The sequence below is a fragment of the Malus domestica genome, chromosome 05 (genome assembly GCF_042453785.1).
Source record: "Malus domestica chromosome 05, GDT2T_hap1".
Lineage (NCBI taxonomy): Eukaryota > Viridiplantae > Streptophyta > Magnoliopsida > Rosales > Rosaceae > Malus > Malus domestica.
The window spans coordinates 37314460-37378721 of NC_091665.1; the positions used below are offsets into that span (position 1 = coordinate 37314460).

A 64262-nucleotide genomic window follows, 5' to 3' on the forward strand; every position below is an offset into this window, starting at 1 on the left:
CCCAAAATAGACAATATCGTGCTACGGTGGTGGAACGGGCCCAGGAAGTGATCTGTCCCGGGCTGGGATGTGACATCAACAGTGGGCTGATTTAGTGGCCTACTGGAATAAAGAAAAAACAAAAGTAAACGTTTTATGATTTGTTTTGTTATAGCTTGAAATTTGTTTAATAAATTCTTTTTATTTTCAGGAGATTGCCACAAAAAATAGGCATAAGAGGTGGTTGAAAACAATGAACCACACAACTGGTGCAAAATCTTTTGCAAGAGTTCGGGTAAAACTTGTAAGGGTTGTACATTTTCAGGAATTGGAGAGAATTTTAAATTTAATACATAATTGGTAGAAATTTATTTTTAATTTGATGGTTGCTGAAAATTGTTTTTTTTTTCATTGACTTATAATTATAGTGGAAAAAGTATAGGAATGAGGTGAATCCTGTTTCATTTTTTCATCACTGTCATACTCGTAGAGATAGCACTTGGATTGATGAAACATCTGAGCGCACTGGGGTAATTAATTTTTTCGTGGTAGTATATGATTGTTATTAATTTTTATTATCTATAGTTGAATTTTTATTTTTAAAATTTTTATTGCAAGACAACTATGGATGGGAATATTCAAACTATGATCGAGTCTGGACAAAAAGATACTTATGAGCTTAGAACCCGAGTTTATGTGGAGACGATGGGTTCTGAGTGTCATAATAGAGTACGAGGGTATGGACATGGGGTGACTCCGGATATGGTGTCGTATGCATCTTCTTCAACTTCTATTCTAATTCTTCCAGAAGATCATCCAAAAGTTCAGTAGCAATGTTGATGACATAGAACAATGAATTGAGAAGGAAACAAGAAGCTGATGCTAAACGGATGACAGCCCTAGAGTTTAAGCTTGAACAAACATGCAGCCAGCAACAGCAACATAATCAATTGCTTACGTTCTTAATGCAAAAATTGCAGCCGCAACCACCATATAGCCTGGGAACCTAACAGTCAGGCCAGAGTCGGCCTCTTCTTCCTTATCCATGCCCACAAGGAACCCAACAGTCAGCCTCCTGCTACACCTGTATATCCTTATATAGGCTATAATCAGCAACCTTCTTCGTATCCGATGTATCCGACACAGCCCATGACATACATGCAGTAACCACCCATGGCATACATGCAGCAACCGCCCATGTCATACATGCAGCAGCCGCCATATCAAATGCCTGTATATCGACTTTAGATGCCTTCTGCTTATGGGATTTCCCCGGATTTTCCAATTGGAGGGTTTTCTGGAATGCTCGCAGGTGCTCTCCATTAGATGTTGACATGGCGAGGGTTTTTGGATCACAAGGATGATCTGGAGAAGGAACCAGGTCACGCTCGGATCCAATTCTGTTGTGTAGTGTATGTGGTTCGCTTTCTTGGCGGCTATGTATGACACTTGTGCTAGCTTTTATAGTTTGTATTTTTTTTTTTGTATGTTGTGTTTGTAATGTCGGATTTAGTGTTGTTATGACGGATGAGTTTTTGTACGTTATGTGAAATGTAAAATGTTTGTTATCATGTATAATTGTTAGTGTGTGAGAACTGTTTTTGTTAATGGTTGGAATTATTTTCATATGGACGACATCAGCATAAAAACTGACAGTAGCTGGAAAATTTATTAAAATTTTTTATTTTTAATATATCTGATGTCCCTTATGGATGACACCAGCCTAATTATTTTATTTATCAAGATGTTAGGTAATGTCGGTTACGACCCAAAGTAGTTTTACTATTTTATTTATTAAAATTACGTGATGTCGGTTTGGACGGACAGTAAAATGATATTTTAATTGTTTATTTGTTACTTAACGTTGGTTTGGACCGCCATCATGTCAGATTTTCATGTCGCTTATAAGCGACGTAAGTACTGATGTCACTTTTAAGTGACGCTGTTGTTCTTTTTATTTTATATTACTTTGCTTCTTGGTGGTGGATTAAGGGGGCTAAGCGACGTCAATACCCTATTGGTGACGGTGGCATTGGTGTCGGTTCCTTTATCCGACATTGCACGATTTAATGTCGGATTTTTATCAAAAATCCGACAGTAATTGGTATTTCTTGTCGGTTTTTATGACGCCAGTCATATGCCCTTTTGTAGTAGTGTTACATGTGAAGGTCGAACCTTTTACAAGCAAGATTCACTAATCATGAAGGAAAATTCACTTATCATGTGTTCCGTTCTCATTCTTAAAAAGTATAACAGGCTAGCATGAATTTTCATGTGATATGAAAACTATTTGCAACACAGATAAAAAGAGTGAAGCCACAATTTTAGAAGTTGTGAGAAAGAACTTCGAATATCACCTAGCTTATTCTTGGAGAGGAGGGTGGAATAACTGGAGATATATCATCTGATTATATGTGGTGCATTGATCCTTTAGGTTAGTATCTTCTAAGGTGCAGTATAGGTGTGTTTGTGCATATTGGGTTTTTCAAGACTCCATCAAGTATGATATGGTTTCATGATATTAGTGTTTCGGAACATGATTTACAGTAAAATTTTCAGCTTTCATAATTCTTACCTCAATACTTTTGACTTTTACTTTTTCATAACCAATAGTAGCAATAATTAGCATATATTATGTTTATGTATATAGCCGGAAGTTCATATCATATATATATATATATATATATATATATATATATATATATATAAGAAGCCTTTAAGCGAAGAGATCTCCATTTTTCAAAAAAAAAATGGGGACATCATCTTGATCGTTAGATTTGGCTTCAATGAAATCCTGTGGTTGAGATTCTGTGGCCTGTGATTTAATCTCAGCCACATAATTTCATTAAAATCAAATCTAATGGTCAAGAGGATGTCCCTATTTTTTTTGAAAAATGAGGATCCCTTCCCTTAAAAGGCCTGTATGTATATATATATGTATATATATATATCTGTGTGTGTGTGTGAATGTTTAGAGACGAACTTTCTGATGGCTGATATGAAATTGGAAAGAGCTATTAGGGTGGTAGCTGGGGTAGCGTTTTATATCCAGATACCTTTTATAAGAGTAACCTGACAATTCTTTGTTTTGTCTTATCTAACCTCTGATATCTTCATAGATGGAACAACAAATTTTGCACATGGTTATCCTAGCTTTGCGGTTTCTGTTGGAGTTTTATTTCGAGGAAAACCTGTTGCTGCTGATCACATATAGAAGATTTTATTTGACATGCTGCTTGCATGATTCCATGATATGTTAAGATGTCTATTTGATTTTCCAGTACTCCCCTTCACATGTGAGCCTCATTATTAGTGTCAAAAATGTCTTCAACTTATACAAGATTACGATGCAATTATTTGAACTCAGGATCTCTTACTCTGTTACTGTGATAAATATTATTGATTTACCATTATTTTCAAAAGCTCGAAACTGTTAGGATGTGGACAAAAAATCATCTTATACTGTACATCCATGAATGATATAGTGGGGAAATAAAATGTTGGCTTTCCATTTGTATTTTCAGGTCGAGTTCGTTGGGGGCCCTATGTGTTGGAATACCCGCAATTTTCTGCTAGTGCTGGTAGGGAAGTTCGGTCTAAATAGTTGCCTCTGCCTTATTTGATTTTCTAAGTGTACTGTTGACGTTGAGCTTCAATTGATAATCTGTGTTATATTAGGAGGGGGAGCATTTTGTAATGGCCAAAAAATTCATGTGAGCCAAACTGATGAGGTTAGTATTTCTTATACTAGAAGAAAAAAAAATGGAAATCTGTAACTATGCCGAATCATGTTATTTTCGGTCGATGACTAAGTCTGATCTTATGGGATGCTAGAATATTTGCAGTGGTATCTTGATTAACACTTATTGCTTTTCCTTCATATTAGACAATCTTCAACCGTTGGGCTAAAAGTCAAATTTTTTAGTCCGAAAAATTTAGTTTTTAGCCCAGAAACAGTTTTTCTTAAATTAAATTTAAAAATAAATAAATATGTAGACTATCGTAAATTAATTTTATAAACATTTTAATATAAAAATATTTAAATTCCAATAAATATTGAAAAATCACTCAATTTTTCACAAAGCAAGCCTTCAACTTTCACCAATCTTTCAACCATGGGCTAACTTTTAATTCACCAACCGTTCAACACTAAATTTTCAATTCACCAACCGTTCAACACCAAACTTTCAACTTTCACCAACCGTTCAGCACCAAACTTTGCAATGATTTTATCCCACAAAACCTTCTTATTTTGATTTGTGCCAACTGCACCATCTTCGCTAACAGAAACTCATGCCAAACATAAAGCAACATCTTCCTCACAGGTCCAATTATGACCTCTAATATGCTCTCTTGCCATGTTGAACAATTTGGAAATGGAAAGAAATGGTAAAGTTAATTTGGAAGAATTGTAGGAGAAAATTGAGTTTTGTGTGGATGTTTGAACAAATACATAGGTATTTATAGAGTTTTTAGGTGAATTTTGAGTTAAATATATGTTTTTTAATTATTTTAGCCGTTAGATTTAAATTTGGACCGTTAGATCTTTTTATTTACTGTTAGATTTGATTATATTCGATTTCAACCGTTAGATTTAAAATAACATATTCTAAAAAAATGAAATTTGAATCTGGACCGTTGGATCAACCAAAGGTCCCTAAAGCTCAACCCTTGGATGTGAATTACAGCTGTTGGGAATATTTGGGTGGCTGATACACGGCCTGACAGTGGCGCCCACCTTGTCGGGAAACCCTTGCAAAACCATTGCGTGGGGCGCGTTGGCATGTGGGCGGGCTGAGACTGGCCCAAGTGCCAACAAGTCCACTCACATGGGGGGGGATTTGGCCTAGCTTTAGCATTTGACTTAGGGCTGGGCACGGGCTGGGCCGAGCCGGGCCGAACCTAAGTTTGTAGGAACCTGACATTACCCGAAACGGGCCGGGACGGGGCGGGGATTGGATTTTCTTGTATAGGAACCGGACATTACCCGGCCCGGTTAAAACGGGCCGGTTCGGGCCGGGTCCACGGGTACCCTTTTTTTTTTTTTTTTAACTGCACTGCACAGTTTGAAAACTGCACAGTTTGCAATTTGCAACTGCACAATCACAATGACACTGCATTTATGCAGATTTTGCACAAATTCACCATTATTCACATCTAATCTAAATACAAAGTCTAATATCCAAGTTCATAAATTAAATTTTAACAATACATCCAAAATAACAATATTACATCGTCCTCCAACATCTAAAAATGAAATCCACATACACAATATCCGAAAGTCCAAGACATCCAAATTCCAAAAATCAAATAATCCAAAACAACATAAACATGACATCCGCAATAAATTTCAAATTAAAACCACATCATCCAACGCCCAAATTCCAACAACAATCCTCAATTCCTCATTGAATCTGTAAGCAAAAATAGAATATAAACATCATATTATCCTCATTGAAATTTAAAGTTTATATAAAACCAAACTGCACATTATCCTCATTGAATCTGTAAATATTATCCTCATATTATCCTCATTTAAAGTTTATATAAAACCAAACTGCACAATCATATTATCCTCATATTATCCTCATTGAATCTGTAAATATATAAAACCAAACTGCACATGTATAAATCAAAACTGCACATGTATAAATCAAAACTGCACATATATAAAAACTGCACATATAAGTATAACAAGGAACTTGAGGACATGAATTTGAAATTACCTTCTCGTTTAAGGAATTGAGAAATCAACCAACTAATCCCAGAATAGTTAGCTCAGTCTTGGCCCTTCAAAACTGTGAATTTGGATTTTGTCCAATCCGTTAATATGCACTCATACATTAATTAAAAAGAAGGAAATAAAGACAATTGGCAAACCTTTTCTGTAAGAACATGGTCAGTTTCTGCCATTTTGCTGGACCATGACTTGCTGCTTCATAGTCAGATAGAAGACCATCAAGAACCTAGAAAAAGAGAATTCAAATATTAAAAAAACATTAATGAAAATGTTAAAGACCACAGAAGCAACCCACTATTGTTTACCTTCCCAACATTATCAATATTAGCATCACTAGCATGGCATGCTGTTCTCAGCTTCCTTTCCATGATTTGTATGGCATTTGAACAGTGCAACTCTGCCTCCATATATGCATTCTTTTTACAATCCTGTGTCAGTAGCCAATTTAAACAAAGTAAGACCAAGTATACAAGGGATGAGTTAACAAGAACGGATAAATGCATGATGAGTGAGCTATTGTCACTAAACTATTTATTGTACACACACAGAACATACACACACACAAAACATACACACATACACACACAGAACATACACACATACACACACACACACACACACAGAAGCAGAACACAGAACACACACACGCACGCACAGACAGACAGAGAACACACACACAGGAACACACACACACACACACACAACACAATACCAGATAACAACAACCAAATCCACGGGACAGTGAAGAAAAAAAAGGGTGAATACTTTCATCCGTATATTTACATAGTCAAGTGATGAGCTAATCATCATTTACTGTACGTTTTTAACACTTGATTACCAACATTTTCTCAGCATTCAAAGTTAGACAGACATATTTTCTGAGCAGCCAAACAGAGTCAAAAGTCATACAATTACAAAACCTGCTGGGGCCAAATATCTTTCTATTTTTTTTTAACAAATCACAAAACCAAGAGCAGAAAAGTATGAGAAGAAAATAGAAACAATAACATAAGCTATAAAACATCACATTACACAGATAGACTCACGCAGCCTATCTCACACCCAAAGGGCAAGATTCAATTGGTTTTTAGTTTTTACCTGTGAGACAGAGACTGAGTACCAGATTCAGATCCTTAAAAAATGCTGGCACTAATCACATAAAATTGACCTAAAAACACAACAGGTGATTCAAAATCAGAGAACTCGAAATGCAGAAAAACAACTAAATCAAACTCGACCCACATAATATTTAGGAATTTAACACCCGAAATAAAGCAGAGAACTCGAAATGCAGATCAGTTATATACACAAAGGTTGGTTTTTACCTGTGAGACTGAGAGATAAGTGACAAATCGAGAAGATGGGTGGTGGGGTGACTGGGTTCTGTAAGTTTGGGATGCCGTCGAAGTTGTTAGGCTGTCGTGGTGGTCGCCAGGACCGTCGTGATGTCGGGGTGGTGGAGGGGAAGGAACGATTCACAGACGGCGAGAGAGACTGAGACTCGAGTGAGAGATTAGACAGTGACAGAGTCGAATTCGATAGGACAAGGAAACCTAAAACGAACGGTTAAGATTGGATAGAGATATGATCTTCAATCTCGTCCGTACATTCTAATTACAAACGGGCCGGTCCGGGTACCCGTTTTTTAATATGTTTGGAACCGGCTCGAACTGAAAATGTCTACGGCCCGGCCCGCCCCGCCCTTTTCTGTTTTACAAAATTAGGACCCGGCCCGTACCCGCCCCGAACCTCTATTACCCGCCCCGACCCGCGGTTCCTGTACCCGTTTGCCCACCCCTAATTTGACTTTTAGCCCAATGTTTTAGCTTGGGTTGAGTGGTGTTTGGGGGGGGGAATAAATGTACAAAATCATAACATACCTTTGACTTTTTAATGTACAAATGTGGTTTTTCGTTAAAATGAACAGTACCGGAAGCTTTTCATTAAAGTTCCATTCTTCTTTACCCAATTTTTTTCAGAAATTCCAACCACCACCAGAATGTTAGGCATAAGGGTAGCAAGTTAGAAACTAGAAAAGGTGTAAGAGAGAAATATGAGCAATCTCATGTGTTACGCGTACTGTGTAAAGGCGAAACCATTTCATATTTTATTGTGCCCATACTCTTCCATATTTCAGGTGGGACGATCTTGTCTTGTTGCTGGATTTGGTTATGAACATGATGACGTATGGGTCACCAACATAGAGTTATTTAAAGAGTTCACCGACATCAGCAGGGTAATAACCTTTCTTTTTAGTGCTAAGCAATTTTTATTTGAGCTTTAGCTTTAGGATTAATTAACTTCCTAGTTCCCTCTCTCTCTTCATATTTATGACTTTTAACTCCTTTTCCCCCTTGGTCTTATCCCTAAATTGTAATGTTTATGGTGTGAGAAGGCTTGATGCAGCTGCAGTAGACATGTGCCATGTAGCTCTTGGGATTGTAGAAGCCTACTGGGAATATCGACTAAAGCCAAGGGATATGGCAGCTGGTGTTTTGGTAATGTTTTATTTTCTCACAAATGCATTTGTTAGGCGTTTGTGGAATAATAATATTTGGAAGTCTATTGTTATAACACTCAATTGAATACCTTCATGTTTTGGTTTTGTTGAAACATAATACTCGGCAGAGATTTTGGTTTTATATCTTTCAATTTGGTCTTATTTTTTATTTGCAGTATATTATATTTTGTTCAGGTTTTTCTTTTCTTTTCGATTTTGTTTTTGTGTTTACATAGTTACGGGAGCCTAAATAATAATAATTGATACTTTCTTATACATGGGTTAGTTCTTTTTATTTTTCTAGTTGAATACTTGGAAAGAGTTGTGATAACTCAAAGTATACATCAGAAATCAAGCACATAACAAAATAGTATGTCCATTGACAATTCGGTTCCAGTATGAATAGTTTACGCGGGAAGAATATACATAGACTTTCTGTCATAAGACATTCCTTTACGTTTTTATGGCAAGTATTTGGAAGGGTTGCTTCCGGCAATCTCTTATGACAAGGTGCTTAAACTGATGCATGAAAATTATAGTTCACTTTTCTCTCAGCAAAATCTTGGTGACCAGATGTGTGATTTCCATTATTCATAGAATTTGGTATTGCAGTTTTGAACAGATAGTTGAAGAGGCTGGAGGAAAGGTTACATGCATGGATGGCGGAAAATTTTCTGTATTTGATAGATCTGTCTTGGTATCCAATGATGTGCTGCACGGCAAGGTTAGTATTCTGCTTTATCCAGAATCCAATTACAAAACCTTACGTGTTAAGATCGAACCACGGTTCTATAACGCATGATCTTAACTTTTCATTGCCTTTCCGTTACTACCACTAATCTTGTTCACAATTTATATAACCATTTACGAAGAGTCAAAAGCCAATTCAGTTCCCCTAACTTGATGTATGTTTCTACTCATGAAGTGGCAAGATTTCCTTTCCCTTTCCATTTCTTTCCCTCCAATTTTTGTGTTAGGGTAGGTTGGGGCGAGTGAGTAGAGCATATAGTTACTGTAAGTCCGTAACAGAGCTTGTAATGCTATGATTTCCTGTAAAAGACGTCGTAGATTGTAATCATATTAAATGCACTAGTGGTTTTAAATAAATAATTCTAGAATTTGATTTTTGTAAAATGCAGCTTTTAGAGAGGATTGCACCTGCAACAGAGAAATTAAGAGCAAAGGAACAAGCCCGAAGGTTACACAACAGACATTTGATGCACCTGACAGTCAGGGGCGGATCCACAGTGGGGTCAATGGGGTCACACGACCCCTTGGAAGCCATGGAAATAACCTGGGAGCTGCTAGTGCGACCTCTTGGAGCTGCACATCACGTGGTCTACGAAATGTCTGAAAGAAGAAGAAAGAGTTCGCTTGCAAGGTTGAAGAAGAAGGAGGATGCTGGTGTGTTGATAGCCTCCTCGGACATTGAGAGAGAACTCGCAGCCTCCGGTCTCGACCGAGCAACAAGCAAAATGCCGAAGCAGATCCATGAGATCAAGGATTTCCTTCTAACTGCAAGAAGGAAGGATGCTCGCAATGTCAAAATCAAGAGGACCAAGGATGCTGTCAAGTTCAAGGTTCGGTGCTCCAAGTACCTTTACACACTTTGTGTGTTTGGTTCTGAGAAGGCCGACAAGTTGAAGCAATCTCTTCCTCCAGGTTTGAACGTTCAGGACCTTTGAACAAGGATTTTGGAGTAGCTGGTTGCGATATCTTACCAAGACTCGATGAAACGACGATATGCATGCCGTTTCTGTTAAAAAAAATTTGCGCACTGCACACTATCCTTATTGACCCCCCTAACATTATTTCCTGGATCCGCCACTGCTGACAGTTCTTTTTTCTTTGCTTTTGCCAATTGTGCTGCGAACGTATCTTCCACCGGAAGGTGGTCTCTCATTGTTTCATTGGTGACGTTCGCTGTAAAGTACATTTCAAGCGCACATGATATATTTAAATTACATTTTACCTTCTCAGGTTTGAGATCGATTTCAATTTCTTACATCTTTAAAACATTTCAATTTTATACATTTACTTATCATTTTATTTCAATTTCATATCACTGTTAAAAAATCTGTTAAATTAGCCGTTGAGTGTTGACGTGGCAAATATGTGGTCTCTATTTGTGCTGATAATACTGCTACACTAAACACTTGATAAAAAAATAAAAAAATTAAAAAAAATTAATTAAAGAAAAGTATTAAAAAAAAAACCCTGAACCTCCCACCATCCCCTCCACGGCTCCACCCCTCTCTTCGGGGATGTTATGTGCAACCTGGCAGCAAGCAATGCAAGCTCTCACCTTTACCTCTCTTCTGCAACACCAACACCAACACCATCCTCATCTTCTTCCTCCTTTTCACTCCCATTTTCTTCAATTCCAAACCTCCTAACCCCACAAATCCCCCAACTGGGTCTCCTCATTCCCATTCAATCCCCAATTCTCCCCCCAAAAGTCCCAATCTTTCTCCACCACTGATTGAAATTTTCAGAGAGATCTGAACCGCCCCAATTGGGTTCCCAAAGGAACCAAATATCCCCCACAATAACACCCTTTGAAAACCCAGTGCTGCAAAACCTCTGATTTTTTTTCTTCAATAAACAGAGTGCAGCGAAAGGCGTTGAGCTTAGAGGGAGAGAGGCACTTAGAGAGAAAAATGAAAGGGAGCCATAAAGATCAAGAGAAAGTGATTTGGGATCAGATGCGGAGCTCCACAGGGACCCCAATTCCTGGACCCGGCTCCCAATCTCGAGCCACCCCTCAACTCCTCGTCTAGCTCCTCCTCTTCGTCCCTCTCACTTACATCGTCTACACTCTCAAGGTCGTCTCCACCTCACGCGCCGCCTGCTCCGACGACAACGACCCTTTCACCCCTCTCCGCCTCTCCTCCTCCTCCTCCTCCACCGGCAAACTGCCCAAGATCGGACTTCCCAGATGATCCACCTCAAAACCCAACAACCGGATAAAGAAAACCAGCCGACGGAGATAAACGACATCGTTTTCGGCATTGCCGCCTCCGCCAAGCTCTGGAAACAGAGGAAGAACTACATCAAGCTCTGGTACAAGCCCAAGTCGATGCGCCGGATAGTCTGGCTGGACCGCGAAGTAGAGGATAAAAACCCGGAAGACATCGGCCTCCGCCGATTAAAATCTCTGGCGACACGTCCGTCGCCTACACGAACAAACAGGGCCACCGGTCCGCGATTCGAATATCCCGTATCGTGAGCGAAACGGGTGGGGAAGTCGAAGGGATTCTGGGGTTTTTTTTTTTAAATTGATTATTTTAATAGTTTAAATTTTTTTATTAAGTATTTAGTCACGTGACACAAATGTGATAGTCATGTTAGCACAAATAAGGATCACATATTTGTTTTGTCATTGTTTAACGGTTAACTTAACAAATTTTTTAACAGTTGTATGAAATTAAAATATTTTAAAGATATTGTAAAAAATTGAAATCGATCCCAAACCTAAGATGGTAAAATGTAATTTACCCTATATTATATCTCAGCATGTGTTACTTTACTGATATGAATATTGCTTTAGGGGTTTAATTACAGCATAGCATGTTTTCCTATGTTGCTTTAGGCAAGTGGAATATGTTTGAATTGTTCTAATTCAGAAATAATCGTCGATAATGATCATCATCGATCTTTCTCGTCAAGAATTGATCCTGTCTGAAATCACTGTACTCACTTTACTGAAGCAGAAAGAAAAATGCGGAATTTGGGCAGTAGTTAAAAGTGGATCATCGTTGCATTATTCTGTTCGGACCATTTCTTACATAAGCACTTCTCTCATTTCTGCTTTACTAAAAAAAAAAAAAAAAAAAACGGAACGTTATTTCTCAGCTCGTAAGCGAGGTTGCTGAGTACAGTGCAACTTAGTTTTTAGGACGAAGGACGACACCCTTGATAACAAGCCCTTTCTTCCATTTCCCGCCATCATATTCATACATCGAAAACTCCATGTCGCCAGATTTCTCAGGCGATGCTCTAAACTCGCCAACTGGGATCTCGACCCATTGTCCTCTTGGGGTTTGCATCAGATTAACTTTACGGCACTGCCTGGTACCATCAGGGAGAGTGAGCCTGAAATTGATCGGATCTTCCCATCCATAATCTGCAGCGTTCAGCTTGACCACAAATACAACTTCATAAAGAGTTCCGGGTGACAGGTTTGCGGTTTCAAACTTCCCGTGCACTTCTAGCCAACATACATTCAACAGTTCAGCAGCATCAATGAAGACGTCACTGCAATTAAACCCTAAGTTAGGACCGATTTCTATATATATAGCAGTAACCAAGAATCAATTGTGATATACGGATTGAAGATTTTGGTACCTGGTTTCTTGCAGGGAGTACCAGTGCCAGTAACGATTGTCTTCAGCCCAAGTGATAGAGAGATCTCTTGCATACACCATAAAACAGTTGTTGGACTTCTTATCAACCCAATACTTCTGCAATAACAGTTAAATTGCTAATGATTGTTGATATTTCAAGTCCTATTAAGAGTTGATCTTTTGATATATTTAAGGATTAAATGGTTTCCGCACACCCATTTTCTTCTTTTGCACACCCTGTTTATTGCTGCCCTTGAAGCGATTTTCCTTTGGTTTATACAAATATTCAAAGCTATAAACAAACATGAGTGTCCAGAGGGAGAAAAGGAGTGTGCAAAAATCATTTCCAGATAAGTTGCTTTAGTTTTGATCATTTGGAGCTAAATTTTAGTAAGAATTAGAACAATTTCACATTTCTGAAGCATGTTTGATAATTTCACACAATAACTGAAAAACAAATAGGAAAAATAATTTAAAATTGTCAGAAAGTTAGATGCAGGGATTTCACCTTTTTCTTTTGGTTTAAGAGAACTCCTGCTTGGAGCTGCTGCAAGAGGTTTTCAATTGAGGACTTGTTGATAGGTGTGTCAGCATCTTTCACAAGGGCTTCGTAGTTATGTGGGAACTGCTGCTGCTGCTGCCTAACTTGCTGTGCTGCTGTCCTTTTCTCTATTTCCTTGACTTCTTTCGCTGCTGCGGCTTCCTGGTTGTTATTCGCCGAGGGCTTGGCCTGATGATCAGCAGCTGTTCTCTCTATCACCGTGGCTTTAGAGACAGTCGGCTTTGCTTCTGTTTCTTTCTCTGCCGCTACTTTATTATTAGTCGGTTGCTCACTAGGCGGCTGCGACTGTGACTGTGAGGCCCCATCTTGTGACCACCCAGTCCCCATCTCTGCATGCAGTTCTTCAAACCGGTGATGTTTTTACTTTATATAGATAGCAAGACGGCTAAACTAGTAATTTCCACCAGTCACCGCAACGTGCGGACGAGAACGAGAGTTGTAGCTTGAAACTCAAGAAAGATGCCTTGCGAACCTTTTGTTCTCTAGTTTTCGGTTATGTTGATATAAAGCATGAATTGGCAAGCAATGGCTTGGAAACTTTGGAATTTCAACCATGTGGGAAAGCACTAGATCGGAAAGCATTTTTGGAAATTTTTTTTATTCCAATAAGTAAAACTTTTGTTTGTTTATCAAATATATTCCATTTTGCATAAAAATAGCTTTATTCTTAGATAAGGCATCACATCCGATGTATTATTCCCGTTTATAAAGTAATCTTCGAATTTGCAACCGATCACGATCATCTTAAATTCTTGTTTTACTTTGAAAAATCGATTTGAGTAAATCCCGTTTATAAAGTAATCTTCGAATTTGCAACTGATTACTATCATCTTAAATTCTTGTTTTACTTTGGAAAAATCGATTGGAGAAGCTTCCTTTACTGGTTTACAATATGTTTGAAAGCCATCTTCTTTTCCTACGCATTATAGAAGTTGGAAATCTACCCTGTAGAATTTAAATTGAAGACTACCGAAGGTCCGGAACAACCTTCAACGTAACGAAAAAATTTCCTAGGTGACCAGCACATTAGCTTAAGTGGAGTTCCCAACCAATGAAAATTACCCTGTGTCAATATTATTGTTGAAAATAAAAAATTTGCCTCGTTTTGCAATTTATAATAGGCATTAAATAAATTGGTCAACAAAATTCCTAATGTACCCCTAACATAATAGTTGAAAGTTGAGTCCCCTTTCATGTCCCCTTCTAATTACGTCCTTTAATTTAACTTGTAATTTAACAGTGTCAAATGTTTAACAAGGTTTTTTTTTTTTGTCTAAATTTTTTTAATAAGGTTAAATTAGCATTTGTTTACGTACTTTGTGTGTATGAACATATTTTTTTTAGAAAATGAGAAGGAGAGAGGGAGAGAGAGAACGTGGAGAACCTGTGAAATTACATTATTACCCATCATTTTTTTTTGTATGATAGAAAATTAATTTTTCTTTTCATTTATTTTAGTTGACAAAATTTTTTTTATTAATTAGTAGAGATAAATAAAAACTAAAAGTTAAAAAATTAAAACCAACAGCCACTCAAATTCCCATCAACACCAATTCGACAGCCAACAACACCGATCTGTCATCGGACTCCACGGCTGGCGAAACCTCCTTTTCTCTCTGTTCGCCATTTTTTTTCTCCGTTCAAATACCCAATCATGATCGACCCAACCCGTCAAACATCAAATTTTATGTAAATTTTGGTTTGAGGAAGCAAGGAAGAAATCTGGTCAATCTATACAAACGAGATTTGAATCGACTCGATGACAATAAACGGCGAGATCATTATATACGGGAAGGTTCGACTCAATCATCCTACGGGACTTCGCTGGTGAGATATAGAAGGAGAGAATGTAATGGAAGCTTCAACGGCCGTGTGAATTGCCGCCGACTGAGATTGGAGGGAGTTGCAGACTTTCGGACTTCCAGTTGGGATTTGTTTTCTTTTTGTTCTGATTTTCAATTTTCTTTAGTGAATCAGTTTTTGTATTTAAATAAATATTAATTAAGAAAAGTTGACACCGTTAAATTGGGAGTTAAGTTAAATGAGATAATTAGAAGAAGACATTGCAGGAGACACAAAGTTCGGGACGGCAGATCCCTGGCCGAGTTTTTGCTCCCGCAGTTGGAAGGTTGTCGCTAAGTTCCTTTTTTGTTAGTGACTCAGAATTCACAAAGGACCGAAAGGGTTACGATAATCATGCGAACTTATGAACCCGAGTTCTATAGATGTTCAAAATGAGTTTTGTTTAGTTAACTACATAATCATGATTTATCGTATATAAACTCACTTTTGTTCAGTACCAAGAGGAAGATAAACGGCCTCTATATCTGTCCTAATTAACGAATAACGTTACGCAGAAACTGGGAATTAATTGCAGCTTCAACACATCTATATGTAAGTATATATAGTTCCCATAGCTCATAAGAGTACGCTATATGTTTAAATTCCGTGAGAAGCGATTGATTGTCCTGATGGAATTTCAGCCTTCTGAGTTCTGAGTGTTTTAGTGCATCCCTTTGAAAATTTGGAGCTAAAACTGCCCACATACTTGTGTGCGTATAGACATACACGCATTTCATTAATTGGCTCTCAATATATATATATATATATATATATATATATATATATATATAAGAAAGAATTTATTCATTTATGAGATACAAATACAAGCTGTAGTAGCAAATACCTTCATACTGGTATACAAATTATCTTATATGAGACCTGTTCTCATTATTAAATAGTCACATATATAAACTATAAAATATTTCAATACGTACGTGTACTGTATACGTAGAAAATACCGCGTGAACCGTATGTGGACTAATTAAGTTAATTCGGAGTTATACTTCTTTCACAGATGCTTGATGAATTTTCAAGCCCCCCTTCCATTTTCCACTCCAGACTTCATACAGACCAAAATAAACCGTGCTATCCGGAGCATTGGACGGAACTTCAATTCTCATTGGCGGGCCGTTGTCATCAGGAATTTTGAATTTACCGACTTTTGTATCCTGCGCTGCTACTTTAACTTTGGTCCAAGTGTACTTACCCTTTTTCCCTACCTTGGCCATCAAGAAAGCTTGTATGTCTCTCCAACCAAATGCATCAGGTGCCAGTTCTACGTCGAAACTAATTTCGTATTTTTTTGCAGTTGATAAACTATATGATCCGGTTATTTCCAACCAAGAAACCTGTATCAGCTCCGCAGGTTCAGTAGGTTCATCCTTAGATTGCCTGCAAAATGTATAGTATGTAGTAAATTATTCATATAGGCGAAGCTGAACATAATTCAATGCATCTTCTATTCACACTCTCAATATGTCGTTCTGCACTCTAAAATCATTATTTTGTTATTCTATTAAACCTTAACGAGTGCAAAATAACAAACTGAGACTGTCTAAACATGACATTTACCAAAAACACATATCTCAGAAGGAGGAACAAGCACGCATAAGTGGAGTAGCCGTGTAGATTCCGTACTTATGAGAAATGAGATTAGCATTTATAGCATATTTCTCTATACCGGTTGTAAATAACCGATTACATCTAAGGTTTTTCTCATAGTTGAGATAATTGATTCCTTACTTCTTAGGTAACTTCCAGTAGCGTTCATCATTGCCCCATACAATGTTAAGTCCCCGTGGTCTGAAGATGTACTTATTTCCCTGTAAACACGAATATACAGTTAATCTCTTTTTACAGAAACGAATTAGATATATGCGAAAGATTGTTTTCCGATGTTAAAAAGACATTTAGCAATGAATTAAGAAATTTGTGAGGCCTTATAACATGAATAATCACCTCCTGTTTTACTTCATCTTGCTCTGCTTGGAAATGAGGTTTAGTCGTCATAGACATTTCGAAACCTAACTCGGTTTTCTTCTTCTTCTTCTTCTTCTTTCTTCTTCTGCTGCAGTTATGTTTTCTTGTTTTCTGTCTCTATGTTTCTCTTGGCGCAGTTTTGAAGATAGAGAACCTCTACTCTAACCTAGCCTTTTTATAAATCCATGATCCATTGGGAAGAAAAGAATCTAATGCTACCACAAAACAAAACAAAATGTGAAACCAAAACAAATTGATAATAAAATTGAATTATGTATAGAGAATAAAGTGATTGCTTTGGACTTGTGCTGAAGGTTCTTTGCCTTTTATTTTGACAAAAAGGTTCCTTATTAGCTTTTTAAAAGAAGAATATATGTGCGTGTGCGTGTGCGTGTATATATAGTCGGATTGCTAGTAAATGGTATTAAATGTTCCAACGTGCGACATGTTCATAAAAATTTGTCAATTTATTTTCTTCGATTACTATGTAAAATATAAATTAGTATTAGAATTAAGCCTCGACATTTATGGATAAAGGCCAATTGCAAGATCTGAGGCGACCCATAAAGCATTTGATCATGATCAATTCTGTAAGCCTATTTGAGTACTAAAAACATATATAACTCCAAAGCATAAGTAAGGGTCAATAAGGGTTACTGGCTACTAACAAACGCGCGCAGTATGCAATCTCAATTGGCTTTGCATGCATGCTACGTACGTACAGCTGGCTTTTGCCAACCAAGTCCACTCACACTGACACGTCACATATATAGAGGGAACCAGATCCCCTCCCGAGCTTAGAAGGCTGAGCCTCCTGAGCAAAAGATTTGAGCCGTTGAAATTTGATTCAACAGTTACAAATAAGGGATTCCTCTAAAAGTTATAATAATTGCAGTCGTTGGATCAAATTTCAACGGTCCAAATCCTTTGCTCAAGAGGCTCCTCCTAAGCTCAGGATGGAATCCGGTTCCTATATAGAGCTTATCTTGATCAACTTGATCTCAATTTTCAATGGAGGCCTCCACTTCATCAAGAAACGGACATCCATAACAAGAATAATATTAAGAATATATTGTTTCGCAACTTTCATTGCCTTTACGCTTTTGGGAAGTTACCACGAAAGGCATAATTGTGACAGAAGAGAAACTGGAATAATTCTTCCCTTACCGCGCCACCCCACCACCACCCCCCAACGGCTATTGGTTAATTCTTTTCCAAGGGTATATGTTTTGCAACTTATGTACACTTTTGGTGACGCAAACCACTTTGAAATGGATCCCCTCAAATATCAATCCTAGGTGCCAAACGCGTCGTGGAAGAATTCAAATTTGGAACCTCGTGTTATATTATATGGTGAATTGAATTTAAAAAATATAATAGCGTAACGTTCAAATATTGCCAATAGTGGAGGTCCATGAGTTAAAGAATGGTCTAACATCAAACTTATAAGTGGAAAAAACTACCATTAAACTGTAGTGCTAGTATTGCTAATAGTTGTAAACTTTTAAACTATTTACTATATGAGGAAAGTGATAGCAAAGTTAAACTTCTTTCAAGCACACATCAGTGATATTACATGAAGGTTGGCACTCATTGGTCGATTGGAATCAAATATGCAATTTGGGTTTCATTCTTTGATGTTATATCTGTGTCCAGCTAGAAAGAGGTCATATTCCCTTGTGATTTTTCTAATTCCCAAATGTGCAAGGATTTTCAGCCACATCAAACTAAGGTATTAAATTTTGGTGGTGGACAAAAACATCGCCCGTAGAAATGAAGAAAACGGCAGTTTATTCGTTTTTATTTTTATTCCTTCGAATTTCTTCCAACTAAAATAGCAACTTTCTAATTTTGCGTAAGCTGTAACAAAAAATGTCGAATGCTAATAACGTATTATATTAGCAAAATTACAAGTGCTTCTGCATAAAATCAAGGTAACACTGCTCTACATGTTACAGGAGACCTTGACCTATATTCCAAATTATTTTTTGTAATGTAAACTTTGACTCTACCCTTGTTTTCCTGTATCTCTCAGCTCTTTCATTGCTCCCTACGAGATTTACAAAATAGTATAGACCGGCTTTCTGGAAAATGAGACCAACTCTGTTTCAAGAGCTGCCATGTTCTAATTGATTCTTAGTTATGAAAATTATTTGGTTCCTCTTCCTGTTAACAAGTTAATTCATAAGGGGCATGGGGAATAAATTGGTTATGAACTCGTCATATACGAGATTCGAACCTAAAACCTTTCACTTATAAGTGAAGAAAAATATCACTGGATTGTAATACTACGTAATTAATAGATGGACCTTTAACATCCACATAAGAAATTCTTGTCCTAGAAGAAACAAATTGTGAGCATGTAAGATGCCCCACCCTCATATGGTTGTTTTGTTAAACACACAATGAAAAGTTCCATGATGTATCACTGTCCAAAAGAATGAATATTTTATGAAATGTAGTTTACCTAACAATCACACTTATCCAGCAAACTAGTGTATTAATATGAAATACATATAAAGTCCACATGAATTGCTCCACTTTTATTCATAGTGATTGAGATTTTTAAGTAAACTAAAAAGGTCTTATTACTCGATTTAAGATGTTCTATTTACCGTCTTTCATCTTCTAGATACACAGATACACTAATATATAGGAAAAAAATTTAGTTGTGACGGGAATACAGATGGTACACCAAGTGTGTTTATATAAATGGTGGAAAATTTTAATTTTTAAATTATTAACCCTTTAACACACATAACTCATTATTTATATAGAGACACGTGGTGTACCACCTTATGTCACAGTTACTGAAAAATCTCTCAATATAGAGGGTGTATTTGGACGGTCAACAAAATTTCTAGACTTGAATGCACGTTGGCAATTAGAGTTGATTCGGCCGCAACCTAGTGAATTTAATTGGCAACTTACATTCAAGTGTAAAAGGTTTGCTGGCCATGTTATAGTTCGCCCAACGGTGCTCCCAAGATTGGACAGATGTAAGACGATAGATGAGATATCTTGAATTACATAACCTCTCGACAATGTTCTCCAATAAATGAAGGAGTGTGATATCCACATATCCCTCTTTACTTCTTACATATTTTATTAATTTTCGGTTATCAGATCAGATGAATTGAAGAATATCAAATAACAAAAATTAACGAGATGTGTGTGAGAAGTAAAAAAATGTGTGTGGACAGTACATCCCTAAATGAATTAGGTAGTTTGCACAAATATTTACTTTAACGTTAATCTAAATTGAGTACTTGTCGACCCTTGTTTTTAGAATCCAATATGCAATTTGAGTTTCATTCTTCGGTGATATGTGTATGTCCAGCTAGAAGGGATCTTATTCCTTAATGATAGACATTAGATATTCTCATTGATAGAAACGTATGCCGGTGCCGAAGGGAGAAAAAGGGAGTTTCAGTATGTTAGTTTTTGCTTCGACTTTTAGAATTCTTCCCGACTAAGATAGCAAAGTTATGATCTTTTTTGACATCTCATTCAAGGCTGCAGAATAACAAAAAAGTTTATCAAGCCTTGTTACTCAAAATGTGTTTGTTCAGACGAAAAAAAGAACCGAGTTATCCCAAATTAATTAAAAAGAATCTTGCCAAGCATACACAGAAATATGTGTTCGTCTCGCAAGCGTATACTTCACTTGTAAGTGTATTCAGTAGCTAATGTAATCAAGCTTCAATTTCAAGATGAGGTTCATCAAACTTTCAAGGAATTCGACTGCCAATACAACTTTTATTAATTACAAACCTACAAGCATTCAAAATACAAAGATGCTAATTTCTACCAAGAGAGAGATACAAGTACTTTGAGATTTTTGGCTTTTTTTTTAGTACAAAGAACTCGCGGGGAAAGGGTAATCAGTTCATCTTTTCCAAAGCAGCTGATGCAGAAACCAAATCTTCGGCTGTTGTGGGTTTGTGCATCTGCAGCCATAAGCAAATATCTGGTGTAAAGTGACTGGAAGAACAGGTGATTACCCTTCAAATAGTAAACTAGTAATATTTTTCAACAAGATCCAAAAAACAATAAGAAAAATGGGGGGATTTCAGTTTTTAAAAAGCAAAAGACTTTGCGGGAACGTAAATATTGAAGTTCATCATAATTATTCCATGAAAACGAAACCATGCCAAGTTGCCAACAGACACAACACACATGGCCATAGAGTAATGTACCAAAGATTCATGCACCACCGTATTGTCGAGCACAAACTTACAGATTTTGCTACAGAAAGCCAGTGAAAACAACGCAAGAATCCATCATCCTGTGAAGGAAGGCTGTCGTGATTCCAATATGTGATGCTTTTATATTTCGCATTCATCTCCCAACAGTTTGAGCTCCCATCAGAATTATCGGAAAGATTTCTCTTGCCAAGACTCTTCTTCCCTAGAACAAATCCTGCAAAGAAATTACTACAGAGGAACTCTTTGAAAATTGAAAGTGAATTTAGTCATTTACATCAATCGAAAACAACATACGAAGAGAAACCTTTTGTTGTCACACATATATACAACACCACCATCTTGAATTAACAAGGGTATCTCCCATCCCATGAAATTGTAGCCTCTCCCGACCACACCTGTCTCCAAGCCCCTAAGAAATCTATTTCATTTTGCTGAAGAAAAAGTATGGTAGATGGAGGTGGTAACTGCTGACATACAACTCAATGGGTGGGATCAGTTATAGGACACAACAATAGTCAACACTATCAAAACAAGAAACGATTGCTCGCCATTTCTCTGTTATATCGAAGTCCCAAAGGTCAGCTCACAATATCAAATAGTAAACAACCATGATTTGGTTATAGGCCTGTGGAGTCACCGGAGTATTTTCTTTGTGGCCGAGTCTATAGACTCTATACTCCCGTTTTCTCTAATTTCTTCTTCATTTCTAAATGTTAACACTTCCTCACTGTCTCTCTGGTTTTGAGAAACCAAGGATCAATATAGTAACAGCTGCAACACCCACCACTGCCTTGCAATATAGGCCCTAGCCTCAGGATCTCAAGATTCTAATCATATGGCACAAGATAATTTCCGTCAAAGAAGCACTATCTATTCCATCCACCAACACTAACATCATGTTCCTTGATACATACTAACATGAAATCGATGGTGTACAAATCAAGGAAAAGCACATCTGAACCTCCTACTAATTTACCACATGATTTTCTTTCCAGGTCCCATTTCTCTCTCCCATCACTTTCATCTGATACCATGAAAACATCAATTTCACCTATGCTCCACAGTAAAGGCGCCAGCAGAACCCAACAACTTGCCCTCAAATGACAGAATGCACTATAAAGTTGTGTAGAAAAGGAAAAGGTTTGGCCACGGACCCATGGTGTTTCAAACATGAAACATGATGCTGAACTACGAAAAATGTTTATAACAAACGCATGGTAATAACCCATAAGGCCTAAAAGCAAGTAACGGAGAGATTAAAGCACCAAGAAATTATGAGATAACCAAAACTTATCATTGAAGAGGAAAGTGGATGAAACTTGGGTTCACCAATTAAAAAGGGTAATGTTTACAATTTAAAGTAAGTTAGCTTTCCGAAAATCTCAGACCTAAAGTCAGAATCTTTATTCGGCGCTATAAAATCCCAACTCTAAACATCAATACAGAAGCACCGAGGTCTAAATAAGCCGGAAAGTGATGAAGAAATCGATAAAGATAAGGCGTCAACAACCAGAACTCATACAATGCAATAAAAAGGTACTGAATTTACTGACTGAAACTGCAATGACATACCAGAATACCCATCTGGAACCGAAATCGAAGCTCCTTGCAACTTCCTTCCTCTGAAACAAGCTTCCTGCGTCCTTAAACCCTCCGATTCGATTCCTTCAACTCCAAGAAAAAGCCCATTATTCAATTATGCCATGTAAATTGTATGTAAGAAAAAAGGGCAGATTTTTACCAGTTGGTTTGGGTTTGAAGTATTGGGAGACATTGGAAGGGCCATTGAATTTGATGGAGCAGGGGAGGAGGTGCACCTGACCACTCAAGTCCACCGCTCTTTCTTCTTCTTCCTGTGACTCTCCCTTTCCATGTCTTCTCAGAACTATGCTGCCTTGGGTGCCCTGCTCCATTTGATTTGCCCCCAATTTTGTTCAGATAAAAACCCTAATTTCTGTATCAATGTTTCAGTCTCTCTCTTTCTCTCTCGTTTTGCTTTCTTCAAATTTGGCTACGTATGGGCCACCTTTCCCGCGCTTTTTCATATCTTAGTTTACAATTTGGTCCAAGGTGATTATATATAGGCCTAGCCCAACCTCATATCTTGGGTCTTTAGTGTAGGGCTATTTAGTCCATTTTCGTATTTTATTTTGTGATACAAGCATGGGAATGAGGAGAATTTAACCTAAGACCTTATGCGCAGACGCGCATGCTTCCAACGACTTGAGCTAAGCTCTAGTAATTTCCAACATTCATTTCAACACCCAAAATTCAATATGAAACTCCCAAAAATACCTCTCACATGAGGTTACTTACTTTTATTCGAGCGATATTCTAACTTAATTCTAGCTCCATCTTTGAAAGAGATTCATCGATTAAGGTTGTGATTCTTTAATCTAATTATATATATAGCAATGGGAAAGGATAACCAATGGATACCCCTAAAGCTCCCCAATCAAAATGACAAATTGGTCACGGGACAACGCGGAAACGGGTGCTGCAACAAATTTCTCTTGTTGGAAAATATTAAAATTTTATGATTATTTGGATTTACTTGTTAGTTTAACTATATAGGTCTAGCCCATCCGAATTAGAGTTTCTAGGTTCTGCTCTATGTAAATATAACTTGCAGTTTAGTATGAATAATAAGGTAGTCAAATGTAGTCTCTTTAGGTTTTGTAAACGTCTCGGCATTCTTGTTTATTAAATATATTCTTATTATTTTGTAATCTTGTTTATCGCGTACTCTGATGTTTAACTTATCTTGAACCAAATAAAGTTGGAAGGGGTCGCTTATTTGGTAGAATTTATTAGAGACGGACAAGATTCACATCTAGAAGTTCAATCTTTCGATGTATGGAGTGGAAGAAGCTGTCGCTGAAGCAACTGTTGCAATTCAAAGCTTTTAAAAAGAAAATGCATCGAATGACATGAAAATCAATTAAGTAATTTCGATTTCACAATTCCATCATGTTAATACAAGCAGACCAACAAGGCATTTGATTTTGGAGGCAACGACAGTCGATATGCTTCGCTCCGAAAGAAGCTGTTGTTCCAATTTGTATCATAAATAATGAACTGCACGCATAGATATTGGTGTTCGAATTTGAGTACATGGTCAAAAATTGCCAAAACTTCTTCCAGCTACTCCATTAGAATGTATTCCTCCTCCACAGTGTGTGTGCATGAAATGCCCCCGAGTTCCAACTACTCTTTGCCACCCAAGAAACGCTCACCAATACATTAGAAAGTCATATACCTCTTGTGACAATCACGAGATCCTTCTTGAAAGGTTCCTTAACCCAGAGCCAACACACTTATGTATGACGGTCCCTGTAGATGGGTCGGGCTTAATGACAAATTTAACTCCGAGAAAGTCTTTGATGTCTCTGAGTGTTTCTATTCCATGAGGGGAGAGCTTGCTTTCCAACACGAACCTTTGAAACGTCTTGTGGAAATAGTGCACAGAGAAGAAACAACAAGCCCTACAAGCCAAAATGACAGCAAACTATGAGGAGATGGACAGAATTCATAAAGGGACAAAAACGGAACCTGTAACCAAATACTGTATCTATTTCTTGTAAGAATGCCTTTTAGTAATTTTACCACTGTCATAGAACAAGCCGTTAACAAAATTGAAAAGAGGAGACATTAGTCATCATACTTGCATCATTCGATTTTTAGGACTACATTTAAATCAACATTAAATCGCATTTCGGGAATACTATATGAATCAACAGTACAAAAAAGAATTCCATGTGAAATTGCATTCACAACTAACATGATAATGGGTCAAACTCAGCCAGTAAGGAAGTACAATATATCAAATCACGAACCTGATGTGTTGAATCTACCACTCCACCCTGCTCAATCTCCCCAAGCAGAATATTAGCAATTTGCACACCAACATCCTCTGGAGGCATAAGCTCTTTCTTCCCCTCATCCTCAAGCTCAGCTATATCTTCCCCTCGAGAATAAGAAATTGCTGTATCAGCAGAGATACAGCAACCGGAAGTTGTTTCCGCAACCAGTGAAATTCCATAACCAGGTGAACTGCCACAATCATTATTGTCTATATGAGCCTAAGTGATCACTTTAATATGACCAAACCTCAAAACAAAATAAAGAACTTCAAACTTCTAAAATGTCTCTCTACAGAAAAAATATAATGATATTTGGTAAAAATTGAGAACATACTGCCCAGCTTGCGGGCCACTTTTATGGTCAGTAAATACGTGAACATCTGGGAGTAAGAGATTAAAGATTCCACGAGCGGCATACACCATGGTATTTTCAAACTTAGTGGACACTGTTGTTGAGAATGTAACCCCTCTAATCCTCTTAACCATCCCCTCATCAGTCCAGTTGACTGCCTACAGAGCAAAACATAAAACAATAATGGATCCAAAACTGAAAAAAATGGTGAAAAACATATATAGTATCTCAAAATTCTCAGAAACTCACAGTTAGACTTTGAACAATTGGAATTGACAAGAACACTTCGCCGCCACCTTGAGGAGCAGATCCACGACTCTGTATTTTGAGGTCTAGCCTTTCTGAGGGAACTCCAAAGTGTTTTAACATGGGCAAAGTAGTAGACCGGAATGTATCAACAGATGGGTCCTTGGAATCATTTGTATTCCTAACAGAAAAATATGAAACACTCATAAAGTGGAAGCACCTTCTTAAAGCTCAAATGGACACCCACGAAAGATTTGCAGTGCTCTATCTACCATGATATGGGGAGAACCCTTTTTCGGTTACTGATTGGGTCAGGTCATTTGTTCATAGGTAGTAAGGTAATTAGTCGGAATACAAAACAGAATAGATAGATTTTAAAACTATCAGAAATTAGCTTCTCTGTTCCCATGTTAATCTGTGACTCAATATTAAGACCAGTACCATAAACATCAAGGAATTGTCTTGAATACAATAGGCAACTTTCGCTACCGGGAGATTGTTGATAAAAGAAAATAACGATGTTACAGCATGAAAATGTTATAAATTTATGTTCCGTACTTGGATCAAAACCAGAACCATAAATTTGAGGCTTTCAATTCTACAAGAACACCAATAGAAAACAACAACTAAACAAAAATAAAAGTGCGGAGAAGATTCGCAACAACGAAAGCAGTTACCTTTAAGCGTAATGGTAAGCGGCTTTTTAGCAAACAGACCAAGCACAAACAATGGCTCCAAGAAATACCCAACCGCCCGACTGAGCCCGCAATCGTGCACCAAATTCCTCCCACCCATCACTATCACCGGCTTGAACTTCAATTTTGTACCTGCTCAAACCCAAAACACAATCTCTCAAAAACCCTAAAACCCTAAACCCCGACGCAAAATTGGAACTTCAATTTTTCGCTAAATTCGAAAAAAGGCAAGTGCTTTTGTGTTTGGAAACAGCTAGTAGGAGTACCAGTCTCGTTGATTTCGACGACGCAGTCATCGGAGACCTTCTCGAGCAGGCGGAGGAAGGAGACCTCGTGAGGGCGGAGGCCGGGCCATGTCTCCTCTGCGCGAATGTCCTCGATAAGAACCGGTGTGGACGCAAGCGCCGCCAGTACGAGCCGTTGCCTTAGGTTTTGGCTTCCGGTTAACTTCTTGTAGCTTGCTTTCCCCATTTTCGCTTCTCTCTGGTCTGTCAGTTTCTCTGCGCTCGGTGGCGGGGACGGCGGTTTTGCAAATTGCTTGGAGGGAGCAATCAAACCATCTTGGCTTTTATTACAAAGGGTCTTTTTATCTTAGAGTAAATTGGAGAAATGGTCCCTTAATTTTGATTGAATTGTAGCTTTAGTCCCTAAATTAAAATTCTATTAGATTTAGCCCTTCAACTTGACAAAATATGGAGCATTAGTCCTTTGGTACCAACACCGTGAGATTTTCCGTTACTATGATGACATGCAGTGGCGGATCAAGGAATCTTACCCCAAGGGGTCGCAGTGTAAAAGTTCAAATAAAAATTTAGGATGGAAAAACATATTGAAAATGAAATCATAGTACTTTCATTCATAATTCATAATGGAAACAATATTACAAACTATAATTGTCCACGACGAGGTTTCATATTTTGAAAACGAAGCATTATAGCTTCATTTTCAATACAAGCAAAAATATCTCTCTCAATATAAACAAGCCAGCTATCACTCAACCATTGATCTCCCATTTTGTTCCTAAGTGGACCCTTAACAATATTCATGACAGAAAATGCTCTCTCCACTGAAGCAGTTGCAACTGGTAAAACTAAAGACAATGTAATGAGAAAATATACATAATTGAATACTTGATGCATCCTTGTCTCCACCATTTTTTTTGCAAGATCACCAATCCCTTCCAATTGAGAGAAATCACTACTGGAACACACATAATGAATATAAATCTCAAGTTGATCTTCAAGTGCCAAACGATCTTCATCCGAAAAGTCTTGAGGATAAAATTGAGCAAGACGAAGTAACTTTGATTTATCAAAAGCTACAAATGAATCCTTCGGACTCAAACATGCCACACAGATAAGCAACTCGGTATTTACCTCATTAAAGCGATCCTCTAACTCCGTAATTTGCTCATCAATGACATAAATAAAGAGCTCCACACGATAATGATGACGATTTGTCTTTATTGGAGCATAACGCCTTGACCTCCTTGGAAGTATAAATGCCTCTTCCATGTTAGGAACATCAATATGATGTTTTTCACAAAAAGAAGATACTTCATCAACCAATGCATCGAACCCATTATTCCTCATCCAATATAGCTTTTCCTTGCATGATTTCACTAAAACCATTGCATTCACAATTTCTTGATCTTTCCTTTGCAATGCTTGTGACAAATCATTTGTGAGTCCCAATATGACTTTCATCAAGAAAAGGTGAAACACAAACTTAAAAGTAAGTATCACTCTCATTAACTTATTTGCTTCAGCCGCACTGTCATTGGGATTATCATCAATAACCATTTGAAGCACATGAACCACGGATGAAAACATAGAAATGATGCTAATCAAGGTACCATAGTGTGAGGTTCCATCGTGTGTCACCGGCACGTTTGAGACTTGTTTCTTGATTTAAGCATCGCCCCGTTATAAGACAATCATTTTCAAAAGCTATCACAAGCTCTTCTTGAAGTTGCCCTCTAAGTGAATCACGCCGCTTACAAGATGCTCCAACATGATTAACCACACTATTAGCCGTTGCAAAAAAAGAGGCAATGTCTATATTCTTCTTTGCTACGACAACAAGAGCTAGTTGAAGTTGATGAGCAAAGCAATGAACATAATATGCACAAGGTTGTTCTCTCAATATCTTTGTTTTAAGGCCATTCAACTCACCTCTCATATTGCTAGCACCATCATAACCTTGTCCTCGTAGCTTGGAAATGCTCAAACCGTTGCGAGAAAACAATGTGTCAATAGCATCCTTTAGTGAACTTGAAGTAGTGTCGGTAACATGTTGGATACCCACAAATCTTTCAATTACATGCCCGTTGTCATCCACATAACGCAACACCATAGCCATTTGCTCTTTCACAGACACATCACGTGCTTCATCCACCAATATTGAAAAGAATCTATCTTTTAGACCATCCATGATAGCATCAAGTGTTTCAAGGGCACATGAATTCACAATTTCTTTTTGAATGGAAGGAGCTAGTAATTTGAGATTCCCCGGAGCATTTTCCATCACAACTTCTCTAACTTTATCATTATTATCTGCAAGGAATTGCAATAACTCCAAGTAATTTTCCCTATTGCTTGAAGTGGCACTTTCATCATGGCCACGAAAAGGAAGACCTTGTCGCAATAAAAACTTAGTGCACTTGATTGAAGCAATCAAGCATGTGCGATAAGCCTTACGAGCTTGGTCAGAGTGTTTGCTCACTGCCGTTTCAATATGTGTAGCTTGATTCATCAAATTTGTAGCAGCTTCTCTAGCCTTATTATGAACACTCCCAATCGGTCCAACATGCATCTTAAATCTTTCTCTCCCTTTCTTCCAATTCTTAAATCCATCTCCAGTGAAAGCTTCACTACCCACTTGTTCAAAATTGGTTTTAAAGAGATAGCAATAGAGACAAAATGCCGCATCTTTAGATACACTATACTCCAACCAATCAAACTCATCAAACCATTGGGGAATGAAGCGTCGATTAATTCCCGACATATTAGTTATTGGGAAATTATGACCTCTAGGTTGACAAGGTCCTTTTTGTAGATATAATCTTCGGACCTCATCTCTCATATTAGCGTCATAACTATTATTCGAGTTCTTAATCCAGGATCCGCTTGAAGATTACCTAAAACATCATCTAACTGACTTTGTCTTGAACTTGGAGTTCTTGAACTACCAACAGTATTTGAACTATCAACATTATTCGAACTACCCGAACCCGATGATGACTTTCTCTTAAAAAACCGTTCCATAATAATGCTTGCTACATATACAAAATATTCAAAATAAATACTCACAATATAAACAAACCATAAACATAATCAAAATAAATATGAATTGGATTTCAATTAAATTAAATATCTCATCTTGCATTCTACATATACAAAATAATGAAAATAAAAACTCACAATATAAACAAACCATCAATATAATCAAAATAAATATGAATTGAATTTCAATTAAATTAAATGTATTCTACATATACAAAATATTCAAAATAAATACTCACAATATAAACAAACCATAAACATAATCAAAATAAATATGAATTGGATTTCAATTAAATTAAATATCTCATCTTGCATTCTACATATACAAAATAATGAAAATAAAAAATCACAATATAAACAAACCATCAATATAAACAAACCATCAATAAAAACAAACCAATAAAAACTCACAATATAAACAAATCATCAATATAAACAAACCATCAATAAAAACTCACAAAATAAATATGAATTGAATTTCAATTAATTAAATATATTCTACATATGCAAAATATTCAAAATAAATACTCACATCACAATATAAACAAAGGGAGGAGATGGAGTTGGAGCCGCCAGCAGAGGAGCAGCAAGGGAGGAGATGGAGTTGACGTTGAGGGTTTGGGGGCAGCAGCAGCAAGGGATGAGAGGAGTTGAGGGTTTGGGGGGATTGAGTTAGGGTTGGAGGATGAAAAATTGGGGCTTTTGATTGTATAGGAGTCGGGTAGGAAGGCTGGGACTGGGGGGGGACACGGTGGGAATTTTTTTTTTTTTTTTTTTGTTCGGCCTGGCCCAAAACGACGCCATTTTGCCCGTCTGTTTTGAAAAAAAAGAAGCGCGCGCGAGCGCTGCTTCTTCTTCCTCTTCCTGTCGAGCTTCGTTCAGGATTTTTGTCGAACACTTGGCGTGCGAGTCCGACCCCGACGACCCCAGCTCCAAGAGGTCGCATATGGGAGCTTCAAGGTTGTTTCCATAGTTTCCAAGGGGTCGTGCGACCCCGACGACCCCACTGTGGATCCGCCCCTGATGACATGGTCTTTGTGGGCTCCACATTTTTGTTGATGTGGATGCTATGTGGGCTAACAAATTTATAAAAACAAAAGGGTAAAAGACTGTTTATTACCCTCATGTTTCATGGTTTTCAACATTTAGTACATCAAGTTTTTTTCGTCTCAGAGTCATACCTAAAATGTAAATTTTGGGACAGTCTCATACATCCGTTAGTCAAACTGTTAGTTCTCCCGTTAAGTGATGACGTGGCGCCCATGTGGACAATAACGTGGCGCCACGTGTCAGCCACGTTTTTTTTTGTGACAGGGTTTTTTTTTTCTCTTTTTTCTTTCTTCTTCTTCTTTCTTCTTTCTTCTTCTTCTTCTTCTTCCACCCGACTGCAAACTTTTTTTTTTCTCTTTCTTCTTCTTCTTTCTTCTTTCTTTCTTCTTCTTCTTCTTCTTCTTCCCCTTCTTCTCATTCTCCTTCTTTTTCTTCTTCTTCTTCTTCTTCCTCCTCCGAATCTGGGGAAGTTTTTTTTTTTCTTCTTCTTCTGCCTCCTTCTTCCTTCTCCTTCCTCCTTCCTCCTTCTTCCTTCTTCTTCTTCTTCTTCTTCTTCTTCTTCGTCCGAATCTGCCCAGATTCGGCTTTTTTTTTTTTCTTCTTTCTTCTTCTTCTTCCTCCGACTGCAACTTTTTTTCTTTTCTTTTTTTCCTTCCTTCTTCTTCTTCCTCCTTCTTCTTCCTTCTTCTTCTTCTTCCTTCTTCCTTCCTCCTTCCTCCTTCCACCTTCTTCTTCATCTTCCTCAAAAAAAAAAAAAAAAAAAAAAACCGAATCTGGGCAGATTCGGAGGAAGAAGAAGAAGAAGAAGAAGAAGAGGAAGGAAGAAGGGGGAAGAAGGACGAAGAAAAAAAAAACTTCCCCAGATTCGGAGGAAGAAAAGGAAGAAGGGGAAGGAAGGAGAAGGAGGAAGGAAAAAAAAATGTTGCAATCGGGTGGAAGAAGAAGAAGAAGAAGAAGAAGAAGAAAAGAAGAAAGAAAAAAAAAACGTGGCTGACACGTGGCGCCCAGTCATTGTCCACATGGGTGCCACGTCATCACTTAACGGGAGAACTAACAGTTTGACTAACGGATGTATGAGACTGTCCCAAAATTTACACTTTAGGTATGACTCTGAGATGAAAAAAACTTGATGTACTAAATGTTGAAAACCATGAAACATGAGGGTAGTAAACAGTCTTTTACCCAAAACAAAAATACAAACACAAAGAAAGGAAAAAGAAAATACATAAAATAAAAATGGTTTAATTTTCTCCCTTTCATCTTCCTTCCGCCCACCTCCTTCTCCAAACCCAGCCACCATTGTTGCACTCTCCCAGCAACCAAACCATAAAAAAGTTAAAATCTAAATTTGGAACACAATCTTCCTTTCCAAATGACTTCACACAGTGATCTCCATACTTGTAGCCTTATTCCACGCTGCCTTGACAACCTACAATCGAAACCCTCACCGCACAGAGGTTGGAACTTTGTGGGCTACGAGTTGGGGATCGGATGGGTTGTGGGGATTGAGAGATGGAGATGGGAGGTAGGCTAGGGAGTTGGTCAAAGACTCAAAGGTGAATGTGTGGACTGCAAGAGTTGGTGAAGTGGTGAGGGTGGGTTTATAGAATTTTTTTTATTTTTAATTTTATCTTTCCTAATTATTATTTTTAAATATTTCTAAGCCATGTAGTACATAATTATTTAAGTGTGGGGCCCATAAACCTTCCACTCAGACACTCTAATAGAAAATTTAACAAAATTGACATCAGATGACCAATGCTCCACATTTTATCAAGTTTAGGGACCAAATTTAATGGATTTTTTGTTCAGGGACTAAAACTACAATTCAATCATAGTTTAGGGACCATTCTTCTAATTTACTCTTTTCTCTTATGCTAAGTCATAATTTTATTCGGCATTTAGTTTTACAGTTTAGCCCTTTTCTTTCTCCAAGTAAAGTTTCTCGCTTGTTAGTCTTGCCCCTACCTTTATTTATGGGATATTTGAAGAAGCGCAGGTTTGGAACCCTATACAAGGGCTTTTCTCCAACCTATACAAGTGCTGGTCTCGATCTCACTTGGTGGTGCCCCTCTCAATGATTGTTGATTCAACATTGATTTTGTGCTTGAGTTGGAGGGCCCCCCCTCCATTCATCGAATCAAGTAATTTGCTATCAGAATTTATTCCGCCACGAATCTCATGCAATGCTTCTTGTTTCTCCGAATCGGCTCGTAGTGTCAGTCAATCAAGATTCGCAGTATTATTCTTTATTTAATTAGGAGGTTTTCGATTCTCGAGAAAAATGAATTTAAATCACATTATTGCAAGTTCATTAGGAGGCTTAGCCCACTCTCACCGTAAGTAATATCGTTTGTTAAAACAAAATAAAAAGTCATAATTTTGGTCTTTTTATGTTTTAAACATTGCATTCTTCATCTATTAAATCACTCATCAATGTGGTCTTCAATTTCATTAGACAACTTAATTAGTGTACTAACGTAAGAGCAATTTTTCTGTAGGTTCGAAACATTAATACACCAGATATCTTTAAATAAATGAAGGGACACTTGATAAATAAAATTTTCCTTCACTCATATATAATGACATATGGTATACACCACGTATTCCGGCACACCAAAAATTTTATGAAGCCACAAAACCAATCACAAAAGGAGAATGCTAGGAAGTGAAGATTGGATTATTACTTTAAGGATTGATTAACATGCTTAATTCTTATTGGTGATACAAATTTAATCTATCGAGCATTACTACTATGTCGAAAAAAAATTAACATGGCTAATTGTACAGATTTTATTGCTCTTTGCCTAAATAACCTTTATATTAAATGCTTTGTGTATATTTGATTATATATATATATATAATTGTGAAAATTCCTTAAATCGTTTACTATGTTCTTGTATCTGCATTGAACTTTATATTGGGAGGATACTAAAGCACTATCCTTATTGGGACTCTCTCTCTCTCTCTCTCTCTCTCTCTCTCTCTCTTCCGCGCGTCCCTTCCTCTCCTTTTACTAGGGATACAAAAAGGTTTACCTACAAGTAATTCACAACTACATCTTTTTTCAAGCACAAGACCAAACCTTTTCCCCTATGAAAAATGCTTGAACTGTTACCATTTTTGGTACGTTTCAGGCTGCTACTCACTCAGACTTCTCTTTCTCTTTCTCTTTCTACATCGATTTGATATTCTATCGTGTTCATACCTCTCATTTCCTTAAACTCGTGACTATAATTCTTTCTTGTGCAGGAAGGAAGCTAAATGCGAGATTTTTTTTTTGGGGGGGGGGGGGGGGGGGCTGCGACCTTGTGTATGTATATAGCTAGGTACCGATGTCTTCTTTTCAAGGTGGAAATCGTTCAACAATGACAAGCGACCGACTTTATACCAAGAAATAGTTACATATTTTCTGAACAAAAAAAATCTCTGGCCATCCTCTGCCGGTGAATGGGATCATTGAAGAATTGAAGTTTTATGACTACAGCCCTATGCAACTCTCCGGTGAATTATCTTGTTTTGGTTTCTTTTTTCAATTTATGTGGTATCTTTGATCTTTCTTTTGCAGTTTCGATTCGCATTTAAAGTTTGTCATAGGAGTGTAGGAAGTAGGATGACATCAAGGCCTTGAATATGATTTTTTTCTTTCTCGAACCCTAGGGATGTATGGGTTAGCAGACCAATAAGATTTGTATTTCTTCACCCATCGAAACTGTGTCCCAAAGCGTAAAGCTGGCAATGGGTATTGGAAATGAATTACATCATATGAAGGGATCAAACAAGGGAATGAGATAATTGGATACAAAAAACTGTTACGATTTTGACGAAGGAGCGGTCGAAAAAGTTCAACAACTACTGACTGGTATATGATCGAGTACAAGAGTGGTGTAATGGCACCAAAAGCAACTGGGGCTGTAAGTAACTCTTTTCTTCATTCCTTACTCATGTAGTACTTTAATATGGATTCGAATTTATGATTATGCGGTTTAAATTCTTCTGTGTAGTTGTATGGCTGGGTTTTGTGTAAGTTCTACGAAAAAAATGACGAATGTTAAGAACGTATTATTCTCCCCCAATCAAGGCAACGGTGCTCTACATGTTACAGGAGACCTTCACCTATATGTAAGTTTCTCTAACAAGTACTTCGCACAATATTTGCTTTAACGCTAATGCAAAATTATTTGTTGTAATTAGTGTGAGTATTGATTACCTGTAGTATCTACCCTCGTCTTCCCTTCATCTCTCGGTCCATTCATTGCTCTCTACATGATTCAGAAAATAGAACAGGTACATTTATAATTCTGTAGACCGGAAATGGTCAAAGCTTTTCGAGTATTTCTGCCTGTGATGAGCCTGGGTGTTACTGTTTTTGTATGGGTTTAGGGTATAGGTTGATTTTCTGTAAAAAAAAAAGGTCGTACCCAGTGCACAAGGCTCCCGCTTTACGCAAGGTCTGGGAGAGGTGAATGTCGGCTAGCCTTACCCCCATTTATGGAGAGGCTGCTCCCGATTTTCTGTAAATATGTATAAATAAATCTCTATTTGTGTGTGTACTATTTGCAAAATATAATCTAAAAAACTGATAATTTCTTTACCAAGATTGCTATTACGATGAAATACAGAGTTCGGGTAGATAATATACTTAATGAGCATTTTTAAGATTGAAAAGAATTTTGGATCAGAAGAACAAACTAGTCATATATTCAGTTTTTTGGGGATACAGCTAGTCATATTCATTGGTTTTAATTCTATATTGCAAAATAAGCCAGCATTTTTCCAATATATTACAAAACTTAATGGTTATAACTACATTCTGCAGAAATCTGTAAAAATGCCATCAGAACTGTTGGAAGCTAAACGGCTTCTGAAGTCCAAGGATCAAAGGCAGCAAGGAGCTCCCGAGCATGGCTTCTATCCGCATCGAAGAAGAAAGAAGAAGAAAGTGTTTTAGCCTCCAATTGCTAGTTTTTCAGTTTAAATGTATGTGTAAGTGTGTGAGTGACAAATGTACATTCCAAATTAAATCACTTAAAACCTAAATGAAGGGCTATGATTTAATCTGGAGTAAGGATAAAAGAGTTGTTTAAGTCTCTTGTCAATCACTCCTTTAAGTAAGCATGGGTCATGGCAATGCACCATACCCTACAAGATTTCCTCTACTTAATGAAGTTATGGCTGTTGCATTTCTTACATAGCCTTTGAAGTCGTCAATCACATCTCCTGCTATTCTAACCCTAAGAAACCGATCCAAACTATCAACCAAAACATCTAAACAAACAAACTTTATCATGGCCTCAAAGTTTAGTTTTTGATCTTACAACTTTCTGGCCGTAATCTATGCAAGTTGAGGTCTTTGGGAGCACATACGTAGTGTCCTCAACAACAACAATCAACAAACAACCCTGCAAATGAAGGGATTAAGCAGTCGCAATGAACTAAAAGCTCTAGCCTTTGATGGGGAAAACTATGATTTTTGGAGAATAAGAATGACAATCATTTTCAAGTCCTATGATATATGGGATATGGTTCAACACGGGTATGAACTACCTGAGAGGAAGGTCGATGCTCTAGAGGAGGACCTCACAGAAACATAACTCAAAACACTGAAGCAGAACCAGATGGAGGATGCTATAGCACTTGGAATCATCCAAGGTGCTGTCTCAGACACCATTTTCCCGAGGATAGCAAATGAAGAGATTGCAAATGGAGCTTGGGAAGTTTTACAGCAAGAGCACATAGGAGACACCAAAGTTAGAAAGGTAAAACTTCAATCCCTTAGAAGAGATTTCGAGTATATAAGAATGAGGGAAAATGAGCTGTTGAAAGATTACTTTACTAGGCTATTTGATGTTGTAAATAAGATGAAAACACATGGTGAGGAATTGCCTAATGAGAAAGTTGTCCAGAAACTATTGATCAGTTTGACTAAGCCATATGATTCAATAGCGAGTGTCATTAAAGAAACCAAAGACATTGAAACTCTTAGTGTGCAAGATGTAATGGCATTCTTAAGAGCTTTTGACCAAAGGCTTGAGAGGCATGAAAGCAATTCAATCACTCTCTATTGGATCTAGTAGTCAAGCTAATGCACGCAAACAAAAACCACAGTGGAAGGGCAAGAACAAGAAATGGGAAGGAAGGGGGTATCAAAACCCTAGACTTAACCTAGGCAGCAACTCAAATAAAGGTCCAAGAACCAAGTAGCAATGCAAGCACTGTGACAAATTCCATTTTGGGAAGTGTTAGTTCAATGACAAGCCTAGATGTCATAAATGTAACAAGTTCGGGCACATCATAAGGGATTGCAGATCAAAGAATGTGCAGCAAGTGAACTACGCTAACCAAGTGGAAGAAGAAGCAAATATGTTCTGTGCTTTTAATGCAAAAGTGGAGAAAAACACTGAAGTGTGGTACATTGACAATGGCTACAGCAATCACATAACTGCACATAAGTCATTACTCATTGACATTGACACAAACTTCACTGGAAAAGTAAAAATGGAAGATGGAAACATTGTCATAGCCACTAGAAGAGGAAGTCTGGTCATTAACACCAAGAAAGGAAAAAGATGCATAAGAGAGGTGATGCTAGTGCCTGGATTGGATGAGAATCTACTTAGTATGGGTCAAATGATGGAGCATGGCTATTTCCTACTCTTTGGGGGAACTGTGGTCGAGATCTATGATGACATGTCCCTATCAAACCTGGTGACTAGAGTAGAAGTGAAAAACATAAGCTTTCCACTTATGTTGAAGTACCTAGAAGAGGTGGCAAGGAAAGCAAGTGTGACAAGTTCTATGAAGTTATGGCACAAGAGGCTTGGTCACTTAAACATGATAAGTTTAGAAAATCTGCAAAAGCATGAAATGGTACAAGGTGTACCAAAGTTGGATCAATGCAATGAAACCTGTGAAGGATATGTGTTTGGAAAGCATCACAGAGATCCATTTGAAGCTGGAAAAGCTTGGAGGGCAACAAAGCCACTTGAATTGATTCACACAGACGTGTGTGGACCAATGCAAACAACAAAAATAAGTGGAAACAGGTATTTCCTAACCTTCATTAATGACTACTCACAGATGTGTTGGGTGTACGTGATGAGGTTCAAGTATGAGGTATTCACAATATTCAAGAAGTTCAAGGCAATTGTGGAATTGCAAAGTGGATACCAAATCAAAAGACTAAGAAGTGATAGGGGAGGAGAGTACACCTTTCTTGAGTTCAATGCATTCTGTGAAGATGTGGGATTGGAAAAGCAACTCACAGTGGCATATTCACCACAACAGAATGGCATTGTAGAAATGAAGAATATGACTATAGCCAAAATGGCTAAGTCTATGATACATGAGAAGAACATGCCCTATACATTTTGGGGTGAAGTTGTGAACACCTTAGTGTACCTATTGAATAGGTGCCTTACTAAAGCATTGGACAAGAATACTCCATTTGAAGTGTTCAGTGGAAGGAAGCCTTCTGTGAAGCATCTGAAAGTGTTTGGCTTAATGTGCTACACTCACATTCCTCAACAACTAAGACACAAGTTGGAGAAATCAAGCAACAAAGGGTGTTTTTGTGGGTTATGGTACCAATGAGAAAGGGTACAAAGTTTACAATATGTCAACTCAGAAGATAATCTTGTCAATGGATGTTATCTTTGATGAATATTCAACATGGAATTGGGAAACAAGTGTAGAAGAGAAAGATAGTGTCTCTTTACAACTTGACCTCAACAATGGGCAAACAAGGGAGCTTATGGAAACCTTAATTCAAGAAGTAACCACAAAGAATGGTGACACACAAGGGACTCCACAACAATCAAACATAAGTCCACGATCGAGTCAATCACAAATAACAACTCCAAGTTCAACTCCAGTGAGGTTGAGAAGCTTGGATGAGATATATGCTACATGTAATTACTGTGTAGTGGAACCAGAAACATATGAAGAAGTTGAGAAAGACAAAGCTTGGAAGAAAACAATGAAGGAAGAGCTTGAAATGATAGAGAATAAGGCAAGATTAGTAGTTAAAGGTTTCTCACATGAAACATGTAATTACTGTGTAGATGGTTCTGTGCAGAAGAACAAGGCAGGATTGGTAGCTAAAGGCTACTCACAGAAGCCTGGTGTAGATTTCAATGAAACCTTTGCACCAGTAGCAAGGTTAGACATCATAAGGACCTTGATAGCCCTAGTAGCCAAGAAGGGTTGGAAGCTGCATTAATTGGATGTTAAATCTGCATTTCTAAATGAAGTGTTAGGGGATGAGGTGTTAGTGGAACAATCTCAAGGGTTCACAAGTGAAGCATTTCCAGATAAGGTGTACAAGCTAAGAAAGGCACTATATGGCCTAAAACAAGATAAGGTGTACAAGATAAGGTGTACAGTGAGATTGATTCTTATTTCCCTGAGAAATGATTTCAGAAAAGTCCTAGTGAAGCTACATTCTACACCAAGATAAAAGGCAACAACAAGACACTCATTGTCTCAATCTATGTGGATGATGTTGTCTACACTAGAAATGATGCTTTAATGATTGAAGAGTTCAAAGAAGAAATGATGAAGAGGTATAAAATGACTGACCTAGGCCTCTTGCATCATTTTCTTGGCATTGGGGTAATTCAAAAGGCAAACAACATCTTCATTCATCAAAGGAAGTATGCTGAAACCTTGCTTGAAAGGTTTGGTTTGAAGGGTTGCAAATCGGTCTCTACACCTCTAATTGAAAATGAGAAGCTTAAGAAGGATGATGGAAGTGAACATGCGAATGCTAGTCTCTACAAAAGCATTGTTAGCAGTCTATTATACTTGACTGCAACAAAGCCAAATCTAATGTTCTCAGCAAGCCTACTCTCTAGATTTATGCAGAATCCTAGCAAGATACACACGGGGACAACAAAGAAAGTTCTAAGATATGTGCAAGGAACACTTGATTATGGCATTATGGCATCAAGTATGAAATGGGGAAGTCAACTATCCTAATTGGATTTTGTGATAGTGACTGGGGTGGCAGTGAAGATGATAGCAAAAGCACATCGGGCTATGCTTTTACCTTTGGTTCAAGGGTTTTTTCATGGGCCTCTGTGAAGCAACAAAGTGTTGCACTGTCCACAGCCGAGGCAGAGTACGTGAGTACATCAAAAGCAATAGTTCAAGCTATTTGGCTAAGGTTTATCCTCAAAGACTTTTGCGAATTGTAGGTTGAAGCCACACCACTTCTGTGTGACAACACCTTTGCAATCAAGCTAATCTATTGCAGCACAGAAGATTCGATCGAAAATATTTTCACAAAAGCATTATCGAATGAAAGATTCAAATTACCTGAGGGGATTGCTTGGAATGACTCCCAGAAGTAGTTTAGAAGGGAGTGTTGGAAGCTAAACAGCTTCTGAAGTCGAAGGATCGAAAGCAGCAAGGAGCTTCCGAGCATGGCTTCTATCTGCATCGAAAAAGAAAGAAGAAGAAAGGGTTTTAGCCTCTGACGGCTAGTTTTTCAGTTTAAATGTATGTGTAAGTGTGTGAGTGACAAATGTACATTCCAAATTAGATCACTTAAAACCCAAATGAAGGGCTAGGATTTAATCTGGAGTAGTAAGGATAAAAAAGTTGTTTAAGTCTCTTGTTAATCACTCATTTAAGCAAGCATGGGTCATGGCAATGCACCATACCCTACAAGATTTCCTCTACTTAATGAAGTTATGGCTGCTGCATTTCTTACACAGCTTTTGAAGCCATCAATCACATCTCCATGTCCTCTCTATTCTCTGCTATTCTAACCCTAAGAAACCGATCCAAACTATCAACCAAAACATCTAAACAAACAAACTTTATCAAGAACTTCCCTATGAAATCATCATCGAGATTTTGAGTTAGTCTTTGCTAAGGTTTAAGCGTGCTGCAAGAAATGGCGTTTCTTGATTGATCAAGAATATAAGTTCAAGGCAAAACATTTGGAACGCGCCCGTCCTTTGAAACCCTCTTTCCAATACAAGTTGGAGGCTAACAATAACCTTCCGAGCAAGGACAGAGCTACCATGGGCCTAGGGGCGGATGCCCCCACTGAGATTTTTCTGATGCTGACTCTTTTGCGGGATTGATTCTCAGGGGACGAGTACTGTGTGCTGCCTTATGATTGCCATCCTCATTGCATTATATGGCATAGAATAGATTGACATTCGAGCCCATATTCATTGATTAATTTTTCCTTTTCCAGATTAATCCCTATCTTCTTCACCCTGAGATGAATATCATCAGCAGTTCGTTGGTCCTACAAAGCGTCGTGCACCAACATTTATCTTGTCTCCACCTTTCGGCTTTCACATTAAGCTTATAGTTTGACAAATGTCCCAGCGAAAGATAATTTTCATCATGCTGGCATGCTGCTCAAACTGATCGGGTTTTGCAGCAGCAGAGGCAGAGCCCCTACTGAGATTTTTTTGGTTTTGCTCTCCGATCTGGTTCTGCAAAAGCAGAGCTAGGTTTTTTTTTTTTTTAAATCCAGGCCAAAACGACGTCGTTTTGGTCCTGGTATTAAAAAAAATAGTGAACGAAACGGCGTCGTTTCGTATATGTTTGAAAAAAATAAAAGGTATGTTATAGTGGGGGACTGCTTGTCCCCACCCGGTCCACCCCCATTCCATTATTTCCATATTTCCGTTTCCTTTGCCAATCAGAGAGCAGCTCTTCCCCAGTTCCCCAAATTCCAAGCAGGCAGCTGCAGAAACAGAACGGAACAGAAGCAACAAAGGTGTTGTTCCCAGGCTCCCAGCCAGCCACGTGCAGCCAGCCACTCACCAGCCAGCCGTTCTAGCCGACATATATATATTTAGGTAATTTTTTTAATTCCTAAATCTATAATCCCTAACCCTAATTAATTATTTAAGATGAATTTTTGTTTAATTGGTATAGAAATATAGAATCATATGGTAATGCACTAATATGGTTATTGGTTATTGAAATGAATTCTATGATTATTGATGAATGAAATTATGAAATTACAAATTTTATGAATATGGGTATACATTTATTCATATGATTAGTTGAATTAAATGTTTATTTGTTGAATAATTTGTATGTTTATTGGTATTGCCATATTGGTTATTGGTTAATTCAATTGTTGCCTTGGTTGGATATGGATTAGTTATTAAGTATATTAGTATAGTATACTCTAGGATTAAGAGTCTAAGAATTTTATTGAGATTTTTATTCTATAAATTCTACAAATTACGTATGAACCTTATTTGTTATTGGTATCAATATGATTGACTTTGCATACTGAAACATCATGGAGAGGTTTTTCAAACAAAATATTAGTGCCGCCATCCCCAGTTATTGAGAAAAATAATGATACTCAAGGACAAGATAGTACAGAATTTATTTTATCAAATCTTCCATCAGATCCTGGTAAGCGAATTCGAATTTTGGATTACAATCCTAATATTCGAGATCAAGTACGAAGAGCATATGTGCTAGCTGGTCCTCAACAACCTAAAACCCATAATTTTCCTTACAAGAAATATGGAGACACGCAAAGACGATTCAACCCTGCTTGGTTTGATGATTTTCCTACTTGGTTGGAATATAGTGTAGAAAAAGATGCTGCCTTTTGTCAGTGTTGCTACCTTTTTAAACCAAACATTGGAGAACAAGCAGGTGGTGATTTCTTTGTTGGGGAAGGATTTTCTAACTGGAAGAAGAAAGAAAGACTTCTAACTCATATTGGAGGCGTCAATAGTGCACACAATCAAGCATGGAGTAATTTTGAAGCTTTAAGGAGTCAAAAGCAACATATCCAATCTTTTTTCTCTAAAACTCATGATGAAACTCGAATTCAATATAGGGCTCGGTTGAATGCATCAATCGATTGTTGTCGATTTCTTTTGAGACAAGGGCTTGCATTTCGTGGTAATGATGAATCTGAACATTCAAGCAACCATGGGAACTTTCTTGAGCTTCTACAGTTTCTTGCCAACCACAATGAGGATGTGAAAGCCGTTACTTTGAAAAATGCTCCGGAGAATCACAAATTGACATCACCAGATATTCAAAAAGACATTGTAAATGCTTGTGCAACTGAGACCATCAGGGCTATTATTAAAGACATTGGCACTTCGTTGTTTTCTATTTTGATTGATGAATCTCGCGACGTATCAACAAAGGAACAAATGGCTATTGTATTGCGTTATGTGGACAAGAATGGGCATGTCATTGAGCTTTTTATTGGCATTGAGCATGTTACTAGTACCGCTTCTCTCTCACTCAAGGAAACCATTGATGAGGTATTTTCTAGGCATAAATTGAGCATGTCTAGGTTGCGTGGGCAAGGTTACGATGGGGCCAGCAATATGCAAGGTGAGTCCAATGGTCTTAAAGCTCTTATTATGAAAGAAAATGGTTGTGCTTATTATATTCATTGCTTTGCACATCAACTTCAATTAGCTCTTATAGCTGTGGCAAAGAAGAACATCCAAATTGAGTCTCTTTTTAGTATAGTTACTATTTTGGTAAATGTTGTTGGAGCTTCATCGAAGCGTTGTGATCTTCTTCGAGAGAAACAATCTATTGCAGTTATTGAAGCACTAAACAGTGGTGAGTTTACAAGTGGGAAAGGCAAAAATCAAGAAACTACTTTGAAACGTGCTGGAGAAACACGTTGGGGTTCACATTTGGGTACTTTAGTAAGTATAATGACTATGTTTTCATCCATACTTGATGTACTTGAAGTAATAGCAGATGATGGAGTAAGCTCTCAACAAAGATGTGAAGCGAATAATTTATTGGATTCCATGCAATCATTTGATTTTGTGTTTAATCTACACTTGATGAAAGATATACTAGGAATAACCAATGAATTGTCACAAGCATTGCAAAGGAAGGATCAGGATATTGTAAATGCCATGAAGTTGGTTGGAGTTTGTAAGCAAAGGTTGGAGATAATGAGGAAAAGTGGTTGGGATTCTTTACTTAGTGAAGTCTCAGAATTTTGTCTTAAACATAATATTGATGTGCCTAATATGGATGATATGTTTCTTTCTCAAAGGCGAGGGCAACGAAAAGCACAAGCAGTCACAAATATGCATCATTATTGTGTTAGGATATTTTATGTTGTTTTGGATTGGCAGCTCCAAGAACTAAATAATCGTTTCAATGAGACCAACACTGAGTTACTTCTTTGTTTGGCATGTTTATGTCCAGCTGACTCCTTCTCTGCTTTTGATAGCCAAAAGCTATTGCGTCTTGCCCAGTTTTATCCTAAAGACTTCTCTTTGAATGAGCTGGTGATACTTAAGATTCAACTTGAGACTTACATTGTGGATATGCGATCTAGCATTGAGTTTTCAGGTTTAAAAGAGATTGGAGATCTTGCAAAGAAATGCAAAAAACACAAGGTGTATTCGCTGGTTTACTTGCTTTTGACATTAGCACCAACTCTTCCAGTTGCTACTGCAACCGTTGAAAGAGCATTTTCGGCCATGAAAATTCTGAAGAATCGATTGAGAAATCGGATGGGAGATCAATAGATGAATGATAACATGATTATTTTTATAGAGAGAGAGATATTTGATGGTATTGGTAATGATGTTGTCATGCAACGCTTTCAGAACATGAAAACGCGTCAAGGGATATTGTAAGGGACTGTTGTATGAAAAACTTTCTGGATTAATATATAAGTATGTGTTTAGTAAATTCTTGAGCTTTTTAATTATGACTTTATTATTTGATGATGCCCCCATTCACACAAATCTCTGGCTTCGTCCCTGCTTCCGAGCCCAGTTTATGATGAAAATTTCTCTCTTATTTCAAATTTTTCTGGCTTGTTTCTCGAGAAGAGTTGTAGCAGTTCAAGAGTTTTTCGGATCAGAAATCCTGCAATGCACCTAGTACTTTACTTGCCTGATCCAGAGGAGGGTACCAGCTCAATGAACTATCTTTTAATTCATTTACTGATGAGTGTAAAGTGGCATGCTTTTATTGGAAAGAGGTGACTTATTGTGGCACTGAAGTAGGTTTTAAAGTTATTACTGTTGAGAATGATGACCAGCGGAGACCCTTGAAGCTCCCCAACCAAAATCAACAACTAGATCTGAGACAACATGGAGAATATGTGTCTCAAACATATACTTTCAGACCAGATATGGTTGAAGGGGCCGCTCATTTGGTAGAATTAGTTTTCGACAGCCGAGACTTATACATAGAAGTTCACTCTTTTGATGTATGGAGTGAATGTTTCACCGTTACTACTCTTCCCCGGGGAGCTTTCTCAAACTTAACTAAAGTTTCGATTTTTTGTTGGAATCATTGTCTTGCTGTTGCTGATATAACAGAGAAACCCATAGCATCTTGAATTTTGAAGACTTCAAGAGCACAAATGGAGAAAAAACAAAATCATTACCAGTGCCCCGGCAGTTATTGGCATTCTTGGATCTCCAAATCGTCACCTATTTTCTCCACCCTTGCTCACCAACCACTTGGGCTAACCCCCGTGCGATTTACCACTTTTCAAAGAAGAATTTAGTTGAACTGACCATGAAAAGCTACAGGCCACCCTATCAGGTTTTACATATCATTTCATATCAACCTCATACTAGTGCTTAACAAAATGCATGATAATATTGGAAGGACAAGGAGGGAGAGGAACGTTATGATTAAACACTGAGTTGCATCCCCATTTTCAAATGCACTAAAGGAGTGATAAACGCAAGAAGCCGCGGCTCGTTTGCTTCATGAGATATCCTACTTTTTTCGATATTAAGATCAAAATAATCAGGTTGCAAGTCACATCTGGGGTGAAGAAAAAACAAAGAATACAGATAACTATGTCTTGAGGAAGTAAATGCTTAAAGAGGGATGTAAATCTTACTAGTATCATCAAAGTGCCTTCAACAAGTAAATCAATATGTCGTTCATGCAGTAGTCTTTTGAAACCCTCTTCTATTAATACACATTCTAAAGATACAGTCACAAAGTTGACGTTACTTAACTATATATAAATCACTCCCTCAACACCGCTTGCTACTTCACCAATGTGGTAAGCTTTATAGGCAGCTACATTTCCATCCTCCCCAAGTATTCTGTGGGACGCCTCCTGACTCACAACAAGAACCATTCCAATACCCATGTTAAAAGTTCGTTTCATCTCAGCATCTTTAATCCGTCCAGCTTCTTGGATCCACTTGAAAACAGGTGGGACTTCCCATGAATCTTTATAAATGACAGCCCCTAGGCCTTTCGGGAACACTCGAGGTATATTTTCTGTGAGACCACCCCCTGTGATGTGAGCTACTCCTTTGACACCTCCCTTCCTTATTAAGTCGAGCACCTGCATATTTTTAGTGCAACGCAATAGTAAAGAGCGCCTCAATGAGAGGAGAACTTTCATTTTCATTTTCATTTTCGGCAGCTAGTTAATTAGTTAAACACAACAAGACAATGAGCACACGCGCACACACATATGTAACAAATGCACAAGAAAGGTTTGATCGATGTCAACCTACCTGCTTAACATATATCACAGTTGGGACCATCAAAGCTTCACCTAATGTGATAGCTTCTCCACCAGGTAGTTGGTCCTTGAGAGAAAGCCCACTATCAGCCAGAACCCTGTAAGATATATAGAAACATCAATAGTATGGTAGGAAGTTTTCCACGAGTAGTCAGGAGATATAAAATTTAATTGCATAAATTGCAAGGAATTTGCATCTATTACATTATAAATCAGAAGTTAACGTTTCTTTAAGCAGCTACAACCAACCTTCTCACAAGAGAGAAACCATTAGAATGAACCCCACTAGACGGTAGGCCAATGAGAACATCTCCAGCCACAATGTTTTTCCCATCAATGATAGATCCCTTTTTCACAACTCCAACAGCAGAGCCACCCAGGTCATACTCGCCATCTTTATAAAAACCTGGCATCTCGGCAGTCTGAAAACATACGAAAACATTATGAAACAACATTGTGTCTGTAAAGAAAAAACTAACCATGCATAAGACAGAATATTCACATATCATAGGGCAGTGAGAGTTCAAAACAACTAATTAGTTTAGAATACCTCTCCGCCCGAAAGTTTACAGCCAGATTGTTTGCAACCATTACGAATACCTTTTATAACCTAAAAAGAACAAAAGAAAAACAAATAAGCTATGCTGTAGATGTATCTGTCTATGCAATCCAAGAAGCTCAGGCATACTGAACTCTACATACCTTTGCAGCAATATCAACATCAAGGCGGCCTGTAGCAAAGTAATCTTGAAAAGATACTGGCTTAGCCCCAAGAGTAACGATATCATTGACATTCATGGCAACCTGAGAGTTGAATGAGTGAACAAACCTGGTAGGAAAAGCAATTATCTAAATTCAAGTAAAAATCATATTTGTGAAACAGATGCTAGAAATATTACCAAATCAATACCAATGGTTTCATGATTTCCAGTCTCAAATGCAAGCTTAAGTTTCGTTCCAACACCGTCTGTACCGTGAACGAGGCATACATCATCTGTTGATCACCATATAGTTAATTAAATTGATGAGCCCAAATAATGATATCAGACAACCATATATAAATATAGCACAACCACACAAAAAATATATATACACAAATTAGTTAATTGTCACATATTATATATGTAGTCATTCTACTTTGCAATTAACTGCACTTGACGACACAGGTTCAACGACATAATATTGACAACCATATATCAATCACATTTTTCCAACTGTAACTCTGCAATATGACGGTATCACATTTTCTTCATGTTGATATGATTTCTATATCATACATATGTAATCATACCGAGAATCTCATCTTGGACAATACCCCCAAATGACCCAATTTCAGGATCCTCCTGTTTAATTATATCAACAAGTGCCATCCCAGCATCTATATCTACACCAGCATCCTTGTACGTCCAACTGTCATCACCACGTCGGCTAGCACTAAAATCATTGGAGGACTCGTTGTTCTTCGACACTGACATTACGCGTCTGCTCTGTGAAATATTACCGGCCGAAGTCAGAGAGAGACCGGAGGAGAAGTTGTTGAAGGGAAGTCCGATTGGCAGTCTGCATAGTTGGGCTTCATTAGGGTTGGCTTTGGAGGAGGAGGGTCTTAGCGAAGATTTAACACAACGAGACAACTCTGTGTTTGCCTTGAAGGCGGTGGTCATGGCATTGGCAGCCATTGAAACCCTAAAACACGAGCAACGCAAGGACTCTCACTGCTCACAATCACAAATCAGAAACCCTATGTAATGTGCAGCTGGCCCTACTGGTGGACGAGAGTTAGGGTTCAAGTCGAACACAGCTTGCATAAATTTGTGATAAACTTGGAAACTATGTATTGTCTGTGGGCATGACCATGGTTAGAACCGGTGTGCACGCCACCGCAGCCAATATGTGTCCAAAGATAAAATATAATTTAGAAGCGATCCTAGGTGTTGCAATTTTACTGGGTTTAACAATTTGGATGTGTTTGTGTCTTTACTGTAAGTTTTCCTAGATACTAGATACCCTTAAAGCCTTAAACCCAAAACCCTATGCCCTAAAAATAAACGTTACTCGCTCACGCGTTCTTCTTGCCTTCTACTTTGATTAGTTATATAACTCTTCCTTGTGAAGAATGCAAGGTTATTCCAATTTCCTTTTAGGGCTGAAGTTCATGAAACCCTAAACTTCTTTTGTAAAACCCTAAATTTAACCTTTCGACCTGGCGTGCAAGCCTGTGAGTCTGACTTTACATTAGGGCTATAAATATGCAATGAGGTAGAGACCTAGATGGAATCTTAATACCTAACAAAATTAAACGGATAACAAGATACAAATATTTGGAATTTCAAAAATGAAGCAGCAACCCTTATCCGAGAGCAACAGCCATTATCCTCTCTTATCAACAATGCCTAATATATGCCCCTGTGCTAGCTGCTGGTGGCTTCATCACGGCACTCTAGAAAGACTCATAGAGGTACTTCGCTTCCCATTGAACCATCGTGCGATCAGTGTTTGAAATACCTGGATATGCTCGATATTTTCACGGAAATATTCAAAAATTCAAGGAACGATATGGAAAGAGGGGGTGAAGAATAAGGAGTTTTTCTTCTTAGATATCACTTACTTATTGTTTACACAGTATCTAATCATTAATTCTTTATATCCATTGATATTTCTAGAAATTTGCCTATCGATATTTCCACCGATACAGATATTTTAAACACTGCATGCAATTCACCAGCATCAGGAATTGAACTCAAGATGTGCCGTGTGAAGTACGGATTTGTCTCCAACCACTGGGCCACCCCGTGGTAATTGATAGTTTATTCTTCTGTTATGTGTTGTGTCTGATCATATTATTTATATTTGGGAGGTGAAGTTTGGTAAGTGGTGTAGGTCACATGGATGCAAATCTGCGTCCTTCCACCAAACAACACAAAGGGTTCTATATAAACCCAAACAAATTCTACCGTACAGGAGAGGAGAGGCTTTGCCAGTTAATATAGAACCCAAATAAAAGCATTACGGCGACAAGAACGAAGATTAGAATTTGATTTAATCTTTAAACCAGAAGTTAAACTGCATCTTTTATGTGCTAAAGCTCAGAATTGCTTTATAAGACAAATAACATATCTTGTGGATTAGGATTCCTGTTCCTTTTGGTTATACTGCTAATATCACGACGTCTTGAGCTAATGCAGGATCTGCTTCTGCTCAAGAACCTACTTGGCTTAACTCAAAATCTTTTGTGTTCCCGGACCGGAGAAGATCATTTGGAAGAGCGATGAATCGCTACTGAACAACTCTGGCCGGGGCAAAAGGAAAAAGAACGTAATCTAGCCTACCATGAGTTGCATTGCTAAGGTGCTCTAGTTGTAATGCCTAAGAAGATTGGCTCCGGCTATGCCGGTGATACTAAAGCTACGGATTAGGCCCCTGGGAAGAATTCAAACAGCCTTTACTCTTTGCGACATGCTTGTAAGTCTGTGACCTGCTTTTCATATAACAATACCACAATGTACACTAATTTTAATAATTTCATAATGCTACAAGAACATTGTCAACATACTTCCTACGAAACAACCTCCCTTTTTATTGTTTCCTTCTGATGGGCGGGAAAAAGTTTTCAACCCCCTGAATCGTCGAAATGCTTTGGACTGTCAAGTTCACCCATACTTGCAGAGGCAAAAGACTCCGAAGAATCTATACTTGAAAGGGAAGAGACAGAATCATCTGAATCCAATACATCATGAAGAGCGATGTTATCTTCATCAATCTCGGATGTCTCTGACCCTTCTGCTCCCAAAAGTAGTTTATTTATCGCTGACTTTGCAGTTTCAACAAACCACTCATCCTCGGAGTGTGCACTGTTAAACCAGAAGAATTTTAGTTGTGGGTTGTGTTGGATAAAAACGGAAAAATACGCCCACCCACATGTACACAACTTACCTTTGTACTTCTATGCCTCTAGCAGAAAAAGCCCTGATAGCACGAGCAATTATAGCTGATGCAATCTGGTGCACATGCCTTGATGGGTAACCCGCAAAACGTGCAATTTCAACAGTGAAGTGCATATCAAGAATTAACTGCAACAACAAAATTGATTATCCGCTAACTGTGAAGTTAAATTGTGAATATAGACAGTATGGAATGGAAGGATATAAGTACCTGCTGCAACCCAAGTGGCTGAAGAGGACCTGTATCATCCTCAAACACAGCCCAAAACTCTTGTTCATCGGACAACCACATTACAACTGTCTCGGTTATCCTAGCAAGCAAAATTTTCTGAATTCTCTCTTTTCCAAGTAACACATCTCCAGCCACGGTTGCTAATTGCTGCAGCTTTGCAAATAATGCCTGCAACAATAGGACAATCTCATTACTTGTCCCACAAAATATCCAGGAACAAGATGTGCATATGCTGTGGAGAAAGTCATGTCTAAATGCACGGCCATTATCATTTTGGACAGTATATACCACATTGAGGAAAATAAACTCAACTTTCTAGCAAGTTCCTCAAACCTTTTTCTAAACTGTGTAAAGATGGCCAAATGAACAACAGGGTGCGTCCAGACAGCCAAACAACCCAGATTAAACATACTATGACAAAGCAATATTTGGAAATATAAAAACAAGCAAGTTAGAGTGAAGGGTTTAAAATACTCAGAATACCATAGGGCAATAACCATAAACCAAACGTACAGGCATCAAGCAATCACGCAGATAGCAATCATAAGTTTTGAAAAAGATTTAGACATAAAATTTAAATTAAATAATATGATTACATAAAAAACTGTGTATATGGAGAGCATATAGAGGAAGAAACAAGACCTGAAATGGAAGCGAAGGCAAAGGGGCTGAGTCCCAATACAAATCATCACCATTCCCATTTAAATATATTTGGGCATCCAGTCGTGTCTGTCCTTCTCTTGAATAAATGAAGCTCAAGACATATTGCCGACAGAAATGGTCTCTTAGCTTGTCAAATGAATGCTGAAGACGACGCTTCCAATCCTTTAACTCTGCAGAAGTACTTGGAATAGGTGTGACATTTTCAGCAAGTCCACTTTTTGGTTCCCCACTTTCAGTCTGCTGCTTCCAGAGGGTCATTACAGCATTCGGCAGTAGTTCATCCAAGATGGTAAATGCAACTCCCAAAAGGGCAAGCTGTTCTGAATCTGTTTCAGCTCTAAAAGATACAAACTCCTTGAGCTCAGTAAGACTGTCATCATCAGATGGACCTGGTAGGGCTTTAATTAAAGCATCCATGTATTTATCAAAAAGTTGTCCGATCCTACTCAGTATGTTTCCACCAAAATGCAAAATGATCAAAGGGGTCAACTGTTCCAATATATCCTGTGAAATTTTTACCAATATAGCATTATGAACTGATAGTTGAGTCATTACTTGCAAATTAGTAACATCGATGAACTTGGCATTACTAATTTACTAGTGAACAATACATATTCAAAATTTCAAATCCATATGCACAAACAGACATAGAAAAGTATTCTGCAGAAACTAATTGCTTACTTATCAGGTGTGCCCACATCACATGCAAGCACACACAGAAAAGTAGAAGGCACCTGCATACTTGATTACATTGGAAGTGTGTGTATGATTGTATAATTGTATTTACCTCAATATTTATCACACATCCAAACCTCCTCAAGTCCAGCTGAGTGTAAGGGAAACGTTTCCCAAGAAAATAATGAAGACATAATTTGGAGAATTTTAAAATTTTTGTTCTCAGAGTAGTTAGAATAAAGGCTTGTTAAATCGACTTAATATAAGTTCAAGCATTCTATGGCATTCTCAGAATAGATCTGAAATCTTGCTATCATCCTAATTTCTCAAGTTCAATCCTCAACGTAAAACCTAACAAGACCAGCATAAGTTAATATAATGCTTGTATCAGTACAAAGACATGAAAATAAAAATTATTTGTAGAAAGATTAGAATGGTACTAACTTACTTCAACAATGCACATAAATCTTATCCCACTATCAGCAATCAAACTATGTGATGATGTTGTGAATGCAGACAGAGGAGGTGCAAAGTGAGGTGAAAATGACATGCACTCATCAGCTTCTACCAAGTCAAGGACAACTTTTCTTGCCCGTCTAAAGTTCAACTCTAAAACTTCTTCAATAAAAGGCCGCAACAACACTAGAATCAATTTTGACAGTTTCAGCCCTTGTCGTTCCAGCATCAAAGAGTAGTTGAGACTAGCCTGAACACAAATGCTAGCTGCACGTAAAGCAGACACCGTGTCAGAAGATGGTGCATTCTCTTTCACCAACCGTACAAAGTATTCAATTTCCCACTCTGCCCATTGGACTACTCTATTGGTATAAACACGATCATCACCAAATATTAAACCAGACTTCGTCGTTGCCAGTGAGATTGTAGAAAATACAAGCTTAGACAATGTTGCTGGATATGTCTTTGGACAGACAGAAGAAGAAGGAAAAAGAGCTTCGGTGCTCTTCTCAATATGGGACCCATAAAATTTGAGCAGTAACTGGTGTGCCAAAGGGCCTTTTCCAAGCTTTATTAGCCCACTTAAGGCCTTCTTCAACTCAACAAAACTAATAAAAGGTTGTCCAATAATCTCAACCAGCTGATCCTCGAGCAGTGCTTTTCTTTTCAAGAAATCGGATCTGTATGAGGATCCATCAGTTGTTGAAGTATCTCCCGAGCTTTTCAGCTCTGGAGAGTTTCTCTCTTCAGCATCTAGAGCCTCTAATGCTTCTTCTACTTTATGTTCAGCTAAGAGAACATCAATTTTCTCCAAAAAAATCTTGTGATTGTCTGTTTCAATTGGCAATGGATCTTGAAGTTCACAAATATCAGGGTTTGGCTCGACTTCACTTGTAGACCGATTCCACTGTTCCAATTGATGGCATACACCAGTCATCAAATCCTGCACAAGAATCCCTTGAGTTGAAATATGCTTTCGGAGCTCAACCAACTCGTGCTCCATTTCTACAGCCTCCTCAGATATCCTGCAATTAGCAGTAACATTAGACCATACATGCAAGGATAAAGGTCGTACCCAATGCACAAGGCTCCCGCTTTACGCAGGGTCTGGGAGAGGTGGATGTCGACTAGCCTTACCCCCATACATGCAAGGATAAGCAGCATTAATGAACTTATTGAAATTAACTGAAATTCATCAATTTACACCTATTCAGAAAGCAAAACAGCTTTGGGCCATTTTGGGACCATGTTTCAGGGTTCTGGATGGCAAAAGCCCAAATAGATCTCAAAAGAAGTTTTTCTTGATATAGAGGATTTCAAGATAATCAATGAACCATAGGAGAGATATCAAAGATGCATATTTTTGAGAAATAAAAACATAGAAGTTAATAAGAATAGTTCATGCCCTTCTGGGGTTTCAAACAGTGTTTCTCCAGAAAATTGAGGTGGGACACTTGATCAGTCCTGTAAAACCCTTCAGGGCTATGTTGGAGAAGCTCCCACACATGGCATGCAATTATCAAAAAGGAAAAAGGTAGGGATGCATGTTAACTTCTGTTCAGTCAATAAACCGTTACCAAGCACATACAGAGACATTGACACAAATTTCCTGTTACATTAATTTATGCTAGCATCTTCCTGCCCAAGAATCATGCCTATGAAACATTTTGCTCAAAATGGTATGATGGTCGCAGCACTGATCAAAACACAATTTTTATCATTATGAGGTGAAATATTTCTATGTTATATGTGCAATAGTTTTCTAAGTTTCGAGTTATGAATCAAAAAAGCAGTTGAGCTTTCACATCCCCTTCATGACCACCAATACTTCAAGTTGTCAAACTTGTTGGCCTAGTAACATAATCAAACTAAGTAGTTTCGCTTCCCAAAAAGTTTTTCTTACATGCAGTTAATATGTTTCTATTACTGCTTTAGTCTTTATGAAATTCTCATCAAAGGATCACTGATCAATGTTCTTGTCGTGCATAATACAAAGAAATTTTCATGTGGCAGACTCCGTTCCTTAATCTTTTTCCTGTATTCTCTTCCCCTGTGCCCAAAAGTTCAAATAGTATATGGTAAGCATGAACCATTTCAAACTTGTGAACTTCTTGCATGAACAAATTTGTGTAGTTTTTATATTTTCAGGTAGGAAACTAATCATATACACACTTATTATTGCTTTATTGTTTAACAAACACACAAATGATTCGGTATTATTGACTCACCTCAAAAAAGCCAAATACTTTGTTCTCATATTCCCACATAAGTTCTCCACTGCATCCTTTAAATCTAACAGCTCGCAGCATAGCTTTCTAATTCCCTGCATAATCAACATATATGTATTAAGTTATAGGAATGTCGTTATCATCCTTCAAAGATATATGTATGGTTCAAAGTGATAGAAACCATAACAATAGTCATAACAATTGCTTACTGAAACAATACAAAAGAATCATCGTCAATAAAGTCTATTAAAATCTCTACAGTAATACAATTCTTGCAGTTGCCAATCTGAGACAGAAACTACTGTCCCAATGTGGCGAAGTCCATAGTTTTTTACCCCAAACAAGCTTACAAAAAACATATGCATTACTACATGTTCCCAAGAAGTGCATACATTAATCATTTGTATATCGACATATGATTCGCTTCTAATGAGCATTGTGACTCTCGCATCATATGTCTCCACTAAAAGGTAGATCTACCACACATATGGACAACGTCAACATACTATTACATTTTTTCATGTGAGTATATATTCTAAACAAATTACAATGAGCCATTCCTATTGCCATATATTAATACTATTGTACCCAAACTCTAACTGTTAATCACCTTAACTAAAAACCCTTAAGGGCTCGTAAACTTAAGGCCTACGAGTATGCATTCGGAAAGCAAACACTAAGTACAAATGCACCAACCTATAACATAAAATCGATTGGAGTAATCTTTTCAGTAAACGTAATCATTTTTCTATTCAATGGATAAAAATTAGAAGAAAGATGAGCCCTTTTGGTGTTGGATTGCAAGAGGGAACAATCCAATCACTAAGTACAAACCGATCAATAACGCGAAATCGTCACAATGCCATGAAATTGCTGGCCAATCACTTAAATTCGGTCCTTTACAGCATCAAATAGACCTTAACCCAGATGGGAAATACAACTGTTCCCTCAAATTGTACATAAGAAAGTGAAAATCCAGATAAAAAAAGGTACAAATTCAGGTAATAATGTATGAAAAATCATCATTACACTCAAAAGTATTGATTAATTTGGAATGGGCAATTCTCAATGGTCGAATAAATGGGTAAATGACGGAGGAAGAAGAAGAAGAAACCTTTTCAGAGCGGGATTGGTAAAGAGAGTCGACTTTGGACTGGGGAGTGATGCTCTCGATCGATGGAAAGTCGTCGTCTTCTTCGCTGCTCTCCATTTTCGACTGATCTCTGAGTTTGCCTTTGCTCTCTCTGCCGGCTTCACCCTCAGTTTACTGAAGTAGATGCTACAGACAGCTTTTGTCCGAGAGAGAGAGAGAGAGAGAGAGAGGGCAAAAGGTAGAAAAGACAGGTAGTAAATTGTAAATTTATTTTCTTTTTTTATTTTATGTTGCACAAAAAATGCTATTTTTCATATCAATGTCATATATTTTTTTAAGAACAAATTATACTAAAATACTTTAATTATAAATCGAATCACAATTTAAGGCATGTCCTTCTTCAGGCCCAGGTCATCTAGTCGGGGTCGACCACAATTTCCCAAGTAAGAAAGAGATAGAATTTCACTAATTGGATTGGAAGGAAAAGGAGGGCTTCGATCCATTGTGATTAGGTTCCTTGGTGTGGAGAGATCTCTGCCAAAAAACAGAGAGCTCGTAGGCCTTATTCTTCAAATCAAAGAGCTACGTAATTCCCCGAAGTAGTCTTTTAGTATAGAACAGATCCGGGGTGTGATGATGTCAGGAAAGAGCCACGTCATCTAGAAGTCTGTCTACTTGATTTGATGAGTTAGGATAAAAACCTTAGCTATACGTAAGGATAGTTTACTTGCTTACTTTAAAGAGTAAGGAAGCAGGGTGCTTCAAGAGGATAGGATGGAATTGACCCCAGTATGCCAATCTTTGTTTATTTATTTTTTTATTAAATGCTGATGTACTTGAGACAAAGCCACTTATTAACCCAACTGGATAAAAATATTAATTAAATATTAAAAATTAAAGATTAATTTTAAAATATTTTTTATATAAAAAATATGGGACCCATCCCTACAAACCTATTACCCTCACCTTTCTTCCCTAGTTCATCCGTCCCCCCCCCGGGGCACCTATTTTCCATTTAGAGCAGTTCCAGCCTTGTCAATAGGCCCGGGGACAGTGGAGAAGAAAGGGCCCGAGGGCCTGTCAATCACGTCCAGCCCTGAAGGGCCCGAGCTCGTGGAGAAGGCCCGAGCAGAGGGCCTGTCAATTTGTGACAGCCCGGCAGCCCGAGCTCCCAACCATTTTTTATTTTTTTCTGTCAGGCGCGTGCACCCCACTCGCGCGTAGGGGCGCGTCGCCCGACCAGTTTTCAGAAAAGTCAGCCGACTTTTCAGACAGAAAAGTTACTGTTGGGAAGCCACGTGGCTTCCCACGGTCCGTTCGATCTCAACGGCTCCTTCATTTGGACCGTTGGATCTCAACGGTAAAAAAAATAAAAAAAATCTTATTTAATATCAACCGTTCGATCTGAGATCAACGGTTGATATTAATATGCTTTATAAATAAAGAAAAAATAGTTTTAAAATTAAGAAAAGTTACCGTTGTGACACGTGGCACAATCTGGAGTGTTGGAATTCAAATTTTTTTAAATCCAACGGCGGAGATTAATTATTTGAATAAAAATAAATAAAAAATGGAAAATATCCAAAAAAAATTGTAAAAAATCTGAAAAAAATTTGTAAAAAAATGTTTTTACTTTTCTATAAATACCACTTCTTCTCCATCTACCTTACACCACAATTTCATATTTTCTCAACTACTTTCAATCAAATTCTTATCTTTCTCTCAAAGTTTCAATCCAATTTTTTTCTACAAAATGACTACTGATGCAGGTACGGATTGGTCGCTTCTTGAAGATGTTGCGTTGTGCACTAGCTGGGTTGAAGTTACTCATAATTCCCTTACGGGTAATGAGATGCAGTTGCGAGAAATGTGGAGTTTAATTCATACCAAATTTCTTGAGCAAATGAGTGGGAAAAAAACCAAAGAATCGATGTCCAGTCGTTGGAAAATACTTAGCCATTCCTTTAGTACGTGGATAGATGCATTGACACAAGCTAGTAGTAATGTTCGAAGTGTTATACCAGGAGAGAGCGTGGCTAATCAACATCGCTTGTTGGTGATGGATGTACATATCAAAAGAGTAAGACAAAAGAACAAGACTTGGAAGTGCCCAAGGACTAGATGGTGGAATCTAAAAGAAGAAAAACAAGCCATTTTCAAAGAGAAGGTAATCACCCAATGTGTGTGGGATAGAGAGGGGGAAGCTAGCCAAATGTGGGATTCCATGGCTAGTTGTATCCGAAAAGTAGCAAAAGAGGTATTAGGAGAGTCCAAGGGCTTTGCCCCACACCAAAAGGAATCTTGGTGGTGGAATGAGGAGGTACAAACAAAGGTGAAGGCTAAGAAGGAATGTTGTAAAGCCTTATACAAGGAGAGGACCGATGAAAATGGTGAAAGGTATAGAAAAGCGAAGCAAGAGGCGAAGAAAGCTGTCAGAGAAGCTAAGTTAGCGGCTTACGACGATATGTATAAACGACTAGATACCAAAGAAGGAGAGTTGGATATCTATAAACTATCTAGAGTAAGGGAAAAGAAGACAAGGGACCTAAACCAAGTGAGGTGCATCAAGGATGAGGATGGAAAGGTTCTTGCTACAGAGAACGCGGTTAAAGACAGATGGAGAGGTTATTTTCATAATCTTTTCAATGAAGGACATGAAATGAGTGCTTCTTTAGGGGAGTTGAGTAACTCAGAAGAGTGTAGAAACTACTCTTTTTATCGTCGAATCCGGAAGGAAGAAATGGTTGTAGCTTTGAAGAAGATGAAGCATAAAAAAGCAATAGGCCCAGACGATATACCAATCGAAGTGTGGAAACTTTTGGGAGAGACAGGTATAACATGGCTCACTGACCTTTTCAATAGGATTTTGAAAACGAAGAAGATGCCAAATGAGTGGCGAACGAGCACTATGGTGCCTATCTACAAGAATAAGGGCGACGTACAAAATTGCATGAACTATAGGGGTATTAAGCTAATGAGTCATACAATGAAGCTCTGGGAGAGAGTCATTGAGCATAGATTGAGGCAAGAGACACGGGTTTCGGACAACCAATTCGGGTTCATGCCAAGGCGCTCAACCATGGAGGCAATCTATCTCTTACGAAGATTGATGGAAAGATATAGAGATGGGAAAAAGGATTTACACATGGTCTTTCTAGATTTGGAAAAAGCATATGATAGGGTCCCAAGAGACATTCTTTGGAGGATTTTAGAGAAGAAAGGAGTACGAGTAGCATATATCCAAGCTATAAAGGATATGTATGAAGGAGCAAAGACTGCCGTAAGAACTCATGAAGGACAAACCGAAAGCTTTCCCATAACTGTAGGATTACATCAAGGCTCATCCTTAAGTCCTTACCTTTTTGCGTTGGTAATGGATGAGTTAACGGGACATATTCAAGATGATATTCCTTGGTGTATGCTTTTCGCAGACGATATAGTGTTGATAGATGAAACTCAGGAAGGGGTAAATGCAAAGCTTAACCTTTGGAGAGAAGTGTTGGAATCTAAAGGTCTTCGCCTAAGCCGATCAAAGACAGAATATATGGAGTGCAAGTTCAGTGCAAATGGAGGCCAAAACGAGTTAGGGGTGAGGATCGGAGATCAAGAAATACCAAAGAGCGACCGTTTTCGTTACCTAGGATCTATCTTGCAAAAGAACGGAGAATTAGATGGAGATCTCAACCATAGAATACAAGCTGGATGGATGAAGTGGAAGAGTGCATCTGGCGTGTTGTGTGACCGCCGTATGCCACTGAAGCTCAAGGGAAAATTTTATAGGACGGCAATAAGGCCGGCAATGCTGTATGGCACAGAATGTTGGGCGGTGAAACATCAACACGTACACAAAATGGGTGTAGCGGAGATGAGGATGCTTCGTTGGATGTGTGGGCACACGAGAAAGGATAAGATTAGGAATGAGGATATCCGGGGTAAAGTAGGAGTAGCCAAAATTGAAGGAAAGATGAGAGAAAATCGGTTACGGTGGTTTGGACATGTGCAAAGAAGGCCTACTGACGCTCCGATTAGAAGATGCGACTATGGGACAGAGGTTCAGGGCCGAAGGGGTAGAGGAAGACCTAGGAAAACTTTGGAAGAGACTCTAAGAAAAGACTTAGAGTACTTGGATCTAACGAAGGACATGACACAGGATCGAGCACAATGGCGTTCTAAGATTCATATAGCCGATCCCACTCAGTGACTTGGATTTTCCAAGTCTCCAACCGAGAAGTTTTCCTCACTCGGGAAATTAAGGGAACACTACCCCAACCTACATGCTCCACTCAGAAAGCTTCAACATACAAGCTTCAACAAAAGAAAATTCAAAGAACTTAGCGAATAAGGCTTTGGTGTATTTAACACAATACGTTGAAATGAAGGAAAACTTATTTATTGATATCCCCGATAAGCTACAAATATGTACATATACATGAGTCAAAATAAACACACAAGAGGGAGCCTTCACAAAGGTTGCTTAGGAGAAGTCTCAGTAGTCGGTAGAGCCCCAGAAAGAGAAGGCACCGGAGGGGGATCATTTGGAGCCTCAGTACTGGACAGAACCCTAGAAGGAGGAGGCATCAGAGGTTGATCATTTAGAGCTTCATTACGCGGTACAGCCCTAGAAGACGAAGGCAATAAATGCCTTTGGAACAAACCCACAAATCTCTGATGATCAAGTAAAACCTGACCATCAGTTTCCTTCATCTGGTCAAGCTTCCTCTTCATGTTTGTAGCATAGTCATGTACGAGCCGGTGCAACTGTTTATTCTCATGCTTGAGCCCCCTAATCTCCTGTTTGAGACTCATCACTTCAGCCGCCAATGATTCAACTTGGCGGGTTCGAGCAAATAGGCGTTGGGCCATATTAGACACAGAACCTGCACACTGAACACTGAGAGCCAGCGAATCCTTAACAGCTAACTCATCAGACCGTTTGGAAAGTAGTCTGTTATCTTTGGGAGTGAGAAGGTTCCTGGCCACCACCGCAGCGGTCATATCATTCTTCATCACGGAATCCCCAACGGTAAGAGGACCAGTAGGGGAGACGAAGGATGGGCGCCATATGTTGTCTGGAGAAGGCGGGGCTGCCTCTTCAACAAGGTTCAAGTCAAAATGACGGTCGGAGGGGCCAGACATTTTCAAAGGTGTTGAAGAGAGAAGAGGTCGGACAAATCAAGATCTTAGAAGTGCAAGAATGAAGCTTCTACTGGTGGAGATTCAAGTGTGCTTTGGAACTTAATGCCAGCCCCTATAAAAATCTGCACTCGACGGAGCTTCAGAAATCAAAGAGGCGTTTGCTTTCTCAAAAGCTGGGCTGCTTAGAGATCATGAGGGTTGATCTCAGAAATCGAAGAGGCGTTTGCTTTCTCAAAAGTTGGGCTGCTCAAAGACCACGAAGGCCGATCTCAGAAATCGAAGAGGCGCTCGCTTTCTCAAAAGCTGGGCTCCCCAGAGACCACGAGGGCCGATCTCAGAAATCGAAGAGGCACCTACTTTTCCAGCCTTGTCAGCACCTGTCACACGCACACCCAGCTTTGCGGAAATTATGGGCATTCTGTCAAAGACTTCTGGGGAAGTAGAAAACACATGAATCTTACTGTTCAATCACCCACTTCCCACACGCAACAATAGCTCATGGGTACCACAGATAACTTTGCCAAAATTCTCTGCCAAAGTTGAGCACGTGAAGCTTGCAGCTCCCACTACATCGCTCTGACCAAGAAGGGTAAAAGAATAGCAAAGAAACAGCACTAACAAAGTTTAGACCCATAAATTTTGAAGGTCTAGCTACCATATTATTACCCACAAGGGTAAAGGAACAGTACCACTGCTGGATAATTAGAAAGTCCCTGTGTGTCAACCTCTGTGCTTCGTGGCAAGGTAGACTAGCAAACATGCCCAACCTTTACTCACATTCGAGAAAACACTCCCAATAAGATTGCTTGCTCCAAAATCAAAGAGGCACCGTCCTCCGAATCTCAAGAGCCAGACTCCCAACATGACTACTTTCTTAAAAATCGAAGAGAGGGTAAAGGAACAGTACCATTGCTGGATAATTGGAAAGTCCCTGTGTGTCAACCTCTGTGCTTCGTGGCAAGGTAGACTAGCAAACATGCCCAACCTTTACTCACATTCGAGAAAACACTCCCAACAAGATTGTTTGCTCCAAAATCGAAGAGGCACCGCCCTCCGAATCTCGAGAGCCAGACTCCCAACATGATTACTTTCTAAAAAATCGAAGAGACACTGCTCCCCGAATCTCGAGAGCCAGACCCCCAGCATGATTGCTTTCTCAAAAATCGATGAGGCATCGTTCTCCGAATCAATCGAAGAGGCGCTCGCTTTCTCAAAAGCTGGGCTGCTCAGAGACCACGAGGGCCGATCTCAGAATTCGAAGAGGCACCTACTTTTCTAGCCTTGTCAGCACCTGTCACACGCACACTCAGCTTTGCAGAAATTATGGGCATTCTGTCGAAGACTTCTGGTGAAGTAGAAAGCACATGAATCTTACTGTTCAATCACCCACTTCCCACACGCAACAATAGCTCATGGGTACCACAGATAACTTTGCCAAAGTTCTCTGCCAAAGTTGAGCACGTGAAGCTTGCAGCTCAGCTCCCACTACATCGCTCTGACCAAGAAAGGTAAAAGAATAGCAAAGAAACATCACTAACAAAGTTTAGACACATAAATTTTGAAGGTCTAGCTACCATATTATTACCCACAAGGGTAAATGAACAGTACCACTGCTGGATAATTGGAAAGTCCCTGTGTGTCAACCTCTGTGCTTCGTGGCAAGGTAGACTAGCAAACATGCCCAACCTTTACTCACATTCGAGAAAACACTCCCAACAAGATTGTTTGCTCCAAAATCGAAGAGGCACCGTCCTCCGAATCTCGAGAGCCAGACTCCCAACATGACTACTTTCTCAAAATCGAAGAGAGGGTAAAGGAACAGTACCATTGCTGGATAATTGGAAAGTCCCTGTGTGTCAACCTTTGTGCTTCGTGGCAAGGTAGACTAGCAAACATGCCCAACCTTTACTCACATTCGAGACAACACTCCCAACAAGATTGCTTGCTCCAAAATCGAAGAGGCACCGCCCTCCGAATCTCGAGAGCCAGACTCCCAACATGATTACTTCCTTAAAAATCGAAGAGACACTGCTCCCCGAATCTCGAGAGTCAGACCCCCAGCATGATTGCTTTCTCAAAAATCGAAGAGGCATCGTTCTCCGAATCTCGAGAGCCAGATACCACAGACCACTTTTTCAAAGTGCTCTGACAGAGTTAAAACATGTGAAACTGGCAGCTCCCACTACCGTGCTATGACCAAGCAGGGTAAAGGAATAGCATTACTACTTGTTGTTAGGGAGACTCCTATATATGTCGACCTTCATCCCCAACGGACAGGCAGACCTGCAAAAATGCTCAACCCTTCATCATATCTGAGAGGGCACTCCCAACGAAGCCTTTCGAAATATTCAGCTTTCTTTCCCCCCGATAATACCTCTGCAAACAAGCTATACTAGAGCAAGAATATCTCATATCATCAGGGTTAAAAGCAAGAGTATCCCATATCATGCTTTTTCCCTGTCTTTTCTTTTGGCCTTGTTTTTACCTGCAAGACAAGGAGAAAGAGAGCAATCAGTCAGCACTTGGAATCAAGCTTCCAGCCAGGAACTGACTGCCTGGAACCCCTTACCTGATTACTTACCTAACATTGCTCTCGAGTACTCATCTTCAACATCTTATGTTCCCAGGGAAGATTCCGCATCTGCTTGAGGAACAGATAGGGCAAGTGCGAAGGATACAAGGAAGCATGTGGAGACAAGCGTAACAGCACACGTGCCGATACATCCATTACTCTGTCAAAAGCAAAAGTATCCCATATCAGCAGGGTGGAACGTACTCTAGATTTGATGGACTTGTTTTGACCCTCAAATTCTTCAGTCGGCCTTATACTCTGGAGGAAACCAGAAAACCCTCCAGCTTAGTTCAAGAATAAGCCTGTGGAAAGTTACTTCTTCAAAAGCAAAAGTATCTCTTCTCATTTTTCTTCTCTTTATCCTTCATGCTGCTGCAAGATGGGGAGAAGGTGAACAATCAGTCGGAGCTCTGATTGCTTACCTTGTCTGTCACCTCTTTCAGCAGACCCCCTAGCTCGGCGACTTGGGGGACTCCTACTACATGGTTTGTATCGCGCTTGACCAAGCCTGAAACTACAAGTAAGCTTCAAGTGAAATTGATACATTACCTTGTGCATCTCCACCAGTTAAAGATACCACTCTTGGATGGAGGAAGAGTACTTCCAGAGAAGATGCCACATCTACCTATGAGACAGATAAGGCAAGTCAAGACGACACCACACTCCGATACTTAGAAGTTTCGTGATTACGAGATCATTCTCCCACAATATTTCCTAATGTCATTTGTATTAAATCATTCACTTGTAATCACTAAAGGAGAGCTTGAACCTATGTACTTGTGTAAACCCTTCACAATTAATGAGAACTCTTCTATTCCGTGGACGTAGCCAATCTGGGTGAACCACGTACATCTTGTGTTTTCTTTCCTATCTCTATCCATTTATATACTTATCCACACTAATGACCGGAGCAATCTAGCGAAGATCACAAAAAGCGACCGTTTTCGCTACCTAGGATCTATCTTGCAAGAGAACGGAGAATTAGATGGAGATCTCAACCATAGAATACGAGCTGGATGGAAAGAGTGCATCCGGCGTGTTGTGTGACCGTCGTAGGCCACTGAAGCTCAAGGGAAAATTTTATAGGACGGCAATAAGGCCAGCGATGTTGTATGGCACA

The 64262-nt window shown here is 38.5% G+C and overlaps 9 protein-coding genes and 1 long non-coding RNA gene across 11 annotated transcripts; 2 read left to right on the top strand and 8 right to left on the bottom strand.

Annotated features, from left to right (window-relative positions):
* Positions 1–5166: 5166 nt before the first annotated feature.
* On the bottom strand, positions 5167–7230 carry LOC139196537 (uncharacterized). Its single transcript, XR_011581564.1, has 6 exons — positions 7045–7230; positions 6818–6887; positions 6025–6147; positions 5860–5945; positions 5706–5777; positions 5167–5393 (listed from the first exon to the last, which is right to left on the bottom strand). It is a non-coding gene; the product is annotated as an uncharacterized lncRNA (long non-coding RNA).
* Positions 7231–8018: 788 nt separating this feature from the next.
* On the top strand, positions 8019–10219 carry LOC103430223 (uncharacterized). The gene is made up of 3 exons (XM_070821275.1): positions 8019–8217; positions 8832–8943; positions 9359–10219. Exons 2-3 carry the CDS (start codon positions 8875–8877, stop codon positions 9902–9904), a joined length of 615 nt encoding a protein of 204 aa, XP_070677376.1. The 5' UTR covers positions 8019–8217; positions 8832–8874; the 3' UTR covers positions 9905–10219.
* A 1741-nt stretch (positions 10220–11960) lies between these two features.
* LOC103435265 (protein PHLOEM PROTEIN 2-LIKE A1-like) lies at positions 11961–13590 on the bottom strand. Its single transcript, XM_008373650.4, has 3 exons — positions 13074–13590; positions 12567–12682; positions 11961–12476 (listed from the first exon to the last, which is right to left on the bottom strand). Exons 1-3 carry the CDS (start codon positions 13452–13454, stop codon positions 12107–12109), a joined length of 867 nt encoding a protein of 288 aa, XP_008371872.3. The 5' UTR covers positions 13455–13590; the 3' UTR covers positions 11961–12106.
* A 2339-nt stretch (positions 13591–15929) lies between these two features.
* LOC103435266 (protein PHLOEM PROTEIN 2-LIKE A9-like) lies at positions 15930–17002 on the bottom strand. The gene is given in 3 exon segments (NM_001293818.1): positions 15930–16361; positions 16713–16792; positions 16929–17002. Coding segments are annotated over 3 exon segments (531 nt in total). The 5' UTR covers positions 16986–17002; the 3' UTR covers positions 15930–15967.
* A 3634-nt stretch (positions 17003–20636) lies between these two features.
* LOC103435267 (uncharacterized) lies at positions 20637–23190 on the bottom strand. Of its 2 annotated transcripts, none has more exons than XM_008373653.4 (4): positions 22899–23190; positions 22730–22822; positions 21190–21359; positions 20637–20899 (listed from the first exon to the last, which is right to left on the bottom strand). In XM_008373653.4, the coding sequence occupies exons 1-4, from the start codon at positions 23068–23070 to the stop codon at positions 20834–20836; spliced, it is 501 nt and encodes a 166-aa protein (XP_008371875.2). In that variant the 5' UTR covers positions 23071–23190; the 3' UTR covers positions 20637–20833. The 2 variants fall into 2 exon arrangements, with proteins under 2 accessions (XP_008371875.2, XP_008371874.2); XM_008373652.4 differs by having other exon boundaries at positions 21190–21371; positions 22899–23187.
* An 893-nt stretch (positions 23191–24083) lies between these two features.
* LOC103408993 (probable RNA 3'-terminal phosphate cyclase-like protein) lies at positions 24084–26859 on the bottom strand. Its single transcript, XM_070822689.1, has 6 exons — positions 26580–26859; positions 26296–26445; positions 25622–25713; positions 25355–25530; positions 24994–25210; positions 24084–24642 (listed from the first exon to the last, which is right to left on the bottom strand). Exons 1-6 carry the CDS (start codon positions 26782–26784, stop codon positions 24520–24522), a joined length of 963 nt encoding a protein of 320 aa, XP_070678790.1. The 5' UTR covers positions 26785–26859; the 3' UTR covers positions 24084–24519.
* Positions 26860–28155: 1296 nt separating this feature from the next.
* Positions 28156–29319, bottom strand: LOC139196248 (uncharacterized). The gene has a single exon (XM_070821925.1). The coding sequence runs from the start codon at positions 29317–29319 to the stop codon at positions 28156–28158; it is 1164 nt and encodes a 387-aa protein (XP_070678026.1).
* Positions 29320–36265: 6946 nt separating this feature from the next.
* On the top strand, positions 36266–36721 carry LOC108173343 (uncharacterized). The gene has a single exon (XM_017332220.1). It carries the CDS (start codon positions 36266–36268, stop codon positions 36719–36721), a length of 456 nt encoding a protein of 151 aa, XP_017187709.1.
* An 8757-nt stretch (positions 36722–45478) lies between these two features.
* On the bottom strand, positions 45479–47947 carry LOC103435241 (phosphoribosylformylglycinamidine cyclo-ligase, chloroplastic/mitochondrial-like). The gene is made up of 7 exons (XM_008373630.4): positions 47438–47947; positions 47046–47140; positions 46849–46950; positions 46697–46756; positions 46396–46568; positions 46139–46244; positions 45479–45963 (listed from the first exon to the last, which is right to left on the bottom strand). The coding sequence occupies exons 1-7, from the start codon at positions 47823–47825 to the stop codon at positions 45625–45627; spliced, it is 1263 nt and encodes a 420-aa protein (XP_008371852.2). The 5' UTR covers positions 47826–47947; the 3' UTR covers positions 45479–45624.
* Positions 47948–49603: 1656 nt separating this feature from the next.
* Positions 49604–55791, bottom strand: LOC103435242 (exocyst complex component EXO84C). The gene is made up of 7 exons (XM_008373631.4): positions 55456–55791; positions 54342–54436; positions 52106–53138; positions 50962–51486; positions 50299–50487; positions 50080–50216; positions 49604–49997 (listed from the first exon to the last, which is right to left on the bottom strand). Exons 1-7 carry the CDS (start codon positions 55549–55551, stop codon positions 49757–49759), a joined length of 2316 nt encoding a protein of 771 aa, XP_008371853.1. The 5' UTR covers positions 55552–55791; the 3' UTR covers positions 49604–49756.
* Between the last annotated feature and the right edge of the window lie 8471 nt (positions 55792–64262).

Coding starts and splice junctions, on each gene's coding strand:
- LOC103430223 (XM_070821275.1), top strand. CDS start 8,875: ATGGATGGCGGAAAATTTTCTGTATTTGATAGATCTGTCTTGGTATCC. Junction 8,944..9,358: donor ATGATGTGCTGCACGGCAAG/GTTAGTATTCTG, acceptor TGTAAAATGCAG/CTTTTAGAGAGGATTGCACC.
- LOC103435265 (XM_008373650.4), bottom strand. CDS start 13,454: ATGGGGACTGGGTGGTCACAAGATGGGGCCTCACAGTCACAGTCGCAG. Junction 12,683..13,073: donor TCTTAAACCAAAAGAAAAAG/GTGAAATCCCTG, acceptor CTGTTATTGCAG/AAGTATTGGGTTGATAAGAA. Junction 12,477..12,566: donor TACTCCCTGCAAGAAACCAG/GTACCAAAATCT, acceptor GTTTAATTGCAG/TGACGTCTTCATTGATGCTG.
- LOC103435267 (XM_008373652.4), bottom strand. CDS start 23,070: ATGGAGCAGGGCACCCAAGGCAGCATAGTTCTGAGAAGACATGGAAAG. Junction 21,372..22,729: donor GGTTCCAGATGGGTATTCTG/GTATGTCATTGC, acceptor ATTTCTTTGCAG/GATTTGTTCTAGGGAAGAAG. Junction 20,900..21,189: donor GGCTTTCTGTAGCAAAATCT/GTAAGTTTGTGC, acceptor TTATGGCTGCAG/ATGCACAAACCCACAACAGC.
- LOC103408993 (XM_070822689.1), bottom strand. CDS start 26,784: ATGGGGAAAGCAAGCTACAAGAAGTTAACCGGAAGCCAAAACCTAAGG. Junction 25,714..26,295: donor GCTTACCATTACGCTTAAAG/GTAACTGCTTTC, acceptor GAGTTCCCTCAG/AAAGGCTAGACCTCAAAATA. Junction 24,643..24,993: donor TGGTAGATTCAACACATCAG/GTTCGTGATTTG, acceptor TTTGGCTTGTAG/GGCTTGTTGTTTCTTCTCTG.
- LOC139196248 (XM_070821925.1), bottom strand. CDS start 29,319: ATGTCGGGAATTAATCGACGCTTCATTCCCCAATGGTTTGATGAGTTT.
- LOC108173343 (XM_017332220.1), top strand. CDS start 36,266: ATGGAGGATGCTATAGCACTTGGAATCATCCAAGGTGCTGTCTCAGAC.
- LOC103435241 (XM_008373630.4), bottom strand. CDS start 47,825: ATGGCTGCCAATGCCATGACCACCGCCTTCAAGGCAAACACAGAGTTG. Junction 46,245..46,395: donor GGTTTCTCTCTTGTGAGAAG/GTTGGTTGTAGC, acceptor TATATCTTACAG/GGTTCTGGCTGATAGTGGGC. Junction 45,964..46,138: donor CTGTGATATATGTTAAGCAG/GTAGGTTGACAT, acceptor AAAAATATGCAG/GTGCTCGACTTAATAAGGAA.
- LOC103435242 (XM_008373631.4), bottom strand. CDS start 55,551: ATGGAGAGCAGCGAAGAAGACGACGACTTTCCATCGATCGAGAGCATC. Junction 54,437..55,455: donor ACCAATCCCGCTCTGAAAAG/GTTTCTTCTTCT, acceptor TTGATTATGCAG/GGAATTAGAAAGCTATGCTG. Junction 53,139..54,341: donor AAGTATTTGGCTTTTTTGAG/GTGAGTCAATAA, acceptor TGCTAATTGCAG/GATATCTGAGGAGGCTGTAG.